The 55,119-nt window shown below is 42.4% G+C and overlaps 1 protein-coding gene across 1 annotated transcript; it reads left to right on the top strand.

Annotated features, from left to right (window-relative positions):
* Positions 1–24,272: 24,272 nt before the first annotated feature.
* Positions 24,273–49,300, top strand: lclat1 (lysocardiolipin acyltransferase 1). The gene is made up of 6 exons (XM_062995743.1): positions 24,273–24,596; positions 32,854–33,026; positions 37,598–37,796; positions 40,348–40,494; positions 43,765–43,881; positions 48,225–49,300. Exons 2-6 carry the CDS (start codon positions 32,856–32,858, stop codon positions 48,701–48,703), a joined length of 1,113 nt encoding a protein of 370 aa, XP_062851813.1. The 5' UTR covers positions 24,273–24,596; positions 32,854–32,855; the 3' UTR covers positions 48,704–49,300.
* The last annotated feature ends 5,819 nt before the right edge of the window (positions 49,301–55,119 follow it).

Below are 55,119 nucleotides of genomic sequence, written 5' to 3'. Positions count from 1 at the left end.
TGAAATAAGAAATCTAACTGAACCAAATCCAATTTGGAAGGGTGAGGAAATCGACTACTTACTAAACTCTGATCTGGAGGACCAAAGCAAGTCAGGAAGCTATTCTGCACACCAAACCAACACTGAACATCTGATTAACTGTAACAGAGCATTATACAGTACAGCATATATAAAAAGATAATTATTTCTAATTAATTAATTGTTTTAAATCCAACAACAGTACATAATAAGTTTGTTATGGTGACTTGGTTAAGCACGGTGTATAGTTTTACTGGACCAGACTTTGACATGATTTCTACCTGTAGTTTGGTTCCCTTGTTCTGGACCGAACAAGCAAATGATACATTGTTACATTTTAGCCCTGGTTTGCTTAGTGTTCACACTCACGAATTTAGGAGGGATCCTCAAAAGTTTCTGCACTTTTACACCAATGAGGCATAACATTATGACCAACAAAATAAGTACAAAACGTGACCTACGGCGAATGAGTGGCATATAATTTACTGCACGTGGCGCATATACACCAATCAACCATAACATTAAAACCACCTCCTTGTTTCTACACACACTGTCGATTTTATCAGCTCCACTGACCATACAGAAGCACTTTGTAGTTCTACAATTACTGACTGTATCTGTTCTCCATCTGTTCTTCAATGGTCAGGACCACTACAGAGCAGGTATTATTTAGGTGGTGGATCATTCAACAGCGCCCACAGGGCTTATCCACTCATACCAGCACAACACACTAACACACCACCACCATGTCAGTGTCACTGCAGTGCTGAGAATCATCCAACACCCAAGTAATACCTACTTTGTAGTGGTCTTGTGGGGGTCCTGACCATTGAAGAAAAGGGTGAAAGCTAAAAAAAAGTATGTAGAGAAACAGATGGACTACAGTCAGTAATTGTAGAACTACAAAATGCTTCTATATGGTAAGTGGAGCTGATAAAATGGACAGTGAGTGTAGAAACAAGGAGGTGGTCGTAATGTTATGCCTGATCGGTGTAGACATCATGTTCTGTGTTAGGTTAATTTAGATGCCTTTGATTCGTGTTGTGTTACATGAAACTAACCACATCAGAATTAGTTTAGAAACAGACCTAGATCCCCTGCTCAAGCGCTCTCAGTCCGCTTATTTGGTGCACACCAGAGTTCAAAAGGAAGCTCTTACACTTACTGTAAAAACCACACTAACGGAGCAATCGCACCAGGGTTCATTTTAATCTAACCAAAGCTGACATGTATAAGCACAACCTTAATTCTTAGGGAATCTGTTATTGATATTGGATTACACATCGGTAGGAACAAAGACTCAAGGGAGCAAACTCAGTTATAACTAGGGCCTTACTAAATTCAAGGGAAAATGTGCTTAATTTCACTCACCTAGACTTTTAAAAATGTTATGGCTTTATTAAAAAAGTGCCACATTTCATCTCATAAATTAAATGATAGAATAAATGGAAGCTACAGTACACCATACAGCCTACCTTAATGGTTGAATGTAAACCTAGAACATCCAGCAACAGTGCGAGGCTACGTCTCAAATATGAAAATTCTCGTCCATGTTTTGACCCCAAACCAGAGATGTTCACAAGTCACAAAATACGAGTCCAAGTCGAGTCACGAGTCATTAGGCTAGAGTCCGAGTCAAGTCACGAGTCATAATAATATACACAAAACAAATATTGGAAATGTAGCGTAGAAATAAACAAATAATAAGTAAGTTCAGATAAAAAACAACAACAGATTAGCAACTGTATTTTGCTAATTTACTTCCTAGGTAGTAGTTAAAAGCTCAAACTGACGTTTTGTTTTCAATGCAAATCACGGCACAGCGGCCAAAATCCAAAACACAGCAAAATATCCATAACCACTGCTTACCTTAGCTTATGTTGTTCCAGATGCTATTAAATTTATAACCATGTGTCCCGTTAGGAATATAATCCATTATTTTGTAAATGTGCTTATAAATAAAAACCTTCAAACTTTTACCGGTTGTGAAGTAAAACTCGTCAAGCGTTTCATTGACACATCATCTGTGTGACGCTGCAAAAAACTAAATACATGCAAATAACAGCATTTATTAATGACAAATAAAATCAGAAGGTCTGATTGGTTCAGAAAGCGTTTTTTTCAATCATTAGCGCCAATTCTGTAGGAGCGTTTCATTCACATTATCTGTTACTGTGAAGTGCAGTACATAATCCACTATTTTAAGTGAGATTCATATTAAAAGGACGGAGTAGGGAGCGACGCTTTATCACTACGCCGGAAGCTGGCTGGAACATTTACCCATTGCGTGCGTGGTGAGTTAAGACGGCCAGAGCGTTATTAGAGAGCAGAAAATGACATGATCAGAATGATGTCATATACTGTATATACAGTGTATCACAAAAGTGAGTACACCCCTCACATTTCTGCAAATATTTCATTATATCTTTTCATGGGACAACACTATAGAAATAAAACTTGGATATAACTTAGAGTAGTCAGTGTACAGCTTGTATAGCAGTGTAGATTTACTGTCTTCTGAAAATAACTCAACACACAGCCATTAATGTCTAAATGGCTGGCAACATAAGTGAGTACACTCCACAGTGAACATGTCCAAATTGTGCCCAAAGTGTCAATATTTTGTGTGACCACCATTATTATCCAGCACTGCCTTAACCCTCCTGGGCATGGAATTCACCAGAGCTGCACAGGTTGCTACTGGAATCCTCTTCCACTCCTCCATGATGACATCACGGAGCTGGTGGAAGTTAGACACCTTGAACTCCTCCACCTTCCACTTGAGGATGCGCCACAGGTGCTCAATTGGGTTTAGTCCATCACCTTTACCTTCAGCTTCCTCAGCAAGGCAGTTGTCATCTTGGAGGTTGTGTTTGGGGTCGTTATCCTGTTGGAAAACTGTCATGAGGCCCAGTTTTCGAAGGAAGGGGATCATGCTCTGTTTCAGAATGTCACAGTACATGTTGGAATTCATGTTTCCCTCAATGAACTGCAGCTCCCCAGTGCCAGCAACACTCATGCAGCCCAAGACCATGATGCTACCACCACCATGCTTGACTGTAGGCAAGATACAGTTGTCTTGGTACTTCTCACCAGGGCGCCGCCACACATGCTGGACACCATCTGAGCCAAACAAGTTTATCTTGGTCTCGTCAGACCACAGGACATTCCAGTAATCCATGTTCTTGGACTGCTTGTCTTCAGCAAACTGTTTGCGGGCTTTCTTGTGCGTCAGCTTCCTTCTGGGATGACGACCATGCAGACCGAGTTGATGCAGTGTGCGGCGTATGGTCTGAGCACTGACAGGCTGACCTCCCACGTCTTCAACCTCTGCAGCAATGCTGGCAGCACTCATGTGTCTATTTTTTAAAGCCAACCTCTGGATATGACGCCGAACACGTGGACTCAACTTCTTTGGTCGACCCTGGCGAAGCCTGTTCCGAGTGGAACCTGTCCTGGAAAACCGCTGTATGACCTTGACAACGACACATTTGGGCACAATTTGAACATGTTCACTGTGGGGTGCCAGCTATTTAGACATTAATGGCTGTGTGTTGAGTTCTTTTCAGAAGACAGTAAATCTACACTGCTATACAAGCTGTACACTGACTACTCTAAGTTATATCCAAGTTTCATGTCTATAGTGTTGTCCCATGAAAAGATATAATGAAATATTTGCAGAAATGTGAGGGGTGTACTCACTTTTGTGATACACTGTATATATATATATATATATATATATATATATATGTCACACGTAACTAATGTTAACACATGCTGACTTTTGTTGTCTACAAGTCATTTTTTGCAAGTCACGAGTCGAGTCCGAGTCAATTGACACGAGTCCAAGTCGAGTCTGAAGTCGCTGTGTGTGCGACTTACGTGCGACTTGGACTCGAGTCACAGACTTGAGTCCCCATCTCTGCCCCAAACCCCCAACCCCCCTGCATCCACAGGTTGGGAGTTTTCCAAACTCAGTTACCCGAGTCATGTTTTTAGCTGCTTTACACTTTGACATCTTGACTAACCGATTGCTAACTGAATTGTCGTAGGATTGCTAGGACCGCCTCATAGTGCAAATTAACCAGTAAACATGAGGCACTTGAATGCTATGCGAATGAAAAACGTTAAATCGCTAAACACAACCTTAAAATTTTGAACTTCACAGCAAATTGTATATTATTTGGGAAAAGGCTCATTTAAGTAGGGCCTTAATTATAACGGCATTCTTTGTCCCTAATTAAACACTATTAGCATGTCTAATATGTTGCACCCATATAGTTGAAGGATGCAAATTGGGTCACAGGCAGGAAATCGGCTGCATGTCTGCATGAGTCACAATCACCAAATGATGTCATTAAAACTGTGAAGCTGTGTCTTGCAAATGAGAACAATGCAATAAAATACACCGATCAGCCATAACATTAAAACCACCTATTTGTATCTACACACACTGTCCATGTCATCAGCTCCACTTACCATATAGAAACACTTTGTAGTTCTACAATTACTGACTGTATACAATCTGTTTCTCTGCATGCTTTGTTAGCCCCCTTTCATGCTGTTCTTCAATGGTCAGGACCCCCACAGGACCACCACAGAGCAGGTATTATTTGGGTGGTGGATCATTCTCAGCACTGCAGTGACACTGACATGGTGGTGGTGTGTTAGTGTGTGTTGTGCTGGTATGAGTGGATCAAACACAGCAGCGCTGCTGGAGTTTTTAAACACCTCACTGTCACTGCTGGACTGAGAATAGTCCACCAACCAAAAACATCCAGCCAACATGCCCTGTGGGCAGCGTCCTGTGACCACTGATAAAGGTCTAGAAGATGACCGACTCAAACAGCAGCAATAGATGAGCGATCGTCTCTGACTTTACATCTACAAGGTGGACCAACTAGGTAGTAGTGTCCAAGAGTGGACAGTGAGTGGACACGGTATTTAAAAACTTCAGCAGCGCTGCTGTGTCTGATCCACTCATACCAGCACAACAAACACTACCACACCACCACTATGTCAATGTCACTGCAGTGCTGAGAATGATCCACCACCCAAATAATACCTGCTCTGTGGTGGTCCTGTGGGGGTCCTGACCATTGAAGAACAGGATGAAAGCAGGTTAAAAAGATATGTAGAGAAATAGATGGACTCCTATATGGTAAGTGGAGCTGATAAAATGGACAGTGAGTGTAGAAACTAGAAGGTGGTTTTAATGTTATGGCTGATCGGTGTATTTGTGTTATTTTCAGTGTATAAATGTCAAAAACAACCCCATTATTTTACATTAGCCTAAAATATATGCAGTTCCACTGGACCATATGATGCATTAACAGATTTTCCATACATCCTTATAGGAAAAAATACACAGAGTTTCAAGGTGCCATTTGTATTAGAAACCATGTTAAAACAACAGATGTTCTATTGCGTGTGTGTGTGTGTGTGTGTGTGTGTGTGTGTGTGTGTGTGTGTGTGTGTGTGTGTGTGTGTGTTGTGTGTTGTGTGTGTGTGTGTGTGTGTTGTGTGTGTTGTGTGTGTTGTGTGTGTGTGTAAAGTCTCTGGTTAGGTAACAGGTTCGCACACCAGATCAGTTGTAGAGTGACTTAGTTCCCTTCTCTGGTCCTCAGGTTACTTCCTGGAAACTTAAGTGGACATTCCACTCCAATAAAGACATCTGTCTCTCTCTTACACACACACACCAACTAGCTGAGTTATTTATGCACTGGACAGTGTTACAGTTCTCTCAGGCAGGTGGAGTTCAAACTTGCCTTATCACAATGTTAACGCTATGCATGTGTAATTTAGATTGGTGACCAGTGAGGAGAGGTCAGCATTCGGCTTTTTCCATACAATCAGTGTGATACGTATGAGAAAATAATTTAATTTACTAAACTAATTTATAGAAATGGTTGCAAAAGACATTTGTATAGCCTTTACTCAGTGGATTATGTGTAAAATTTGGTCTTATCGTCTTCTAAATCACACCAGACAAACAAATTTTGCCAATGCTAATAGCACGAATGTATACCCTTAAACTGGGTGAGAGTATGGTCCTACTTGATCAGGGTAAGGGTCTGCAGCAGTTGAGGAAAGATACAATTGGGTAAATTTGGCAACTAGATTAGGAGAAAAGAGAGAGAATATATAAATAAAATTTAAAAAAATACAGTGGTACCTTGGAACTCGACGACAATTGGTTCTGGGAGTGGCGTCAAGTTTAAATGACATTGAGATCCATAAGAATGTATGGAAAACCTGTTAATGTGTTCCATGGTCCCGTGGAACTGCATATACTGTATTTGAGACTAGTGTAAAATAATGGGGTTGTTTTTGACACATATACACTGAAAATAACACAAATATAATATTAAAGGGCACCCAGGTGGCGCAGCGGGATATTCCGCTAGCACACCAGCACCGAGTTTCTGAACTCCTTGGTTTGAAACTCGTTGTTGCCACGGGTCGGCTGGGTGCCATCTGGCGGGCATAATTGGCAGTGCCTGCAGCAGATACTAATTGGCCACCGTATCTGCAGGGTGGGGGCCGGACTATGTGTGGGTGGGTGGGACTTCATACGCTGTGTAAGGACCTTGATTGGCAGAAGAGACGCCTGTGCAGAATACAGGGACGAGAAGAGGAGGGCTGTGTATGTGTCGGAAGAGGCATGTACAGCGACATGCTCTCCTTGGATGCAATCTGGTATCTCTCAGCAGCGGAAGACAAAATTGAGTGCACTAAATCGGGAGGAAAATGTGGAGAAACACGTTTAAAAACACTAAAATACAATTGAAAAACAGTTAAATACAATAAAACCTGAACTTTATCTTTACTTCTTTATTGTTTCCTTATGCTTCTTAATCATGGAGTTGCTTGATCTTGGAATACCGTAATACCGAGTTCAGTAAGGGCACATTCACATGAGAAGTGGCAAGACTGCTTTTGCACTTGGTGTGCCGTTATTTCCTATGGAGTGTGCTGGTGCACAAAGCTTAACATGACTTATTGTACTAAAACAACGAGCAAGGAATTTCATTAGTGGAGAGAACTTATGAGCAGTAATAATTATGAGAGGTTTAGTGTTTTTATGTCTATGTTTCTAAGTCACATCAACCCTTTTTTTAAATGATAAGCGTTTTAGACTCTCGGAAAAGCTGATTTTTACCATTTCTCAGCACCCTGAGCTATAACACAAGTTTAAAAGTGAAACAGGAGGAAAATCCAGATAAACACAGATACATGTGGAGCTTTCAGAGTGAATTTGACGGTTATTCCACACAAATGCAGATTTGTCTCATAGTCGCACTTTCATGACGTTTTACCACACTGCTCAAGCCTGCTTATTGTCAACTTAAAATCAAATAAATAAATTTTTAAAAAGATGCTAAACTGGCTGCTCAGGTGGCGCAGCAGTAAAACATGTTAGCACACCGGAGCTGGGATTTCGAATACATTGTATCGAATCTCAGCTCTGCCATCCGGCTGGGCTGGGCAGCCACATGAACAACGTTTGGCTTTTGTTCATCCAGAGAGGGAAATGCCAGATATGGACTTCCTAACTGATGCAATTACGATCTCTGTTAGCTGATTGATGGGTCTGTACAGAGTAGAGGAATAATGCGATCAGGGTGTGGCTCTCCGTGCACAAGGCTGATCTGCATATGAACTCGCCTCGTGCAGGTGAAAAAATGCAGTCGGCTACTGCACACGTGTCAGTTCGCTCTCCTCAATCGGGGCGGGTTTAAGGAAAACATCAAATTTAAGGGACAAATTTCTCCACGAAGGGTGTCGAGTTTCAAAGATTACGAGTTTAGGGGACGTCGAGTTACAAGGTACCACTGTAAATCTCAGAGAGGTACACACATTAGCTCTAAGTTATGATGCCAGGTACATTTGATCTCACAGTTTGCACTGCTTTGAGAACTGGCACCACATGTGTTCATGAATTCTTTGACACTACTGTAACCAAAAACATTGTCACGAAGAGTGATCGTGCTAGTGTGTGTGGACTGCTGTGTGTGGACAGCGCTCATTTGAAAATGGTGTGTGCGTCTGCGTGTGGTTTAAATTATTCTTAGGGTCGTAGTGCTCAGTCACTGATAGCTCTTCTCTCCCATTCCTGACATTCTTTCCAGTGGAAACAATCTGCCACTGATCCTTGTCTCTCAGCACTCTGAAGCACTGCACACACTCACACACACACACTCTCTTGCAGTCACTTTCCAACCTGTCAGCCGTGTTCACACACACTCTGAGCTGTCCTCACACACAACGAACCCTTGACAGAAATACATTGTTTCCTATAGGTGTCTGTAGTCTCCTGCATTTAGATTAGACTTTCACATCTACATTATATTAGTCACGCTGTGCTATTTTTGCCATAACATTAAAACCACCTCCTTGTTTCTACATTCACTGTCCATGTCATCAGCTCCACTTACCAAATAGAAGCACTTTGTAGTTCTACAATTACTGACTGTAGTCCATCTATTTCTCTACATACTTTATAGCCTGCTTTCACCCTGTTCTTCAATGGTCAGGACTCTCCCAGGACCAGGACCACTACAGAGTAGGTATTATTTAGGTGGTGGATCATTCTCAGCACTGCAGTGACACTGACATGGTGGTGGTGTGTTGTACTGGTATGAGTGGATAAGACACAGCAGCGCTGCTGGAGTTTTTAAATACCGTGTCCACTCACTGTCCACTCTATTAGACATTCCTACCTAGTTGGTCCACCTTGTAGATGTAAGGTCAGAGACGATCGCTCATCTATTGCTGCTGTTTGAGTTGGTCATCTTCTAGAACTTCATCAGTGGTCACGGGACGTTGCCCATGGGGTGCTGTTGGCTGGATATATTTTTGGTTGGTGGACTGTTCTCAGTCCAGCAGTGACAGTGAGGTGTTTAAAAACTCCAGCAGTGCTGCTGTGTCTGATCCACTGATACCAGCACAACACACATTAACACACCACCACCATGTCAGTGTCACTGCAGTGCTGAGAATGATCCACCACCCAAATAATACCTGCTCTGTGGTGGTCCTGGGAGAGTCCTGACCATTGAAGAACAGGGTGAAAGGGGGGTAACAAAGCATGCAGAGAAACAGATGGACTACAGTCAATAATTGTAGAACTACAAAGTGCTACTATATGGTCAGTGACATAAACACAAAATGAACTTGTTCATAAACACCCTCTTGTGGAGGCTTTACGTTACATCTTGTAAACCACAGTGGGACCAGTTTGCCACCATTTTTATTAATAAAGTAAATTTCATGCCGCTTAGGTGGCGAAGTGGTAAAATACACACCAGAGCACCCCAGAGTTGACATCTTGAACTCGTCGGTTCAAATCTCAGCTCTGTCACCCGGCAGGCTGGGTGTCTCCACGAACAACGATTGGCTTGTTGTTCAAGATGAGGTGCTGGAGGGGATTCAATTACGACCTCTGCTGGCTGATTGATGGCGCCTGCACAGAGACGAGGGATAATCCGTTGATCACGTTGTGTCTCTTCGTACACAAACTGATCCACACATGAACTCGCCTCGTGCAGGTGAAAAGATGCAGTCGGCTACTGCACACGTGTCGTAGAGGGGTGGGTGTTAGTCACGGCTCTCCTCAGTCAGAGTGGAGGTCAACATGAGCTGAGAGGAAGCGTAATGCAGTCGGGTTATTGGATACGACTAGATTGGGAGGATAATTAATTAATTTTAAAAAATCAAGTAAATTTAGTTTTGTTTTGATGCGTTGTTTTTTTGTTGCCTGGGTCGTGGTAAAGATCATGGACAAAATGTTTCCATGCTGTAATGCTGTAATGGATTATGCACTTATGGACATCTGGTAGTGAAGTTTGGGTGCGGTTTAAAGGAGGAAAGCGTCTGTAAGCTAGTTCTTAGGACTTTGGTGTGGGCGTGCTCAAATTTATTGATGCATACCAAACTTTAGTAAGTTTTTCCCTTGATGGCTACGAATTCCCGCAGACACAAACCTTCCGCGATGAGTGACAACTTGATATTAATGCCCATGCTTTTGAAATAGGCTGTCCAACAAGCTAGTCAGGCATCCACATACTTTTAGTCATTTAGTGTATGTCTAATGGAATACAATCTAATCACACACTCTATGAGGCCTTTGATTAGTTCTTAGCAAGGCATGCCATTGTGATTCATTATGTAAATGCTTTAATCCTCACACTTCCTCTGCCGTGACTGATATAAATAAGGAGTCACCGTCCTCTGGTAATTCTCTACTCCAAGAGAATGTGGTGGAAAAACCAAGTCATTGTGACGAAAGAGAGGAAGAAAGAGAGAGGATACCTCCGGTGTCTTTATGCAACACATCATTCTTCAGATAGACTTATATACACCGATCAGCCATAACATTAAAACCACCTCCTTGTTTCTACACTCACTGTCCATTTTATCAGCTCCACTTACCCTGTAGAAGCACGTTGTAGTTCTACAATTACTGACTGTAGTCCATCTGTTTCTCTGCATGCTTTGTTACCCCCTTTCATGTTGTTCTTCAATGGTCAGGACTCTCCCAGGACCACTACAGAGCAGGTATTATTTAGGTGGTGGATCATTCTCAGCACTGCAGTGACACTGACATGGTGGTGGTGTGTTAGTGTGTGTTGTGCTGGTATCAGTGGATCAATGCTGATGGAGTTTTTAAACACCTCACTGTCACTGCTGGACTGAGAATAGTCCACCAACCAAAATATATCCAGCCAACAGTGCCCCGTGGGCAGCGTCCTGTGACCACTGATGTAGGTCTAAAAGATGACCAACTCAAACAGCAGCAATAGATGAGCGATCGTTTCTGACTTTACATCTACAAGGTGGACCAACTAGGTGGGAGTGTCTAATAGATTGGACAGTGAGTGGACACGGTATTTAAAAACTCCAGCAGCGCTGCTGTGTCTGATCCACTCATACCAGCACAACACACACTAACACACCACCACCATGTCAGTGTCACTGCAGTGCTGAGAATGATCCACCACCTAAATTATACCTGCTCTGTGGTGGTCCTGTGGGGGTCCTGACCATTGAAGAACAGGGTGAAAGGGGGTTAAAAAAGAATGTAGAGAAACAGATGGACTACAGTCAGTAATTGTAGACCTACAAAGTGCTTCTATATGGTAAGTGGAGCTGATAAAATGAACAGTGAGTGTAGAAACAGGGAGGTGGTTTTAATGTTATGGCTGATCGGTGTATAAAATATGTATTCTGGACATATGGTACAATGCAGCCTGAGAGACTGGAATATAAACTAGAAATAAAAACAATTTCTTACACACACTTCCTTCTTTTGGTTTCGCCTCCCAAAAAGGAAAGGTCAAAGATCACAAGAATGTTGAAAAAGCGAATTCTTTCCAGCACAGTCTCATTAAAGCGCTATCAATAGCGCACTTTTAAAATAAACCCAAGACAGAATGTCCAAAGTCCTAAAGAAAACATTCTCTGTAGTTTCTTAATATTGTTTTTCATGCCTTACACACACACACACACACAGCTATGCGATAATTATATTGCCAATAGTTATACTCCACAATGAATAATATTTGTGCATTTATTTATTTAGTTAATTGCTTGTTTGTTTTTTCATAAACTGCTTTATTATGGTCAGGGTTGCAGTGAACCCAGTTCCACTGGAAACACTGGGTGCAAGGCTGAAATACCCTTTGACAGGGCACCAATCCATCACAGGAGTTGGCGCCAAACCTACACAAAAGTCCTCACAGTATTGAACCTAAGAAAGAACATAAGAAACCATGTTGCAGTGCAACACCTGCTCTACCAGCTGGGCCACTGAGCCACTGTTAAAGCAATAGAATCCAAATAGAATCCAAATCTTTGTGGAAGAGGTGTCCAGCATGTCCAGTTGTCCAACTTTTGAGTTTTTCGAACACACTCCTGATTACGACATGGCTTTAAAAGGAACAGCTAAAACATTAAGCTTCTTTAAAAAATCTAACTACTCTATCAGGTGGGCCACTGTGCCACCCTTAAGTTGTTGTGGAAGAGGTGTCCAGTATGGCACAGTCAAGAACTGTATAGTTTGGAACTCCTGATTATGACATGGCTTTAAAAGGAACAGCTGTTTTAGCTCTAGCTAAAAACATTCAATCTTCAGCATTTAGCAGATGCTTTTATCCAAAGTGACTTACAGTACTGTAACAGTATATTGTCTAAGCAATTGAGGGTTAAGGGCCTTGCTTTAGGGCCCAGCAGTGGCAACCAGGCAGTGGTGAGGCTTGAACCAGTGACCTTTTGATTATTAACCCAGTACCTTAACCACTAGGCTACAACTGCCCTGCTTCCAAGAATATTAGTGTCCAATAATGCCATTAACATTTAGCAAACCATCCCAGGGTGACAGTGGATCCAGAGGCAATACCAAAAAACTCAGAATTTACCCAGGACAGGGCACCTGTTTGTCACAAACCACACATATACACCGATCAGCCATAACATTAAAACCACCTCCTTGTTTCTACACTCACTGTCCATTGTATCAGCTCCTCTTACCAAATAGAAGCACTTTGTAGTTCTACAATTACTGACTGTAGTCCATCTGTTTCTCTGCATACTCTTTTACCTTGCTTTCATCCTGTTCTTCAATGGTCAGGACTCTCCCACAGGACCACCACAGAGCAGGTATTATTTGGGTGGTGGATCATTCTCAGCACTGCAGTGACACTGACATGGTGGTGGTGTGTTAGTGTGTGTTGTGCTGGTATGAGTGGATCAGACACAGCAGCGCTGCTGGAGTTTTTAAATACCGTGTCCACACACTGTCCACTCTATTAGACACTCCTACCTAGTTGGTCCACTTTGTAGATGTAAAGTCAGAGACCATCGCTCATCTATTGCTGCGGTTTGAGTTGGTCATCTTCTAGACCTTCATCAGTGGTCACAGGACGCTGCCCACGGGGCGCTGTTGGCTGGATGTTTTTGGTTGGTGGACGATTCTCAGTCCAGCAGTGACAGTGAGGTGTTTAAAAACTCCAGCTGCATTGCTGTGTCTGATCCACTCATACCAGCACAACACACACTAACACACCACCACCATGTCAGTGTCACTGCAGTGCTGAGAATGATCCACCACCTAAATAATACCTACTCTGTGGTGGTCCTGGGAGAGTCCTGACCATTGAAGAACAGCATGAAAGGGGGCTAACAAAGCATGCAGAGAAACAGATGGACTACAGTCAGTAATTGTAGAGCTACAAAGTGCTCCTATATGGTAAGTGGAGCTGATAAAATGGACATTGAGTGTAGAAACAAGGAGGTGGTTTTAATGTTATGGCTGATCAGTGTATGTCTCCACACCCATTCTCTAGTATCTAGAGTAGATGTTTTTTAGAGTTACTACTGTAGGTCTCAACACAACAGCTTGCAATGTGGAATTCATAGTGAGAGTTGCGGGCAGGAGCGGGCAGTTAGTGTAGGCTGGAGTGTTATTGTAGAAATACCAATAAAATAGCCTAGCAATAATATTTAAATATACATTTGAATGTATGTAAATAGTTGTTTTTCTTTTTTATGCTTAAAGCCGGTCAGGGTGCACAGACTTGCATGTGCTTACTTGCAGTAATGGAAAAAGGTGAACCTTACAGTAGACCACAAGGGCATGTGTGATAAGGACAGAGCTTTGATCGCTGATATAAACTTGAACTTTAAACATCACTTTCACTTCCTTTATCTTCTTGTTTCTGCATGGTGCTGCTTCCTCTCCCAGCCAGTGCATGACCATGGCCCATCTGCCACAGTTATAACTAGGGCCCTACTATAATTTACGTAAAAATGTACTTCATTTCTCAGACCTCGTTTTTCAGTTTTTGAACAAAAGGGCCACATTTCATAGCAGGCATTAAATAACATGCATACATTGAATGATAGAATCAATGGAAGCTTCAATACACAGCACAGCCTACCTTAATAGCTTCCTCTCAAAGACCAGAATACTTACAGCCTCTGCGTCCACAGAATCGGTTGGGAGTTTTCCAAACTCAGTTACTCAAGTAGTGTTTTCAGCTGCTTTAGACTTGTGTAACCGCGCGTCTGTAGAGTTTATAAAGAAATAAATAAACTGTACATAGACAAGCTATTGGGAGCATAATACTTTACCGGATTGTTCTTTTGAGGCGCAGCACAGACTACATTGTGAAGAGATGATCACATGTTTAGAGAAGCACACTTTTACATTGATTATGGAATCCCCAAAGGGACAAAATGCACTCAATACATAAACACATACACTATATTGCCAAAAGTATTCACTCACCCATCCAAATAATTGAATTTAGGTTTTCCAATCACTTCCATGGCCACAGGTGTATAAAACCAAGCACCTAGGCATGCAGACTGCTTCTACAAACATTTGTGAAAGAATGGGTCGCTCTCAGGAACTCAGTGAATTCCAGCGTGGTACTGTGATAGGATGCCACCTGTGCAACAAGTCCAGTCGTGAAATTTCCTCGCTACTAAATATTCCACAGTCAACTGTCAGTGGTATTATAACAAAGTGGAAGCGATTGGGAACGACAGCAACTAAGCCATGAAGTGGTAGACCACATAAAATGACAGCGGGGAGGCACATAGTGCGCAGAGGTCACATAGTTTCTGCAGAGTCAATCGCTACAGACCTTCAGACTTCATGTGGCCTTCAGATTAGCTCAAGAACAGTGTGTAGAGAGCTTCATGGAATGGGTTTCCATGGCCGAGCAGCTGCATCCAAGCCTTACATCACCAAGCGCAATGCAAAGCGCCGGATGCAGTGGTGTAAAGCACGCTGTCACTGGACTCTAGAGCAGTGGAGATGTGTTCTCTGGAGTGACGAATCACGCTTCTCCATCTGGCAATCGGATGGACGAGTCTGGGTTTGGCGGTTGCCAGGAGAACGGTAATTGTCTGACTGCATTGTGCCAAGTGTAAATTTGGTGTAGAAGGGATTATTATTATGGTGTGGGGATGTTTTTCAGGAGTTGGGATCGGCCCCTTAGTTCCAGTGAAAGGAACTCTTTATGCTTCAGCATACCAAGAGATTTTGGACAATTTCATGCTCCCAACTTTGTGGGAACAGTTTGGGGATGACCCCTTCCTGTTCCAACATGACTGCGCACCAGTGCACAAAGCAATGTCCATAAAGACATGGATGAGCGAGTTTGGTGTGGAAGAACTTGACTGGCCTGCACAGAGTCCTGACCTCAACCCAATAGAACACCTTTGGGATAAATTAGAGCGTAGACTGTGAGCCAGGCCTTCTCGTCCAACATCAGTGTCTGTCCTCACAAATGCGCTTCTGGAAAAATGGTCAAAAATTCCCATAAACATACTCCTAAACCTTGTGGAAAGCCTTTCCAGAAGAGTTGAAGCTGTTATAGCTGCAAAGGGTGGGCCGACATCATATTAAACCCTATGGATTAAGAATGGGACGTCACTCAAGTTCATATGCATGTGAAGGCAGACGAGCGAATACTTTTGGCAATATAGTGTACATCAAACATGATCAGCACATTACACCAAAGAAAACTCTGTTACACTAAGACTGCAATTTTGTTCACTTTCAGTAAAAGCCTTTCCACAAGATTTTGAAGTGTCACTGGTTCTTTAACTTATATTTACATTTTCGGCATTTAGCAGATGCTCTTATCCAGAGCGACTTACAGAAGTGCTTCCATAGTAGACAGTACCTTACTCTCGTTTAAGTAGACAACAGTCCAATAACACAAATCAGCTGAAACCCTAATAGAACCCAAGTTTGTTTTTTTGCAAGAAATGAATATTAATAAGAGTTAGTAAATACAAGTCAGCTTAAAATTTACAACTTACAATTTTGACAGAATACAATCCTTGCACAAAGACCCAACAATGGTGAACTGAACCCCCAACAGCAGCCTGACAATGGTGTTAAAATAATCATGTTCTAAAAAAAGCAGGGATTGTCAGTCTAGTGAGGATTGATTAGAAAAAAGTAATTACTAAGTGCTCAGATGAAAACATGCTCCACTCTGCCAGAAAGCCTAAACTTGTAAGAATTTCTTTTTTTAGCAAGTCAATGACCCAAAGCACTACTGAAGTAGTTTAAAATAAAGATAATTGATGTCCTCAGGGGTCTAGAACTTAATCTGTTTGTTTTGAATTGTAGCAGCACCAAAGACGCACCGCTGGGCCCTAAGAACTTCTATCTTTGCTCTCAGGCTGTGTGTTGCTTTGAATAAAAGTTTCTGCCAAAATGGATAAATGTTGTGAGTTATTTGTTCCTGTGCACGTACTTCATTAGCAAAGTCACTGTTGTGGGAAAGAAAGGAAATTACAGAGACAGAAAGACAAAAGGAAGAGCGCTCACACGGAAAGAGTTATAGATGCAGACACAGAGACAGACGGAATGAGTTGGGAATTAAAAGACGAGGCAAACAAAACAGTCTCCTTTGGGATTTCACAAGGAAAGCAAAGTGCAATAATATATATACAGTGTATCACAAAAGTGAGTACACCCCTCACATTTCTGCAGATATTTAAGTATATCTTTTCATGGGACAACACTGACAAAATGACACTTTAACACAATGAAAAGTAATCTGTGTGCAGCTTATATAACAGTGTAAATTTATTCTTCCCTCAAAATAACTCAATATACAGCCATTAATGTCTAAACCACCGGCAACAAAAGTGAGTACACCCCTTAGTGAAAGTTCCTGAAGTGTCAATATTTTGTGTGGCCACCATTATTTCCCAGAACTTCCTTAACTCTCCTGGGCATGGAGTTTACCAGAGCTTCACAGGTTGCCACTGGAATGCTTTTCCACTCCTCCATGACGACATCACGGAGCTGGCGGATATTCGAGACTTTGCGCTCCTCCACCTTCCGCTTGAGGATGCCCCAAAGATGTTCTATTGGGTTTAGGTCTGGAGACATGCTTGGCCAGTCCATCACCTTTACCCTCAGCCTCTTCAATAAAGCAGTGGTCGTCTTAGAGGTGTGTTTGGGGTCATTATCATGCTGGAACACTGCCCTGCGACCCAGTTTCCGGAGGGAGGGGATCATGCAGTATTTCACAGTACATATTGGAGTTCATGTGTCCCTCAATGAAATGTAACTCCCCAACACCTGCTGCACTCATGCAGCCCCAGACCATGGCATTCCCACCACCATGCTTGACTGTAGGCATGACACACTTATCTTTGTACTCCTCACCTGATTGCCGCCACACATGCTTGAGACCATCTGAACCAAACAAATTAATCTTGGTCTCATCAGACCATAGGACATGGTTCCAGTAATCCATGTCCTTTGTTGACATGTCTTCAGCAAACTGTTTGCGGGCTTTCTTGTGTAGAGACTTCAGAAGAGGCTTCCTTCTGGGGTGACAGCCATGCAGACCAATTTGATGTAGTGTGCGGCGTATGGTCTGAGCACTGACAGGCTGACCCCCCACCTTTTCAATCTCTGCAGCAATGCTGACAGCACTCCTGCGCCTATCTTTCAAAGACAGCAGTTGGATGTGACGCTAAGCACGTGCACTCAGCTTCTTTGGACGACCAACGCGAGTTCTGTTCTGAGTGGACCCTGCTCTTTTAAAACGCTGGATGATCTTGGCCACTGTGCTGCAGCCCAGTTTCAGGGTGTTGGCAATCTTCTTGTAGCCTTGGCCATCTTCATGTAGCGCAACAATTCGTCTTTTAAGATCCTCAGAGAGTTCTTTGCCATGAGGTGCCATGTTGGAACTTTCAGTGACCAGTATGAGAGAGTGTGAGAGCTGTACTACTAAATTGAACACACCTGCTCCCTATGCACACCTGAGACCTAGTAACACTAACAAATCACATGACATTTTGGAGGGAAAATGACAAGCAGTGCTCAATTTGGACATTTAGGGGTGTAGTCTCTTAGGGGTGTACTCACTTTTGTTGCCGGTGGTTTAGACATTAATGGCTGTATATTGAGTTATTTTGAGGGAAGAATAAATTTACACTGTTATATAAGCTGCACACAGACTACTTTTCATTGTGTCAAAGTGTCATTTTGTCAGTGTTGTCCCATGAAAAGATATACTTAAATATCTGCAGAAATGTGAGGGGTGTACTCACTTTTGTGATACACTGTACATATGTATTTTACATACAATATTTGTCCTGAAGTATGTAGATACCTGTGTGTGTGTATGTGGATAAAGTATGTGTGAGTGTATATATACTGATCAGCCATAACATTAAAACCACCTCCTTGTTTCTACACACACTGTCCATTTTATCAGCTTCACTTACCATATAGAAGCACTTTGTAGTTCTACAATTACTGACTGTAGTCCATCTGTTTCTCTGCATGCTTAGTTAGCCCCCTTTCATGCTGTTCTTCAATGGTCAGGACTCTCACAGGACTACAACAGAGCAGGTATTATTTGGGTGGTGGATCATTCTCAGCACTGCAGTGACACTGACATGGTGGTGGTGTGTTAGCGTGTGTTGTGCTGGTATGAGTGGATCAGACACTGCTGGACTGAGTATAAACCAACCAAAAACATCCAGCCAACAGCGCACCCGTGGGCAGCGTCCTGTGACCACTGATGAAGATCTAGAAGATTATCAACTCAAACAGCAGCAATAGATGAGCGATCGTCTCTGACTTTACTTCTACAAGGTGGACCAACTAGGTAGGAGTGTCTAATAGAGTGGACAGTGAGTGGACACGGTATTTAAAAACTCCATCAGCGCTGCTGTGTTTGATCTACTCATACCAGCACAACACACACTAACACACCACCACCATGTCAGTGTCACTGAATGCTGAGAATGATCCACCACCTAAATAATACCTGCTCTATTGGGATCATGTGGGGGTCCTGACCATTGAAGAACAGAGTAAAAGCTGGTTAAAAAAGTATGTAGACAAACAGATGGACTACAGTCAGTAATTGTAGAACTACAAAGTGCTACTATATGGTAAGTGGAGCTGATAAAATGGACAGTGAGTGTAGAAACAAGGAGGTGGTTTTAATGTCATGAGCATACATGTCTCTGGATTGTGGGAGGAAAAAAAGAAGGCCATCTTATTTTTTTACCCATTTCTCTTTATTTAATTTTGCCAGGAAGCAGTGGCACACAGCATTTGTCTTCATAAACCACTCTAAAGTTGCTTGGCTTGAGGCCTTTGTCTCACAGAAAGACAAATATTCTTCCCAGTTTAGGCTTTCTAGTGAAATAAGAGATTTTTTAATCCAGTATCTCATACTGTGCACCATGACTGTACTTTCCAATGTATCCTAAACAAGCTGCCAGTTCTGACTGCTAAAAATCATTATGATGCAACCGCTAGTATATTTTATTTATAGTAAGGATGGTGTTACCTGGCTGATCTAAATTGGTAGGGTTTTATTATGAGTTTTGTCTGACCACTTATGCCAAGTTCACACTACACGACTTTCCAAGTCGTCAGGTCGCTGTACAGTTCACACTACACAACTGGATCTCTTGTAATCGGGAGTCTTTCAAGTCGGTGTGGCTTTCACACTACACAATTCATCGGCGATAGGGGGTCACACTACACGATCTATCACCAACTGGAATCGCAGGCGAGCTTCTCTGGTCTCCCAAACTACGTTTGGTCACGAAAACAAACGCGAGCAGTGACGAGGGGTTTAATGACACCACGTCCAAAAATGCACGTCAACAAGTAGCGAGCGATCAAAGTTTGTGCGCTGATGTGCAGCGTAAAATCAAGGAGAAAAAATGAATGAATCCGAGTGGATTTGGCAACACGACCAGCAGGGATCGTTCTGTAGTGAGTTGGAGGTTAATAAATATTTTGATGTTATGTTTTGTAGAGAACGATAAGGTCAGAAATACTGTAAAACTTATCTGTATGCCGATGTATTCTCATATAAACTATATTACGCCCCGTCCCACCTTTTTATAACTCCTCCCCTGCATTTCCCCTCACACCGTATCTTGCGTTCTCACTGGCTGTTCGACACTGCACTCATTGCCAGTCGGGCAACTCAGATCCAGATATCTGGCAAGCTAGATATCTCTCGTCAGCCGCTCGGATCGAGTTGTTGAGCAGTTCACACATAGCGGTTGAGAGCCGAGTTTCAATCGCCGAGCGAACGCCGAGTTGCTTCCGAGCCGGGAAATCTGGCGCCGACCAGTCGCCGAGCGAAAATCAGGGCAGAAATCGTGTTGTGTGAACTAGGCATTAGTTTCATCTGACAAGACTTTCTGCCCTCTCATGTTAGGCATCAAACATTAGTTTTCTTTGTTCTTGCAACTCTTGTAAGGTTTGGTGTAACAGCTTGGATATGGTTAATCACGAATAATGCTTTTAGTCACTCTGGTAGACTTACTGTAGTAGATTTAAAATCTGGCTGAATGTGAAATAATTACGACAAAAGACAAACATGGCCTCTCATTTACACCATGTATGGTAACATCAGTCCTGAACACTGAGCATTTTTAGCCCGCTGAATTTTTTTTCATTATGGAAAGTTTTTGGCACATTCCACATTCCCTTGGATACCAGAGTTCGAAAAATAAACGTTTCACTGGCATTTGATAGCATTAATCTATCTATGAGACTTTTGTTTGACCTGTCGGTTAGTGTCAACCCTTTCCAAATTAACTCCTGAATCCTTTTAGATAAAAGCACATGCCAATGCGGCCAGGTCATGGAAAAGTGTTGAGTCTGGCTAAGAGCGGGGCCACACGCGCACACACGCTCACACACACATACATCCTTCAGTGCTGAGATAATGTGATGGCAGGATTGGTCCCTATTAAAAGGGTTTATTTGTCAAGCTGTCCATTTTCCATTGCCCTTACATGGACAGCTATGGTAGCCCATGGAGGTCTTGCTTATACAGCCATTTGTTCCTGAGATGAGACGGGGATCCTTGTCCCTGTCATCATTTGCCACTTGTTATTTGAATAGACTTCCACTACCTGTTTACCATTCTTTTACTATGATGAAAGTCTTGGCAAGCACGTCTGACTTAGTTACAGTCTTCTTGATGATAGTAAAACATAAATAAAAGCACATAACATGCGGAATTGCCCAGGTGGAGCAGCAGGATATTCCACTAGTACACCAGTGCCGAGATTCTGAACTCCTCGGTTCGAAACTTGGCGTTGCCACCGGGCGCCATCTAGCGGGCATAATTGGCAGTGCTTGCAGCAGACACGGTTCTGCTAGGGCGGGATGACCGGACTATGTGGGTAGGGTTTTTAAACGCTGTGTAAGGACCCTGATTGGCAGATAGAGAGGCGCCTGTGCAGAATGCCGAGGTGAAAAAGGGTTCTACTAGGGCTGCGCGCGGGTCGGAGGAGGCGTGAGCAGCAATATACCCACCTCGACTGCAATCGGGGATCCCCCAGCAGCGGAAAACAGATAGACTATGCTAAAATGGGAGAAAATGCATGAATAAAAAAAGGAAAACATGCAGAATTGCAGGTTTTGCATATAAATTCCTTAAACCTAAGTACACTTACGCTGAAAATATACTGTTATATTATTGCACATCAAGCAGTAATAGTTAAGCAGTAGTAAACTTGTTTTTGGTGAGTATTGGGTTACATTTAATAATTTAAACAAAATTCCTCTTAGCATAAGATGAAGGCTTTGGTTTCATACAAACCTTGGCTGCAGTTAAACTTGCCTTATTTATATGGGCATAGAGAAGTCACAAGCTGTGATTATATTCAAACAAGATGGCATTATAAAGCCCTCTTTACAACCATGTTTACGTATTTATTTATTAGGATTTTATCGTCATGTTTTATAGTTTGATTACATACATGACAGGACAGGTAGTTACAGGTTAAACCTGATTTATCAGTTCAAGTTCAGAGTCAAACACTGTCACGGGCAATTTTGTATCTCCAGTTCACCTAATTAACTTGTCTGGATTGTGGGAGAAAACCGGAGCAAACTCCACACAGAAAGGACACAGACCCAGGACCTTCTTGCTGTGAAACAACAATGCTACCATGCTGTCCCACAACCAAATAAATCTTCTTTGTTGTTATGTATATATACTGATCCATCATAGTTTAATAATAAAAAAAATAAAAAATAAAAAATAAAAAAAAACATTAAGCAACTTAAATTTGGGGAAGCAATACCTTTTTTATTTTGTCTCTGGTTGGCAAATGAAAGTGACTTTAAAAGAAGGTTTATTACCGAAGCATAAAGACGGCTCAAATACTTTTAATGGTGTTGCATTTCCTCGTCAAGTAGGAGATTTTGCAAGAAGGCCCTGGGTTCGATCCCCAGGTGGGGCGGTCCGGGTCCTTTCTGTGTGGAGTTTGCATGTTCTCCCCGTGTCTGCGTGGGTTTCCTCCGGGTGCTCCGGTTTCCTCCCACAGTCCAAAAACATGCAAGTGAGGTGAATTGGAGATACAAAATTGTCCATGACTGTATTTGATATTACAACTTGCGAACTGATGAACTTTGTGTAACTAGTAACTACCATTCCTGTCATGAATGTAACCAAAGTGTAAAACATGATGTTAAAATTCTAATAAACAAACAAACAAACAAGTAGGAGATTTTATGTGTCATACACCAAGAGAACGGTACAGACCTAAAGACTTGTCCCTGTACAGTAAGCCACAGTTTGGTGGCTTTGTTTGTACAATGGGAGAACATTTTACTGGCATGGACTGCCAATGCTATTTTTATTGAACACTTGATAAATGCGAAGGAACTTCTCCAGGATGCTAATACAACAATTCAGTGGTCTTTTCCAGGATGCCAATGCCACAATTCAGTCAGGGGTTTAGGGGCCACTGAATGGATTAGTGTTCCATGGTTTAGGGCTCTTCACGATAACAAACATCACCATCTACATAACAAACTGAGAGATGAACTTTTGGAAGATTGGTGTTTAGTGTCTCTTATACACTATATTGCCAAAAGTATTCGCTCGTCTGCCTTCACACGCAAATGAACTTGAGTGTCGTCCAGGGCCGGCGCTAGGGGGGGGCTGAGGGGGGCATTGCCCCCCCAAATTGTGTCTTTGCCCCCCCAAGCAAAGCAGTCCAGAACCGGGGCTAGGGGGGGCTGAGGGGGGCATTGCCCCCCCAAATTGTGTCTTTGCCCCCCCAAGCAAAGCAGTCCAGAACCGGGGCTGGTGTCGTCCCATTCTTAATCTATAGGGTTTAATATGATGTCGGCCCACCCTTTGCAGCTATAACAGCTTCAACTCTTCTGGGAAGGCTTTCCACAAGGTTTAGGAGTGTGTTTATGGGAATTTTTGACCATTCTTCCAGAAGCGCATTTGTGAGGTCAGACACTGATGTTGGACGAGAAGGCCTGGCAGTCTACGCTCTAATTCATCCCCCCTCCACCAAACTTTACACTTGGCACAATGCAGTCAGACAAGTACCGTTCTCCTGGCAACCGCCAAACCCAGACTCGTCCATCGGATTGCCAGACGGAGAAGCGTGATTCGTCACTCCAGAGAACACATCTCCACTGCTCTAGAGTCCAGTGACAGTGTGCTTTACACCACTGCATCCGACGCTTTGCATTGCTCTTGGTGATGTAAGGCTTGGATGCAGCTGCTCGGCCATGGAAACCCATTCCATGAAACTCTCTACACACTGTTCTTGAGCGTTTCTGAAGGTCACATGAAGTTTGGAGGTCTGTAGCGATTGACTTTGCAGAAAGTTGGCGACCTCTGCGCACTATGCGCCTCAGCATCCGCATTTTACGTGGCCTAACACTTCATGGCTGAGTTGCTGTCGTTCCCAATCGCTTCCACTTTGTTATAATACCACTGACAGTTGACTGTGGAATATTTAGTAGTGAGGAAATTTCACGACTGGACTTGTTGCACAGGTGGCATCCTATCACGGTACCACACTGGAGTTCCTGAGAGCGACCTATTCTTTCACAAATGTTTGTAGAAGCAGTCTGCATGCCTAGGTGCTTGGTTTTATACACCTGTGGCCATGGAAGTGATTGAAACACCTAAATTCAATGATTTGGATGGGTGAGTGAATACTTTTGGCAATATAGTGTACGTTGATGACAGTGTGTTTTTTTTCTTTTGCCACCCGTTTTTATGTGCTAAACGGCGTCCTCTACTGACCGGCATTATGTTTAAAAATGCTGTCGACAGCATGGTGAACACCGCAAACCAAACATGACAGCTTTACATTCTTAAACAATGCATTTTCCTATATTTAATGAGTTAGAAGATAAATTCTTGTGGTTTTAAAACAGCAGCCGTTTGGTCGCTAATCATGTTAACGCTTTACTGCTGTAGCTACGGAAGATGCTTCTGTTTACATACCTGCATTAGGACTCGTTAGCTTAGCATAGAATGCACACTTTGTGTTTATCGAATAAACAGTGCATGTTTTTAAATCGTAAACCGATTTTCTGTGATAGGAATATTAACTTTTACCTCAGGTTTAGGTTTAAATTGGCATGTTCTGTCAGTATTATCTGAATAAGCGGAACTTTTGCTGTGAATTCCGTTTGTTGTGGATTAGAGGTGCTATGCTAAGATAACCGGCTAATCTCACCTGCGCTTCCTGTCAACGCACTACTGAAAACCACTGTGAAACAAGTGAGTATAATATGTATTAAATCCCTATAATATGTTAATTTTTTGTAATTTAATCTGAATGTATTGTGTATTCCTAAACTGAAACTTGTTCGCTGTTTGGCTTATCCATTTAAGTCAGTGTCTATAAGTTACATATAGTATTTAGGGGAGAACAGGGTTAGTTTGTTAGTTTTTACTTTGTCGATTGGATTGATGCATTTCCTTGTGGTTCCTCAATTTTCTTATCACTTATAATAAAAATTATTGTAGTAAAGTAAATAAAGTGATTGTCCACAGTTGTAATGGCCAAAGTACTAAAACTATTTTGGTCAATTTGGAAAAAAAAAAATCTTAAAAAGAGTTATTTACAGTCATTAGCCAGCAAACACAACTTTGTAATCATTGTAATGGTTAACATTAGAATCAGAATATCTTTATTGTCATTATACCAGGTATAACGAAATTAAGGTGCCATACTCTCAAGTGTTATAAACAATATTTAAAGAAAGAAAAAAACTAGAATTTACAAAATATCAAAATAAAAAAAATTACTGAATTTACAATGACAATAACAATAACACACAAAAAATAGACTTTCTGTTCAGTAGCAAGTTGGTGGAAATTTGCACATAACCCTTTGTAAACATTGTAAAATTGCCTGAAAATTTCACAGTCCCATGTGTTTTAAATAACCTTATGAAGACATATTTAAGGTTCGTACCGCGGTGGGGTAGAAGCTATTTCTGAGCTGGTTTGTCCTTGTCTTAATAGTCCTATACCGTCTGCCTGACGGTAACAACTAAAACAGATGGTGGCCGGGGTGAGCACAGTTGTATTAATGCAGTCAAAAATAAGCATTGTTACCACTGTCAAGTGACCCATACTTTGTCTTGATCTGGTTATCTTTCTTGTCCAGGGACCAAATGTACTTATGTGGCCTGTATGGATTAAGCAGAAGACATGCATGACTGTTGACTGGTTTGTTGATTTGTGTGTCCAGCTAATAATGCATGTAACAGTAAAATCTGAATGTTTGTTCGTTTGTTTATTAGGACTTTAACGTCATGTTTTACACTTTGGTTACATTTATGACAGTACAGGTAGTTACTCATTACACAAGGTTCATCAGTTCACAAGGTTATATTGGACACAGTCATGGACAAATTAGTGTCTCCAATTCACCTCACTTGCATGTCTTGGGACTGTGGGAGGAAACCAGAGCACCCGGAGGAAACCCACGCAGACAGGACCCGGCCCACCCCACCTGGGGATTAAACCTAGGACAGTGCTACCACTTAGCCACCCTGAAAATCCAAATGTTGTAAAACTATTAGGTAACATATAAGGTTGCTTGCCAAGTTATGCAAGAGCTGTGGGGATTAAAGGTGGGTACATTCTGCTAAAGTTACTCTAAAACCTACAGATAAGGACAGGGATGTGTATGCCATGCTCAGGATTTAGGTTTGCAGTGTAAGAATCTGCTGGTTTAAAAATATCCAGACAGCACTCCTAAGGATCTATTCTATCAGTGTAACCATCAAGAAGCTTCCTGCACATCTCGTTTTGGACCTTTGGTGACGCTACTTCTTTCAACTTCTTTCCAGTTTGTTGATTTTTAATAGACCTGACTTTTATTACAGTCCGCATATTTTCAGTAGGAATAAAGACAATAATAAAGTAGAACCAGTATTGGCATGCAGGTTGAGTTGCTGTCTTGGTAAAGCGCTCTATCATGTTAGATTGATACTTAGTTTTTAATCCTCCTTATGTAGTCAATTCCATTTTCCCAGTTGTGAATCCTCTGCCACTTGCACAACCCCTGATCTGATCAGGGAGAGCCGGATCACCACTCGTCTTCCGACTCTTCCTTTCCTCAAACACGGCCAATTGTGTTTGTGTGGATGCCTGGCCAGGTCGGTGGCTCTGCTGAGACTCGCACTCCAGGTCCCAACAAGCTGCACTGTGCCACCCAAGCGCCCTGATTGAAACATTTTGAGGTTATCTTTCTTCATTATTTCAACCACCTTCTGCAGTGCACCACTGGCATCAAAATAAGCACCGAGTATGATACTACCTCGACCATGTTTGACAGTATTAGTGAGATGTACCGATTGGGGTTTTTGACGCCGATTTCAATCTCCGATTCCTTTTCAGAGCGATCGGCCGATAGCCGATGCCGATCGGGGGGGATTGGTTCAACCTGTGGGGCGCGAGTGCCTGACCAGGGGGTGTGGCGGCATTGCGAGATTTTTTTTACTTCTAAAACTAAAGCAATTTATTTTTCACCCACGGGAGACATCTCTCATTAGTCTAACTGACCACACACACACGCAGGTTAGATGTTATACAGTTCAGTCTGAAAAAACCTTAAAAATAGGACGAACAGTGGAGATAAACCGCTGACAGAAGCATTGACGTGTGTGTGCCTTTAAGAGAGACGCTCTGTTCACAGTATCGATATAAGTGAGTCATGAGTCGATTCATTTTATGCGAAGCGTAAGTTTCTTTTCTCAGTTATCTCTCCGTGTTTACTGTTATTAATTAATGTCGTGGTTTTAAATAAACACCAGCTACTACAGAACATTTTGTGTGACTCTCTTACATTAAAAAGCTTAATTAAACTGCTATTACCACAGATCTGTAACCGACTCGGACTCGTTCCGTCTGTGGAGCTAAAAGTTTTCTGTCAGTCAGAGCAGATGATCCTGAACTATGTATGATGCACAACGTTAATTATGTTATTTTAGGTCGTGAAGAACTTTCACGATGGTTTCTGTACGATGGTTGACGAATGGTGATGTGATAGTGTGATGCTTTGTAGCTCAAAGTCTGGATCAATCCACTGAGCTGTTAAGCTTAACATGGTCTTTATATATCACACAATCGGATCGGCTACATTTGGGAAATATCGCCGATCGGCGATAGCATATTTTGATCGGCCGATATCGATTTATAGCTCCATCTCTAGTAGTGACTGTGCCGGTTGTCCAGCCCTGCCACAGCTTATGCAGAATGAAGCTCTTTAATATCGACTCCACTCACACTAATCTGGTTTTACACCCAGTGGAGGGATAGCACTGTCGCCTCACAGCGAAAGGTCCTGGGTTCGATTCCCAGGTGGAGCGATCAGGGTTCTTTCTGTGTGGAGTTTGCATGTGGTTTCCTCCCATGGTCCAAAAACATGCAAGTGAGGTGAACTGGAGATACAAAATTGTCCATGACTGTGTTTGACATTAAAGACTTGAACTGATGAATGTTGTGTAACTAGTAAATACCTGTTTTGTCATGAATGTAACCAAAGTGTGTAAAACCCAGTGGATTGGGGATAGAATCTGACTGATGGACGTGGCATTATTATTTTCTTGTCAGTTCTTTGTGGTATTCTTAATTAAAAGTGAATAATAGCGCAGTACCTAAAGTTGAACTAGACTAGACTATGTGACTTTGCCAATGATCTGCTAATGATTAATATTGTGAAATGGAAACGTGGTGTGTTAGTGACCTGGTACTTTGTTCTCGCTTTAGAAATTATGTAGCTCAGTGGAAAAAGACAGCCTGCCCTCATCAGCACAGACAGTAATTAACTCTGTGTGTGTGTGTGTGTGTGTGTGTGTGTGTGTGTGTGTGTGTGTGTGAGATAGATTTGGATGGATGGTAAAAGGGGTCAAAGTCTTTTGATTTTTCCACTGTTGTACAGCAGTGACCTCTCTTTACCTCCATATACACTTCATAACACTTCTATGAACATTTTCCATATCAGTCATGATTGAACCCTCCTGTATCAATCAACAACCATGTCCTACTGACCCATGTAATCTCATATTTTCCATGATGATCGTCTAGTAGACTATGAGATGATCAGCTAAAGATTACAGTCTTTGACTTCTGGCTTTAATATGCAGATAGCATTTTGCTAATATTTCTTTTACATTAAAGCTTTCCAACACACGTGTACATTAAGTGTCAGAAGTTTACAAATACTTATACCTCGTAGGTACCCTATACGGTCAAAAGTATGTGGACACATGACTGATAATGTTTATTCCATTACTAATACTAGTTTGTCTGGATTTATTAACAATGTGGAAAAGTTGCATCGTGTAACACCCTATTTGTCATCTTATTCTGAGAGGAAATTTGTTTGGATGATCAGATTAAGTAACACGTCTGCCACAAATTAAAAATCCAAAAGGGAGCTGCAGGCTTTACATTAGAGGCTACCTCGCAAGAAAGAGGCTTCTGCTTCAAAATGATCTAACTTCCTGTGTATTTCCCTGGATTCACAGCTTTGCCACACTATTTTTACAGCTTGCCACTTTGCTCAAAATTCACTCTGATTGAACTTTGTCCCAAAAAAGCACTACCAAACCAATGAGACAAGTTGCTTGTTTTTTTTTTTTACATAGTCAAGCTCTTAACTGTTTTGTTCATCTTCAGATCAGTACCATGGCATTTCTGAAGCAATCCCACATTTTCAGTTCTCAGTAAAACGGCCAGCAAAAAGCAGTGTTGCCACATATAATTTGAAATGCTTAAACACCACCTAAGTCGTAATACGCACCCAGCCTTGCACCCTTTGCAGAAAAACAAACCGCTTATGCGTAGTTCACACTACACGACTTTTGCCCCGATTTTCGCTCGCCGACTGGTCGGTGCTAGATTTGCCGGCTCGGGAGCAGCTCGGCGTTCGCTCTGTGATCGAAACTTGGCTCTCAATCGCTACGTGTGAACTACTCAACAACTCGATCCGAGTGGCTTGCAGAGACTGAAGTAATATATCTAGCATGTCAAATATCTGGATATGAGTCGCCCAACTGGCAATGAGTGCTATGTTGAACAGCCAATGAGAATGCAAGTGAGGGGAAACAAAGGGGAGGAGTTGTAAAAAGGTGGGACGGGGCATAATATAGTTTATATCAGAATACATCGGCGCACACACAAGTTTTGCAGTATTTTTGACCTTATCGTTCTCTACAAAACAGAACACCAACAGCTGGTCGTGTTGCCAAATCCACTCAGATTCATTTATTTTTCTCCTTGATTTTACTCTGATCGCTCGCTACTTGTTGACGCGCATTTTTAGACGTGCTGTCATTAAACCCCTCTTCACTTCTAGCGTTTGTTTTCGTGAGAGAACGTAGGTTGGGAGACCAGAGAAGCTCGCCTGCGATTCCAGTTGGTGATAGATCGTGTAGTGTGTGACCCCCTATCGCCGATCAGTCGTGTAGTGTGAAAGCCACACCGACTTGAAAGACTCCCGATTACAAGAGATCCAGTCGTGTAGTGTGAACCGTACAGCGACCTGACGACTTGGAAAGTCGTGTAGTGTGAACTTGGCATTCTGTAAAGCCGCCTAAAGAAAGTATACATTGTAAAATGGTCAGATTATTATGGTCAGACTATTCATCATTAGATTAACTTGCAAAATCATGACAGGCCTTGCTGGGGGCCAAGAAAATGTATAACTTTTTAAGGCGGTGAACTTGCTGGTCTGGATCTACAAACCATAAGTATAAGTCAGCTGAGCGGAAGAATATGGAGTCAGCTTCACAATAACAGAACTGTGAATTTAGCCACTAGCTTCCTGCTGTCATAACAGAATCTTTTCCCCCTCTGACCTCATGCAGACTCAATGAAAACACAGTCTTTCCACTGACAAACTACTTCCCACTGTTTGGAGGTGTCATAGGTTTGTGTGTGAACGCTTTGGAATCGCTGTCCCTTGTGTGGGAATGTTAGCTCTCCCTGGTTTGTGCTCAAGTCATCACATTGCTGTGCTTGGATTTCATTTTTTTTCCATTGCTTTAGGGATTAAATGGGGAAAAAGTGATACAATCCTTACCATCTCATGCTGAGTCACTATAGGGGTTGTGCAATAGGACGTTGCAGTTTTGCAGTAATAACAGTATTGTTTTGTTATCCACTGACCTTTTAGATGTACATACACTTCAGTTTCATCGTAACGTTTTTAATATACAGCAAAACACAGTGGCTAAGTGGGTAGCACTGTCACCTCACAGCAAGAAGGTCCTGGGTTCGATCCCCAGGTAGGGCGGTCCGGGTCTTTTCTGTGTGGAGTTCGCATGTTCTCCCCGTGTCCGCGTGGGTTTCCTCCAGGTGCTCCGGTTTCCTCCCACAGTCCAAAGACATGCAAGTGAGGTGAATTGGAGATACTAAATTGTCCATGACTGTGTTCGATATAACCTTGTGAACTGATGAACCTTGTGTAATGAGTAACTACCATTCCTGTCATGAATGTAACCAAAGTGTAAAACATGACGTTACAATCCTAATAAACAAACACAATATTACGCAAAAACATCAAACCATGAACAACTGTGAATAAACCCTACAAGTGTACAGTCAGATGTCATCCGCTTTTGCGCCGGCTGTTCCGTTATTTCCTCTGCAGACATGTGGTACGATTTCACACTGTTTCACAAAATCCTGAGCTGTCGGATTCCACTTTAAATTACAACCAATTAATGAGAAATACGACACGGCGACTAGCGAGCTGTGAAATGGCGAGACTGGGTCTGCATTTTAGGAATCAATCCTACATTGCAGCTTCGCAGCTCTTTAATAGGATTCTGTGCACTCCTGGATTGAAGTAATAAAGATTCATGAACCCCCAGCCTTTTCTTTAATCTTCTCACATTTTGAAATGACAGTACTGTAGAGTTCTGGTACACTTCCTACAGAGCTGCATGTGAATAAGCTGTCCATACTGTGAGTCAATATTGTGGATTGATTTTAAGCTTGGCATTCAGTGGAACAGTCAGCTAACATTAAAACCACCTCCTTGTTTCTACACTCACTGTCCATTTTATCAGCTCCACTTACCATATAGAAGCACTTTGAAGTTCTACAATTACTGAATGTAGTCCATTTATTTCTCTACATACCTTTTTAGCCTGCTTTCACCCTGTTCTTCAATGGTCAGGACCCCCACAGGACCACCACAGAGCAGGTATTATTTAGGTGATGGTTCATTCTCAGCACTGCAGTGACACTGACATGGTGGTGGTGTGTTAGTGTGTGTTGTGCTGGTATGAGTGGATCAGACACAGCAATGCTAATGGGGTTTTTAAACACCTCACTGTCACTGCTGGACTGAGAATAGTCCACCAACCAAAAATATCCAGCCAACAGCGCCCCATGGGCAGCCTCCTGTGACCACTGATGAAGGTCTAGAAGATGACCAACTCACACAGCTGCAATAGACGAGCGATCGTCTCCGACTTTACATCTACAAGGTAGATCAACTAGGTAGGAGCATCTAATAGAGTGGACAGTGAGTGGACACGGTTTTTAAAAACTTCAGCAGCGCTGCTGTGTCTGATCCACTCATACCAGCACAACACACACTAACACACCACCACCATGTCAGTGTCACTGCAGTGCTGAGAATGACCCACCACCCAAATAATACCTGCTCTGTAGTCGTCCTGGGAGAGTCCTGACCATTGAAGAACAGGGTAAAAGGGGGCTAACAAAGCATGCAGATAAACAGATGGACTACAGTCAGTAATTGTAGAACTTCAAAGTGCTTCTGTGTGGTAAGTGGAGCTGATGAAATGGACAATGTGTGTTTTAATGTTATGGCTGATCGGTGTATAGTTATATATATATATATATATATATATATATATATATATATATAAACCCCTCTACCCTCTACCCCATCAACTTAGGGAAGGAATCGGTGAGCCAGACTTTTTTGACCTGACCTACAAATTTCCTCTTTGGAATAAATGAGCATTTCAGTTAAATAAACAAATATACACACTCTCAAATCATGATGTTTAAGTTCTAGTATTTTCTGTTGTATACTTGTGCACTAAAATTAGATGAAAAATACCATGTTTACCTGTTTTCTCTTTTATTTACTGCCTGAAGAATATTATAAATGAGGATGTTTTAATCTTTCTAAAAGCTCAAGTGTTCTCTGTCTAATTCAGCTATTGATAAATAATGTCCAACAGGACTTAAATTTGGATTTGTAAAAACAGGCAGACTGTTTATACAATTAGGATGCCAACAGGTCGAAGGTTGTTACTGGTTTTCTCTTCAGTCCATGTAATGATTCAACTGAATTTGATTTTCCGAATCGGATCCCTCTAGTTTGTTTCCATCTCCATAATTCCACTGCCCCACTTTCTCAGATCAAGGTCAGCATGCCTTTGTGTTTCACCCAGGTCTGCATTATTTAGAAAGGCTAAACAGTATCTTGTTTTCTCTCTCTCTCTCTTTTTCTCTCTCTCTCTCTCTCTTTCAGGCATGGGGGCGGTGTCCGTCCCAGGCGTATATTTCATTCTCACGCTGTTCCTGAGCAGTTTTTTTGGCAGCGTGTTTATGTTGAGTCCCGTGCTGCCCATCATGCTGCTGTCTCCTGCCTGGTATCGCTGGCTCACAGACCGCATTGTAGCCACCTGGTTCACTCTGCCCGTGGTACGAACGCAAGAACACACACCAACAATCATCTGCAGTGTGATCACTTGGCAGTCTTAGGCTGGATTGCATATTTGCTGGGTCATTTTTGATTGCTTTTTATGTTATTATACACCGATCAGCCATAACATTAAAACCACCTCCTTGTTTCTACACTTACTGTCCATTTTATCAGCACTTACCATATAGAAGCACTTTGTTGTTCTACAATTACTGACTGTAGTCCATCTGTTTCTCTGCATACATTTTTAGCCTGCTTTCACCCTGTTCTTCAATGGTCAGGATTATTTGGAGGTGTGTTAGTGTGTGTTGTGCTGGTATGAGTGGATCAGACACAGCAGCGCTGCTGGAGTTTTTAAATACCGTGTCCGCTCACTGTCCACTCCTACCTAGTTGCTCCTCCTTGTAGATGTAAAGTCAGAGACGATCGCTCATCTATTGCTGCTGTTTGAGTCATCTTCTAGACCTTCATCAGTGGTCACAGGACGCTGCCCACGGGGCGCTGTTGGCTGGATATTTTTGGTTGGTGGACTATTCTCAGTCCAGCAGGGATAGTGAGGCGTTAAAAAACTCCAGCAGTGCTGCTGTGTCTGATCCATTGTACCAGCACAGCACACACTTACACACCACCACCATGTCAGTGTCACTGCAGTGCTGAGAATGATCCACCACCCAGATAATACCTGCTCTGTGGTGGTCCTGACCATTGAAGAACAGGGTGAAAGCAGGCTAAATAGGTATGTAGAGAAACAGATGGACTATATAGTTTGTAGAACTACAAAGTGCTTCTATATGGTAAATGGAGCTGATAAAATGGACAGTGAGTGTAGAAACAAGAAGGTGGTCATAATGTATTGCCTGATCGGTGTATATAAATTTGGACATAGGGTGCTCGGATGGAGAAGAAGTAAATTACTCTAGCCCACTACCATGGTTCGAACTTCCAGCTGAGCTATGGGCTGATCAGGCATCTACATACAGACATGTTTGGGTGTGTGTTTTGGGAAAAGGGTGTGTTACTGCTAGATTCCAGAGATACCGGACCCACCCCAGACCTGACCAGGATAACGTGGGTTAAATTTACACTTGTACTGGATGCAGCAGAACACATAACATGACTTAAACTTCCGTTCATGATGATGTTTCCTAAATATGTCATCAAGCCTGCATGCTGAAACTGAATGTATAACATGTTTAACACACAAATTAAGCTGCTCGTGTTTACTCAACATGCTCTTACGCAGAAGAACCCGTAAATCTGGTCAAGAGCTACAGACTTGGCTGTTCAGGCTTAGCGCTTCCTGTTTAAACACGAGCGGCTGTAATTTTAGAAACCCAGCGAAGCCACTGGATCATAAGGAATTTAGTTTGTTACCCGGTGCAGACGTTTCTCCGGATGATCCCGGATGCTTGGGAACAATCATCAGAATTACATTAAGTCCAGACGTGGTTGTCATGGTAGTTTTGAGACTGCAACATTTCTGCAGTCTTTGTCTGTACTGGTGACAAAAACATATTTCCTGTGTCAATGCAGTGTTTTATTTAAATTGAAACTGGGAAAAAGTAGAAGCTTAATCTCAAGTACCAACTACAAATTGGATGAGGACCTCATGGCAGGGCTGCCATTGGAAATACTTTTGTAAAAAAGTTCAAAGCCCAAGGATGTGTAACTTGATCTAAGGAGTACAAAACCTGGAGCACTGTCGCCTCACAGCAAGAAGGTCCTGGGTTTGATTAATAGGTGGAGCGGTCCGGGTCCTTTCTGTGTGCATGTTCTCCACATGTCTGTGTAGGTTTTCTGTGGGAGTTCCGGTTTCCTCCCACAGTCCAAAGACATGCAAGTGAGATGAACTGGAGATACAAAATTGTCCATGACTGTGTTTGACATTAAAACTTGAACTGATGAATCTTGAACTGATGAATCTTGTGTAACCAGTAACTATCAGTCCTGTCATGAACCAAAGTGTGTAAAACATGACGTTAAAAATCTTAATAAATAAATACATAACAAAACCTGGACCCCGAAGCAATAGCTTATCATCCAAATGACTAAAGCTGCGTCCGGAATCGCATACTTCCATACTCAATAGTACGTGAAATGAGGACGCGAGAGCGGTTAGTATGTCCGAATACATAGTATACACAAAGAGGTACGCGACAGGTACCAGGATGACCTACTTATTGGGCAGCCATGTATGAGTATGCAAGCGATGCACACTTGCGGTCCGCTAATGTATCCCATAATGCAACTGGAGCTGCGTAGGCATTCAAAGCGGAATAAGAAACAAGAAAGATAGCGGAAAACGGAGTCCTCTGTTCACAAGTGTAAGTAAGATAAATAAAATAAAATTTTTTAAAGACGAATAAATAACAATAAGACGATAAATATCCAAACTTTTGGCGAGTGGGTTTTCTCCGACCACTGATAATAGCCATCGACACATACAACTTTGTATGGATCTTTGACTCTTTTTGGCAGAATTAGAAAGCTGTGTTGGATTCAAGGGTATTCCAAAAGCTTAACATGGAGCTTATTGTGGCTCTCAGTACGCAATACAGCTCTGCATGAGAGCCTAACACTGGCAGGTCATGAACAGATTGGACGTATGTATGTATGTATGTACAGTGTATCACAAAAGTGAGTACACCCCTCACATTTCTGCAAATATTTTATTATATCTTTTCATGGGACAACACTATAGAAATAAAACTTGGATATAACTTAGAGTAGTCAGTGTACAACTTGTATAGCAGTGTAGATTTACTGTCTTCTGAAAAGAACTCAACACACAGCCATTAATGTCTAAATGGCTGGCAACATAAGTGAGTACACCCCACAGTGAACATGTCCAAATTGTGCCCAAAGTGTCAATATTTTGTGTGACCACCATTATTATCCAGCACTGCCTTAACCCTCCTGGGCATGGAATTCACCAGAGCTGCACAGGTTGCTACTGGAGTCCTCTTCCACTCCTCCATGATGACATCACGGAGCTGGTGGATGTTAGACACCTTGAACTCCTCCACCTTCCACTTGAGGATGCGCCACAGGTGCTCAATTGGGTTTAGTCCATCACCTTTACCTTCAGCTTCCTCAGCAAGGCAGTTGTCATCTTGGAGGTTGTGTTTGGGGTCGTTATCCTGTTGGAAAACTGCCATGAGGCCCAGTTTTCGAAGGGAGGGGATCATGCTGTGTTTCAGAATGTCACAGTACATGTTGGAATTCATGTTTCCCTCAATGAACTGCAGCTCCCCAGTGCCAGCAACACTCATGCAGCCCAAGACCATGATGCTACCACCACCATGCTTGACTGTAGGCAAGATACAGTTGTCTTGGTACTTCTCACCAGGGCGCCGCCACACATGCTGGACACCATCTGAGCCAAACAAGTTTATCTTGGTCTCGTCAGACCACAGGGCATTCCCGTAATCCATGTTCTTCGACTGCTTGTCTTCAGCAAACTGTTTGCAGGCTTTCTTGTGCGTCAGCTTCCTTCTGGGATGACGACCATGCAGACCGAGTTGATGCAGTGTGCGGCGTATGGTCTGAGCACTGACAGGCTGACCTCCCACGTCTTCAACCTCTGCAGCAATGCTGGCAGCACTCATGTGTCTATTTTTTAAAGCCAACCTCTGGATATGATGCCAAACACGTGGACTCAACTTCTTTGGTCGACCCTGGCGAAGCCTGTTCCGAGTGGAACCTGTCCTGGAAAACCACTGTATGACCTTGGCCACCATGCTGTAGCTCAGTTTCAGGGTGTTAGCAATCTTCTTATAGCCCAGGCCATCTTTGTGGAGAGCAACAATTCTATTTCTCACATCCTCAGAGAGTTCTTTGCCATGAGGTGCCATGTTGAATATCCAGTGGCCAGTATGAGAGAATTGTACCCAAAACACCAAATTTAACAGCCCTGCTCCCCATTTACAGCTGGGACCTTGACACATGACACCAGGGAGGGACAACGACACATTTGGGCACAATTTGGACATGTTCACTGTGGGGTGTACTCACTTATGTTGCCAGCTATTTAGACATTAATGGCTGTGTGTTGAGTTATTTTCAGAAGACAGTAAATCTACACTGCTATACAAGCTGTACACTGACTACTCTAAATTATATCCAAGTTTCTTGTCTATAGTGTTGTCCCATGAAAAGATATAATGAAATATTTGCAGAAATGTGAGGGGTGTACTCACTTTTGTGATACACTGTATGTATGTATGTATGTATGTATGTATGTATGTAAGCGTCCAGCTCTTCGTAATCAGATTGTAACATTCCAGATTTTATTAAAATTTTAATGCTGGTGATTCAGGCTAATGGCTATTTTTGGATGAACTGCAACGTCAACTGTGAGCCAGACCTTCTTGAGCCTTTGACTGAATGGGCACCCATTATAGATGCAGTAGGGGAAACAAACCCTATATTTAAGCGCATGGTTTTGAAATAGGATGTCCAACATCTCATCTCATGTTCAGGAGTCCACATACTTTCGGACACACACTGTACAAGTGTGTACAAATGTGTGATGTGGAATTAATGAAGCCCTCCTCTTTGTCTCCTCTAGGCTCTTTTGGAGCTGGTTTTCGGGGTGAAGGTGATCATCACAGGTGATGGGTTCATACCCGGTGAGCGCAGCGTGATCATCATGAACCATCGCACACGTTTGGACTGGATGTTCCTTTGGTGCTGCCTGCTGAGACACAGCTACCTTCGGCTGGAGAAGGTCTGCCTCAAAGCCGCTCTCAAAGCCGTGCCTGGTTTTGGTGGGTGAGCGTTTTTTTTTTAAATCATGCATACTGTGAAAAAGTAATTACAATGGATTGTATTTTGATGCCATTTACATTTAGCAGGACTGTAATCAGGTCTGAATGAATGAATTAAATTTGATTTAATTGGTGGATTGAGTAACTTGATTAATTAAATTTGCCAGTTAATGCTTGATAAAAAAATTTTTATTTCAATATAAAAATGATTATTTAAAAATTGTATTTTGTGTTTAATCGGGTTTTCCTTGTCTTATATTTAATACAATTTTAAGATCTGGCTCAGGGGTGCAGATACTTTTTCATGGTACAGTTATAAACAAGCTCTGACAATTAGCACTTGCTGTTGCTTTTAAAAAGCCAAATACAACCCCTGGCAAAAATTATGGAATCACCACTCTTGGAAGATGTTCTTTCAATTGTTTAATTTTGTAGAAAAAAAATAAATCACAGACATGCCACAAAACTATCATTTCTCAAACTGCCAACCCTCTGGCATTAAGAAACAATAAAAAAAGAAACAAATATAATAGTTGTGGTCAGTCACAATTGCTTTTTTTTTAGATCAAGTAGAGGAAAAAAATATGGAATCACTCAAATCTGAGGAAAAAATTATGGAATCATTAGAAAACACTGCACCATTATTACTTTGTTGCACCACCTCTGGCTTTTATAATGGTTTAAACTCTCTGAGGCATGGAGTTAACTAATGACAAACAGTATTCTTCATCAATCTGCCTTCAACTGTCTCTTGCTGTTGCCAGATCAGCTTTGCAGGTTGGAACCTTGTCATTGACCATTTTCTTCAATTTCCACCAGAGATTTTCAAATGGATTGAGATCCGGACTATTTGCAGGCCATACCAGTGACATTATATGTTTTCTTGAAGGAAAGTTTTCACGTCCTTTGCCCTATGGCAAGATGCATTATCATCTTGAAAAATGAAGTCATCATCACCAAACATCCTTTCAACTGATGGAATAAGAAAAGCGTCCAAAATTTCAATGTGGACTTTGGCATTTATTGAAGACCATCTCCCCTGTGCCTTTACCCGACATGCAGGCCCATATCATCAACAACTGTGGAAATTAACATGTTTTCTTTAGGCAGTTATCTTCATAAATTTCATTGGACAGACACCAAACAAAAGTTCCAGCATCATCACCTTGCCCAATGCAGATTCGCGATTCATCACTGAAGATCACTTTTATCCAGTCACCCACAGTCCACGATTGCTTTTCTTTAGCCTACTTTAACCTTGTTCTTTTCTTTTTAGGTGTTAATGATGGCTTTTGTTTGGCTTTTCTGTATGTAAATCCCATTTCTTTTAGGTGATTTCTTACAGTTCAGTCACAGACATTGACTCCACTTTCCGGCCACTTGTTTCTCATTTGTTTTGTTGTGCATTTCTGTTTTCAAGACATATTGCTTTAAGTTTTCTATCTTGATGCTTTGATGTCTTACTTGGTCTACCAGTGCTTCCCTTTTACAACCTTCCCATTTTGTTTGTACTTGGTCCAGATTTTAAACACAGCTTACTGGGAACAACCAACATCTTTTGCGACATTCCACAATGATTTATCTTCTTGAAGGAGTTTTATAATCCTCTCATTTGTTTCAACTGACATATCTTGTGTTGGAACCATGATTCATGACAATCTGCTTTGTGCAACAGCTCTCCGAGGTGTAAGCACTCTTTTTAAACTGAAGAATAATTAGCAAATCTAATCTGCTGCAGATGTTTTGTTTTTAAACTGCAAATTACAGAGTGATTCCATAATTTTTTCCTCAGATTTGAGTGATTCCATATTTTTTTCCTCTACTTGATCTAAAAAAAAGCAATTGTGACTGACCACAACTATTATATTTGTTTCTTTTTTTATTGTTTCTTAATGCCAGAAGGTTGACATTTTGAAAAATGATAGTTTTGTGGCATGTCTGTGATTTCTTTTTTTTTTTTACAAAATTAAACAATTGACAGAACATCTTCCAAGAGTGGTGATTCCATAATTTTTGCCAGGGGTTGTAGTTGATGCTTAAAACTTTTGAGTACAGTCTTTATACAAGACATAGTGACGGGTTTGGAGCAAAGCAACTCTAGTGATCTGCCCAGAGCCCTGTTCACAGCCCCATTAACACCTTTGGGATGAATCGATACGACAACAATCCCTTAATCACGGATCAAAATCTTGTGAAAAGTCTAGAGTGGAGGCTGTTATCATGGTGAGGCTTATAGTATTTACGTACGTCATCTATTTTTACTAACCTCCTAATCCTGGTCAGGGTTGCTGTGGTTCCGGTGGCACCTGAAAACCCTGGACGTAAGGCGAGAACAAACCCTGGACAGGGTGCCTGTCACAAGATGACCTACACACTAACATTTTCCTAGACACAAAACTTTGATTGAAACCCTTGGGCACCATGCTTAGACCTAGGAGCAAATTGGAAGGAAACCATCCTTGCACTATCCTTATACCCACAGTTTTGAAACCATTGGGCAGTCAGATGTCCAAATATTTAAGCACCTTTATTATCTGTGTTGTGTGTGTAGGCTGGGCGATGCAGGTGGCCTCGTTCATCTTCATCCAGAGGAAGTGGGCGGAAGATCAGACTCACATGGCTAACATGTTAGAGTATTTCTGCGAGATCAGGCAACCACTACAACTGCTGCTTTTTCCTGAGGGCACTGACCTTACTGGTGACACACACACACACACTGATATGCAACCCCTTTGTATCAAAGGCCAGGAAGGTGCAAAGGACTGCGCAAGTGGCTCGGTGGGTAGCACTGTCGCCTCACAGCAAGATTGTCCTGGGTTCGATTCCCAGGTGGAGCAGATCGGGTCCTTTCTATGTAGAGTTTGCATGTTCTCCCATGTCCAAGGACGTGCAAGTGAGGTGAATTGGAGATACAAAATTGTCCATGACTGTGTTGAAGTGATGAATCTTGTGTAACCAGTAATTACCTGTCCTTCATGAATGTAACCCAAGTGTGTAAAACATGACATAAAAATCCTAATAAATATATAATGCCAGAGTGCAAAGCTTGGTGTAAGGAGCACATAACCTGGGCTCCTGAGCAGTAATGATGCTAAGTGAAGATACTACGCTATGTTAATTTATGTAACTCTGATATTGCAAATTAGAAACCTGGATAAAATTACGAAGGAGGGCCGGGAAGGGGAGGGGGGGGTGTTAGTGTCACTCTCTAGCAGCCCAGGTTTAATCCACCCCCCCACTAATCAGGATCATGACTGTGATTGATGGACTAGATTGTTGCCCTGTCTAGGAATTAAGATAATAGTTTTACGCCTGCTGAGTTTGTACACGTGTCATGTAGAAATGAAAGGATGAATGAATGAAGCTTAGGAACTCATTTTCACACTTAGCAGTTTTGGACACGCGCTGTCTAACGTGCCTATCTCTGCCTGTCTGATTCCGTTATTAGACGGGGCTTTAGAGGAGATTTTGAAACCTGTCCAACACTGACATCTTCATTTTAGTGGACTTAACTGTTCTCTCTCTCTTCACTTTTTCTCTGGAGTTTGAAGGAAAGAGTCGCTTAATCCCCTCTGTAGAAGCCCATAAGGGATCACAAATGCCTCATCTAATTACTGATGTGTGTGTGTGTGTGTGACCTCCATCACTCAGTCAATGCCTATATAAGGTAGTATGTCCTCAAATGGCAGCTGGTAAATGGATGAAATCACATTAAACAAAAAGAAATCCGATGCTAAGTGATTAACATGAGGCTCGTTACCAGATTTAGTATCAGGCAGAGATGGAAGTCGCTATGCAGCAAGAGAAAAATGTCTCTCTGCTTCGTGGTAAAGCTATTGTGTTTATTTTAATGCAGTGTTTGGAAAACCTGCACAACTGATTGTTCATGTAATGATCGAATCAGCACAGTGCACTGGTTGTTGCTTTCAAACAGGTTGGATTGTGTATATTAGATCTCCTGGAATTATATCTTTAGAGACGTTAGGGACAGTGGTAGCCTAGTGGGTAGAGCTTTGGGTGATCAGTTGAAAGGTTGAGAGTTTGAATCCCAGCTCTGTCATGCAGCCACTGTTGGGCCCTTGAGCAAGGTCCTTAACCCTCTTAGCGCCAGGGGCGCCGTACAATGGCTGACCCTGCGCTCTGACCCCAGCTTCCAAACCAGCTTCCAATATATATGACAAAGGAGTTCTATTCTATTCCAGAGCAAGTTTACAAACCTCCTGCACATGGGCTGTATACATTTTCCCCGCTCATCCAAGTATGGTCCTCCAGATATTTCCTAGATTTTTAGGTCTCTACAAGTTTGCAAAAATGCCAAAGCACAGAAAAAGTCAATGACAAGTGGTGTGTTTTTGAGAAAAAGGATTTTTTTGTTTAAGCGAAATAAAGCCAGTATGTTTTTTATCTGCAGAGAAGCCCTCACCGTTATCAGAAAGCCCTTGACCAGATATATAAATATTAATCTGGAATTTAGTGTGAAAAACATTCCCCACTTTCGCTTCAGAGTTTGCGCAAATTGCTATGGAGGGAAAAAAACATCCAGTGAGAAGCAGTTGACTGGAAGGCAGACAAGAACCTCTTAATGCAAAGCTACAGACGTTTCACTCCTGCCAGCCGAGAGCAGGACTTTTAAGCCACAGTGGGCACAGGCTTATTGAATCTGGACAGGTAGATTTCAAAGATTTTAAAATTGATATCTGTTCAGTTTGATCTCGATTTCTTCTATGAGGTAGTAGGGTCAAAATTTGTGTAGGTAGCATGAATTTATAGACCCGACCTTTTGTGATGGTGTTTAGGAATGGTTTCATGGTCTGTATTGTGCTTGCTACTACCACTAATGCCAAGTTCACACTACACGACTTTCCAAGTCGTCAGGTCGCTGTACGGTTCACACTACACGACTGAATCTCCTGCGCTCGGGAGTCTTTCAGTCGGTGTATATTTCACACTACACGACTGATCGGCGATAGGGGGTTTCACACCACACGATCCATCACCAACTGGAATCGCAGGCGAGCTTCTCTGGTCTCCCTTTTTTCTTTTTTTTTTACAAAAACACATGTGAGAAGTGACGAGCAGTTTAATGATACCACGTCCAAAAAAAGGAACGTCAACAAGTAGCGAGAGATCAAAGGGTTTGTGCGCTGATGTGCAGCGTAAATATCAAGGAGGAAAAATAAATGAATCTGAGTGGATTTGGCAACACGAACAGTATATGGCTTGTTCTGTAGTAAGTTTTGCAATGCAGCGTGGGTGTCCTGTTTTGTAGAGGACGATCAAATCAGAAATACTGTAAAACGTGTGTGTGTCGGTGTATCCTGATATAAACTATATTAATTAAGCCCCTGTCCTCTCCTGCATTTCCCCTCACGCTGTATCCTGCGTCCTCATTGGCTGTTCGACATGTCACTCATTCCCAGTTGCCCGTCTGAGATCAGATATCTGGCGTGCTAGAAAACTCAATCCAGTCGCCGAGCGGTCGGCGAGCCGGTCGGGTCGAGTTGTTGGATAGTTCACACTTAAAGACTGAGAGCCGAGTTTTGATCGCCGAGCAAACGCTGAGTTGCTCCCGACCCGGAAAATCTAGCGCCGACCAGTCGCCGAGCGAAAATCAGGGCAAAAATCGTGTAGTGTGAACTAGGCATAATTTTTTTTTTTTTGGTTACAACTGTCCAACCTCAGCATGAAGATGCTATATGTCACAAACTGGTCACCTTGGACTGAACCCATTTTGATATTCATGGATCCAGTGTAAACTGTTCTTTCCAGTCGAAAGATATGAATCGAGAAAAAAAAGAAAGCAGGAGATTGGCTGTAATGAGACACATCTCCAGCATTTACTTGATGCCGGCATGTGAACACTTAGGAAAAAATGTTCCAACATCTTCCAACACCGCAGTGAACTTTTAAAGCTGATTTTCAATCCTTGCTGTAGAAGTATCAAACTTTTGTTTCTCTGTTTCTATAGATAATACTCGTGCCAGGAGCGATGAGTTTGCAGAGAAGAATGGCCTCCAGAAGTTTGAATATGTCCTCCATCCACGCACCACTGGCTTCACTTTCATCGTGGAAACACTTCTTAAAGGTCAGAGGTTACTATAGAACTTACTTATAGGGAGCTCTCGTATATAGGAGTAGCCACAGCAGATCATTCTTGTCTACATACATGGCTCAACTCTCATATTTTTATCCGGGCTTGGGACTGGCACTAAGGCTAGAATGTTTGCTCATCCTCCATCCTCTATCCTCCACAGTGTGGAGAATGATGACCCACCCAAATTATTTCTGGTCAGTAGGGGTCCTGGGGATGAGGTGGTATCACTTTTTAGTGATGGAGGGGGTATAGGGGTGACAAAGCACAGAGCAATAGATGGGCTACTCAGCAAGACAGCAAGACATATCCAATCAGACGTAGCCAATCCTGTCTGTATGCAGACATCCGATTGGCTGATAGCATCCCTGAGATTTGAACACCGGATCTCAGCAGTAATGTGCTGGATTTGTGCAGCAATCAGATCTGAGTGATACTAATGCGCCATCAGCCAGATCTGCACACACGCACCTATTTTATCCTGTATGTTCACGTATTGCTCGTTTTATGAGCTATACCTACCATATAGATACACTATACTACCAAAAGTATTTGGACACCTGACCATGAGCTTGTTGGACATCTCATTTCCAAAACAAACAATATTATAATACCTGTTTTCTGTGACAGTCACTTTTCTGAGAATGTATGGCTGGGCACTAATGTTAGTCAAAAAAGCCTCACCAGAGCTGAGATCTCGAATACATCGTATCGTACCTCGGCTCTGCCTACCGGCTAGGGCTGGGCGATATATCGAGATTTTATAAAATATCGATATATTTTCATACGCGATATAAGATAAGACAATATCGCGTATATCGATATAGATGTTGCGTTCCAGTTAGAGCCGACAGTTTGTCTTTCTCTTCTCCCAGTTTGTCTCTGCACATGTTCACCTGCCCCGCCCCTCTCCCTCACTGAACACAACTCGCCCCTCCCTCCCCACCGCCTTTCTGCCGTCAGAACACATTTCTGTAAGTAAAACTCCCATGATAGCATGGAGACGGTGGAGGAGCGGCTTAGTAAAAAGAATAATAATGGCTCAGTTATTTGGAGATGGTTCGGATTCAAAGTATCAGATGAGCAGCAGAATGATGTATTCTGTAGAGAATGCCGAAAACACGTCCAGACAAAAGGTTCCAGCTCCGTGTACCTTTGGTCATTCGTTTTTCACTTCAAATCATTTCAAAGTTGAAAAACAAGAAAACGAGTCGTTATTAGTTTTAAAAACCAATATTGGAAAACGGAAATAAACAAGCACAAGCGCGTGCACGCGCTGACATGCACGTGTTTACTTCATATATAAACAGTGTATGCACGTGTTGAGAAAGTAATAATAACGTCGCGGTGCGTCTCCTGTTGTTCTGACGTGTGTGTTTGTATATGTGATGTGCATGTATTTGCTCTATCTGTAAAAATCAAACATTATGGGGAGTGATTTCTGTACTGGATGTTGTACGTGGTCGTGATCAGATCAATTCTGATACCTTCCCTACACACTCGCTCCCTGCGCCCTATAGTGCACTTAACATTCTTAAAGGGCCAGACAATATATTTGTAATTCACATTACACAACAGGCGAGACGAGACGTTAGAAAACAACAAACTTTTTCTTAGAATAGTTCTTTTTTTTTTTTTTTAAGTAAAAATAGTTCCTGTGTGAAGCTTCCCCAGCATGAATATTAATAAAAGTGCCTGTAAAATGTTTTGGTATTTAGTATTTGGAACATGTAGCTTTGTCTCAGAAGTGTCTTGTTGTTATTACCTTATGGGATGAAAAAATATCGAGATATATATCGTATATCGCCATTCAGCTAAAATATATCGAGATATAATTTTTGATCCATATCGCCCAGCCCTACTACCGGCTGAGGCTGAGCAGCTACATGAACAACAATTGGCCTGTTGTTCAGATAGGGGCGAGATTAAGCCGGATGGGGACTCTCTCTCAGACTAGTGCGATTAGTGGCGCCTGCACGGAGATGGGAAGGGAGTGCGGTAGAGGGTGTGGCTCTCCGTACACAGCGCTGTACTGCACTGCACTCGTCAAGTGTAGGTGATAAGATGTTCGATTGCTGTTCACGTGTCGGAGGGGGCGTGGAGCAGCCTCGTCCTCCCCAATCAGGAGCAGGGACCAGCATTAGTGAGCGGATGATTGACGGGCAGAAATTAGATGCGCTAAAGTGGGAGAAAAAACAAGCTTATCTTCATGTCTTTATAGACTTTGCTATGTGCACATAGAAACAGTCATGCTGGAACAGGAAAGGACCGTCCCTAAACTGTTGCTGCAAAGTTGGAAGCATGTAATTGCTCTTATATGACTGATTTATTATACATCAGGTGTTCCAATACTTCCCAATACTGGTCATATAGTGGAGATGCACTTTACAGGTATAGATTCACTGAGTAGCCCATCTCTTGCTCTGGGCTTTGTCACCCCCTGTACCTCATCCATCACTAAAACGTGATACCCCCTCATCCCCAGGACCCCTACTGACCAGCAATGATTTGGGTGGTTCATCATTCTCCACACTCTGATGACACTAACATGGCAATGACATGAAAGTGTGTGAAGTACTGGGATGTAGTGTAAAGTGGTGTAGTGTACCGTGTACCAGGTGCAGCAGTGTTGCTGGGATTCTTTTTAATGCTGGTTACACATACTGGCCTCATTATTAGGAATACATACAGTGTTTCATTTTTTTTCTCACAGGTTTTCTCACATTTGCTCTCAGATGCACTTTTGAGGAAGCATATGACAGCCTTGATTATGTGTGTGTGTGTGTGTGTGTGTGTGTGTGTGTGTGTGTGTGTGTGTGTGTGTGCTGGTGGAGATTATGAGCTATATTTATGGACTGTTATGCTGAGGTGCTCTGCCAGTAATATACCACGAATAATGAGCGCCGTTCTATTTTTGGTAAGCCCGAGCCGAGACGGTTTGAACGCTCATTTCTTGCAGTCGATGAAATGCAAATTCATGAAGCGTCTTCCAGGACGAGACTGACTCACCTGGTGTGACCATATTAGAGTGTGACGTACGATATCAGACCCCAGACAGTATTAAATCTGCTTGGCTGCAATAAATACTTAAATATAAATATACACCGATCAGCCATAACATTGAAACCACCTCCTTGTTTCTACACTCACTGTCCATTTCATGAGCTTCACTTACCATATAGAATCACTTTGTAGTCCTACAATTATTTCTCTACATATTTTTTTTAGCCTGATTTCACTCTTCTTCAATGGTCAGGACCCCCACAGGACCACCACAGAGCAGGTATTATTTAGGTGGTGGATGATTCTCAGCACTGCAGTGACAGTGACATGGTGGTGGTGTGTTAGTGTGTGTTGTGCTGGTATGAGTGGATCAGACACAACGGCGCTGCTGGAGTGTCCACTCTCTGTCCACTTTATTAGACACTCCTACCTAGTTGGTCCACCTTGTGGATGTAAGGTCAGAGACGATCGCTCATCTACTGCTGCTGTTTGAGTTGGTCATCTTCTAGACCTTCATCAGTGGTCACAGGACGTTGCCCACGGGGCGCTGTTGGCTGGATGTTTTTGGCTGGTGGACTATTCTCAGTCCAGCAGTGACAGTGAGGTGTTTAAAAACTCCACTCATACCAGCACAACACACACTAACACACCACCACCATGTCAGTGTCACTCCAGTGCTGAGAATGATCCACCACCCAAATAATACCTGCTCTGTAGTGGTCCTGGGAGAGTCCCGACCATTGAAGAACAGCATGAAAGGGGGCTAACAAAGCATGCAGAGAAACAGATGGACTACAGTCAGTAATTGTAGAACTACAAAGTGATTCTATATGGTAAGTGGGGCTGATAAAATGGACAGTGAGTGTAGAAACAAGGAGGTGGTTTTAATGTTATGGCTGATCAGTGTATATATATCCATCTTTGGTAACCAGCTGCTGATCTCTACTTCTGGACAGGCGCATCGGGCTAATAACCAGGGTCCTTACACAGTGTTGAAGACCCCGCCTCTTTTTTGTCAGTTTTTTTCCCACCTAGCAGACTTTAGTGGCCAATTTTGTCTGCTTTCAGTCACTGCCAATTGTCTCAGCTGACTAGTAGCAGAGCTGAGATTCAGACTCGGAGAGTTTAGAATCTCAGTGCTGGTGTACTAGTGGAATATCCCGCCGCGCCACCTGCCGCCTGAACAGCGAATTCCTGCAGTTTTGTTAACCTGTTACTAGAAATGATGTCTAGATTTTCTGAGTAACTTCTTCTACATACCAGCATTTACATAACGGACGTTGTCGGCTATAGATACATATAAAGCTTTGCCTCCGCTCCTTCTTGTTCCACAGGTGACAATCTAGATGCTCTGCACGACATCACCGTGGCCTACCTGTACACCGTCCCTCAGACGGAGCGCCACCTACTGGCGGGCACCTTCCCACAACAGATCCACTTCCACGTCCGCCGCTACCCAGTTTCCTCACTACCTCAAGACAGCGCTGCTCTCCAGGCCTGGTGCCAGGAGCGCTGGGTGGAGAAAGAGCGACGACTGCGCTCTTTTCACACCTCTCAACGCTTCGACAAGGAGGAAGCCCGAGTGCCACCCTGCAAGAGCGAGCTGAGGGTGACGCTCATCAAAGCCATATCGCTGTGCTACTGGAACGCCTTTATCGTTCTGTCCTTTCTGGCCATCTGGCTCTACACGCCGGTGCTGGTTTACTTTTTGTTGGCGGTGGTTTTCTTCGTGGCGCAGCAGAAGCTCACCGGTGGGGTCGAGTTGATGGAGATGGCGTGTCATCGGCGCCAGAAGAGTGAGAAGAAAGAATGAATGCTTGGCGGACCCTGTCGGAGCAGGTAGTAGCACCCCGTGATTGGTGGACCTGATATGTTGTGTGGGATGAATGCACAGCCCTGCTTACTGTTGCATTCTGGGAGAGAAGCTGCCTGACGGACATACTGAGTTTACCAATTGAATTTAGCGTTTTATAATTGAAGGAGTGTGTGCTGCTTTACCTGTGGAAACAATCTTCCTCCATCGTTCCTCATCTTTCCTGCTGCTGTGTTGCTTTCATTTTTTCATTTTATCTGTATGTTTTCTCTATATGTTTTACAGTGCTTGTAAGGAACTCTGGTGGCACTAAGGACATGGGTTCGATTTCTGGGTTTTTATTCTTTCTCCTCATTTTCTTTCAGTTTCTACATTTCCATGTAAAGGTGGGTTATGTAGGCTATTCAAAATTCTCACTATCACTAGGCGTAATTAATATCGTGACGATATAAACCATGACTACGAATTTTGCAGTACACTGGGATCCTGTATGTATGAAATTTTTATTTTATAATTTTATTATTTTATTTTAGAAATGGAAAACATGCAGTCTCAGTACTATATACTATATATATACTGATCATCCATAACATTAAAACCACCTCCTTGTTTCCACACTCACTGTCCATTTTTTCAGCTCCACTTACCATATAATAGCACTTTGTAGCTCTACAATTACTGACTGTAGTCCATCTGTTTCTCTGTATACTTTGTTAGCCCCCTTTCATGCTGTTCTTCAATGGTCAGGACCCCCACAGGACCACCACTATTATTTAGGTGGTGGATCATTCTCAGCACTGCAGTGACACTGACATGGTGGTGGTGTGTTAGTGTGTGTTGTGCTGGTATGAGTGGATCAGACACAGCAGCGCTGCTGGAGTTTTTAAACACCTCATCACTGCTGGACTGAGAATAGTCCACCAACCAAAAATATATCCAGCCAACAGTGCCCTGTGGGCAGCGTCCTGTGACCACTGATGAAGATCTCAAACATGACCAACTCAAACAGCAGCAATAGATGAGCGATCATCTCTGAGTTACATCTACAAGGTGGACCAACTAGGTAGGAGTGTCTAATAGAGTGGACAGTGAGTGGACACAGTATTTAAAAACTTCAGCAGCATTGCCGTGTCTGATCCACTCATACCAGCACAACACACACTAACACACCACCACCATGTCAGTGTCACTGCAGTGCTGAGAATGACCCACCACCCAAATAATACCTACTCTGTAGTGGTCCTGACCATTGAAGAACAGCATGAAAGGGGGCTAACAAAGCATGCAGAGAAACAGATGGACTACAGTCAGTAATTGTAGAACTACTGTTCTACTGAAGTGCTTCTATATGGTAAGTGAAGCTGATAAAATGGACAGTGAGTGTAGAAACAAGAAGGTGGTTTTAATGTTATGGCTGATCAGTGTATGTGTGTATATATATATATATATATATATATATATATATATTTCTGAATCAGGTCCTGTTTTATTTCTTTTTTTAATTATTTTTCCCCATTTTATTATTAATAAATTTTTGCTGTTTTTGTCTTTGTTGACTTTTGTTTAAATTTTTTCTTTTTTCCTTCTTTTTTTCCCCTCCTTAGTTTTCTCACTACTTTGTTTTTTCATTCCTTTTCACTTCACTGTATTGTCTTACCTTAAGTTGATCTATTTCTGCTCTTTCTTTTCATTTTTGCCTTTTATTCTTACTTTTATTTTGTCCTCCCTTCTTCAAGCTCCTTACAAGCACTGTACATAAAAAACGCTAATTAGCTTGTTTTTATTTGTTATCTGGTTGGGTGTTTGATTATTATATAATTTGCGTAATGTTATCAAATTAATAATTATATTTTAAAGGTAATTTTAGTAATATTGTATTTATTTTTTGTTGTCTTTTTCTTTTCTTTGTATTTATTGGTTTTAAAGCATTTAGCTGTTATATAAGGCACGGTTATATACCTCTTCTTGTTCTTTCACATATACCAAGGTAGCCAATCAAATCACTTCAAAGCCTTGGTCACGCCAGCTTTTGTCTGGTTCGATCGAAATGTCTTTTGTGTTTGTGCTTTTTACAGTGTAGCTGAGGTGGGTTAATCTCTTGATGTATTGTCAATCAGGGTACCAAATCAGGGCACAAATTTAAAAAATTTTACATTTGTAAAGCTGGCAAAACCAAATTGGTTTCTTAAATTGCAAGCTAGCTCTAGGTAAAGTGCTAGGTCATGGTTAAATCGCTAACTGCAATCTTTCAACGCCAACCGATGAGACTTCAGGCTTCAGGAAATAAAAAAAACTTGACAGCAAATAACAGTCCCTCCAAGAACTTGCGTCTGCAGATTCAGACAGATTTAACCAACAGTTGCATTTGTAAGTTTCACAATTTTGCCTTTTACAGCTGTTCTTAGTGGGCAGCTTAATCGTGGATAAGAGGAAAGATCACATTAACTGAACAAAGAAGTTTGAGGTCAGAGTTTTACACTTTCTTGCTCTGATTATAGACCACAGAAAAGAATGGATGTATTAAATATTTCATGAAATTATTAAACGACGGGCGCCCAGGTGGCGCAGCGGATGTTCCGCTGGCACACCGGCGCCGAGTCTCTGAACTCTTCGGTTTGAGGCTCGGTGTCGCCGCCGGTCGGCTGGGCGCCATCTGACGGGCATAAGGGTGGGGACCGGACTATGTGTGGGTGGGTGGATCTTCGTGCGCTGTGTGGGGACCCTGATTGGCGGAAGAGACGCCTGTGCAGAATGCAGGGGCGAGAAGAGGAGGGCTGTGCACATGTTGGAAGAGGCGTGTACAGCGACGTGCTCTCCTTGGATGCAATCTGTTGAGTGTGCTAAATGGAGAGAAAAATGGGGAGAATTATTAAACGATGATTTATTGAACGCCGATTGAAAAAGTAACTGCGTAAACACCCAAGGTACCAGCTTTGTGATTTAGGAAGCTTGATTTGCTTCCAACCCACTCGAGTTGAAGTTCCACCCACACATCTTTACTAACCAATCACAGCAGATTGTGTGAGCAGTGGTAAGGGTTCAGTGATAAGGTCTCAGGGTTATCTGTCAGAACGTTGAAGGATTTAATCCTGGCTCCAAGCAGGCACTGTTGGGCCCTTGACCCTCTCTGTTGCTTATCACAGCTGTCCTTGCACTCTGACCCTCTAAAGAATTAAATTTTGCTGTATCACCAAACAAAAAAAAAATGATGCTGCAAATTTTGACATTTGAAAAATGCGGCATCAGCAACAAGTTCAAAAATGGGCTGCAAGATCTTGGAGGGACTAAACTTTGCACCCAAGTTGTCACATATAACTCAAACCGACGGATTAGTGCAGTCGCAGACGTTGGTGAGCATGCTGGGCTGCATGGCTTTAAATGCTTTTCACGCAAATAAAACCACATGCTGGGAACGAAACCGAACCAGAATAAGAATGTAAGAATAAATGAGAATGTCGACAGGTTCAAGAATGAACTCGTCAAACTTCATTTGGAAAAAATGAAAATCATTTTGTGTATTATTTGATATGAAAAATGAACATTGAACAGGACAGTTTTATAGAAAATGCCTTCTATTTGATGTATAAATATGTAAATCCGTTGTGGTTGACATGATGGTTTATAAAGCTGAAGTCTAAAGTTTACATACATGTCTGTAAAAGCCATTTTTTTCTCCAGGATGTTTCCTCTTTTATTTCTTAATCTAATTATGTCCAGGTCCCAGTTGTGAATCTACTGCTGCTTGCACAACCTACTATCTGATCACCAAGAGCCGGAACACAGAACATGCAACCAAAAAGCTTTATAAATGAAGCTTAACCTTAAGTTTTCATCCAGTTGCAAAAACAATTAAAACCCCAGGGCTGCCATGACAAGCTGAGACGTTTCTTACGTGCTTCACCCTTGATGTCTCTCATCATGGTCGAAGATGTGTGACAGATTTCCAATAAGCAGTTTTCTTTCCTCAGAAGTTTCCTTAGCCGTCAGCCTTCTGGCTTTCCTCTTGTCCCTCTCTGCACGTCCGCCACTCCAGCATCCACTTACAGACGAGGTGGGACGTGAGGAAAGGGGGATGGTGTAAGGTTGAACAGTTGTGATGGATTACATACACATCTGTAGATGTTCCTGCTGTCCATCATTGATTTATTGACCTTTTCACAATGTGTGACCCTCCATTCAAACTAATCGTGTGGTTTTTGTGTGCATCAGGTGAACGTCACTTCAAGTAGGACTAGTTCCTGGAAGAACATTCGTTTAACTTATCACTGAAATTTTGTTGAGTTACATATAGATAGTTCTGTGATCATGCTATTACCCTTGTTTGTATTTTTGATACAAGTGATCTTCCACACTTTCATATTTTGGTTGGAAACGGTGAGGGCGGGAGGAGTAGTAATTGGTTGTGTCCAAGACACTGAGAGAGAGCTTATAGTCCGGATTTAGCGCCATATGATTTCCACTTTTTGGACTCAAAGAAGCTTTAAGGGGAAGAAGATTTTCATGTGATGATGATGTGAAAGCAGCGGTGCATCAGTGGCCGGTTTGTATTTCCACCTATACTGCTGCAGCCCGCCACTCCTGACCACCCCCTCTGACGTGTGCTGTAGGCGACCGCTTCTTTTCGCCTGCACCAGGCGGGTTCATATGGAGATCTGCATCGCGTACGGAGAGTCACACACTGATCTCTGTTATCCCCTGTCTCAATGTGCGGACACCATCGATCACCCGGGATCAGTGTACAGCGTCGTGCTCTCCTTGGATCGGGTATCTCTCAGCAGCGGAAGACAAAATTGAGTGCACTAAAAAAGATTAATTCAGCCACTGTGATGGAGACTGCTGAATTCAAAGATATACATATACACGGAATAACTGAATCAAATGGTAAGTCTATTTCTGAAACCACTGTAGGTGGACCCTTGATGTAATGCGAATTGGATGTGTGGTTTAGAACATGTCCCTCATGGACTCTCGTAATTTTTCATTGATTTTAAAGTTGCCAAAACAGGACAGCATATTGCCATAACTGTTTAACACACATACTGAGACAAACAGGACATTTGAAGGTGAAACCAGAGTTGCCTTGACAACAACAATTGACTCCCTGGTTGCTTGGTAACACGTGATGTCAATGCAAAGCGGCCACAGCCACTCCCTATATTCACTGATACAGATATGGGATGAGTGTGTGTGTGTCTGTGCGTGTGTTTTCATTCATACAGTACGCGTGTTTCTATTGTACTGACATCATGGAGAGAAAGAGGAACCTGTGGGATTGAGGTCGTCAGTGTCACCTGTACAATCCAGGTGGAGAAATCAGCAAAAGGATACGTATCGATTTTCAGCGTGAAGGCATTGGAGGTCAAACCTAACCTGCAGTGCCCACATGTGGAGCTGGCATGAGCCTGGCACTTGCTGGCCGAGTTGTAAAATAATTCTAACAATTCTGTTGGAGTTATCAAGAGTTGTTTTGCTGTATCAGATTTATTTCATCGTTAGGAAAGATATAAAAAATTTGAGCTGGGTGGTGGCAAAGCACTATAGGCCTAGAAGTTCAAAGGAAAAAGAGATTAGAGAAGATAAATAGCTATCTATGTATATTAATGTATAACATTATGACCACTGGCAGTTGAGGTGAATAACACTGATTATTTCTTCATCACGGCACCTGTTAGTGGGTGGGATATATTAGGCAGCAAGTGAACATTTTATCCTCAAAGTTGATGTGTTGGAAGCAGGAAAAATGGTCAAGCGTAAGGATTTGAGCGAGTTTGACAAGGGCCAAATTATGATGGCTCCAAAACTGCAGCTCTTGTTGGGTGTTCCCGGTCTGCACCGGAACAGTGGTAAACCGGCGACAGGGTCATGGGCGGCCAAGGCTCATTGATGCACATGGGGAGCGAAGGCTGGCCCGTGTGTTCCGATCCAACAGACGAGCTACTGTAGCTCAAATTGCTGAAGAAGTTAATGCTGGTTCTGATAGAAAGGTGTCAGAATACACAGTGCATCACAGTTTGTTGCGTATGGGGCTGCATAGCTGCAAGACCAGTCAGGGTGCCCATGCTGACCCCTGTCCACCGCCGAAAGCAGCAACAATGGGCCCATGAGCATCGGAACTGGACCACGGAGCAATGGAAGAAGGTGGTCTGGTCTGATGAATCATGTTTTCTTTTACATCACGTGTGCATCGCTTACCTGGGGACCACATGGCACCAGTATGCACTATGGGAAGAAAGCAAACCGGCGGAGGCAGTGATATACTTTGGGCAACGTTCTGCTGGGAAACCTTGGGTCGTACTTGACACGTACCACCTACCTAAGCATTGTTGCAGACCATGTACATCCTTTGGAAACGGTATTTCCTGATAGCTGTGGCCCCTTTCAGCTGGATAATTGAGGTGTTGACTTGGCCTCCAAAT

Source organism: Trichomycterus rosablanca, chromosome 5 (genome assembly GCF_030014385.1).
Source record: "Trichomycterus rosablanca isolate fTriRos1 chromosome 5, fTriRos1.hap1, whole genome shotgun sequence".
Taxonomy (NCBI): domain Eukaryota; kingdom Metazoa; phylum Chordata; class Actinopteri; order Siluriformes; family Trichomycteridae; genus Trichomycterus; species Trichomycterus rosablanca.
The sequence above is the reverse complement of the archived record's forward strand: the minus strand, read 5'-3'. Positions and strand labels throughout refer to the sequence as shown.

Excerpts from the sequence above, each read along its gene's own strand:
- lclat1 (XM_062995743.1), top strand. The coding sequence starts at position 32,856 with ATGGGGGCGGTGTCCGTCCCAGGCGTATATTTCATTCTCACGCTGTTC. Across the intron at positions 37,797-40,347 it reads CAAAGCCGTGCCTGGTTTTG|GCTGGGCGATGCAGGTGGCC; the intron begins GTGGGTGAGCGT and ends TTGTGTGTGTAG. Across the intron at positions 43,882-48,224 it reads CGTGGAAACACTTCTTAAAG|GTGACAATCTAGATGCTCTG; the intron begins GTCAGAGGTTAC and ends CTTGTTCCACAG.